The following is a 72,089-nucleotide window of genomic DNA, read 5'->3' as shown; positions in this document are numbered from 1 at the left end:
CCCCAATCGAAACACTATGTTTCCTTGGCTTGGAATGTGTTTCAATCGACCAAGAGTCTGGTGGATGCTACATCTTACAATCAAGCTAGTGTGAAACCAAGATGAGTTGAGAGCTGAACAATACTTCCGGAGGTGTTAGACTTGCTTTTCACGAACAAGGTCCATTCAAAGAGCTGGGGTTCTACTAGTGTGTTGCCAAGTGTTGTAGCGGCTACAACCACCCTCCAAAATTTTTCCTTAGCTTGTTTTGGAGCCTCCCTACCAACCTTACACAACACTTTGTCTTGCTTTGTCAAGTACTCAAGATTCAAGTGTTTTCCTCGCATAAAGGCAGCCTATTGATCATAGTTGATCCATCCCCCTCATAGGCTGCTCACTCAGACTTGGTCCAAGTATAGGCTAAGCAGCTTCCCCTTGAAAATTGTGCACTTCTAGAGGGAAACCAGCCTTCCCTCCAGAAATTGCGTAATCCTCTCTAATAGCCTACTAGGCTCCAGGATCGCGCAATCCTTCTAGCCAACCCCCCTAGCAGGATTTGCGCAAATTTTCTTAGCAGCAAGCTATTCAACCCAGGATTTGTGCAAATCTGGGCAGCAATCAGTTTCTCTACCCAAAAATTGCACAAATCTCCTGGGCAGCCAGCCCAGCTCCCAGCGAGAAATGCGCATTTTTATCAAGTAGTCAAGAAGTCTCTTGCATGTGTAGTTGAGTTGACTAGTTCCCTCCGCGACTGAGCAAAATAGTCTTGCATTCATGGATTGCTTCTCCCAAGGCATAATGCAAATGCATCCCTTGTTTCAGGGATCTATGTTTAGCAGTTGGAGGTTACTACAAGGAGTAATTCCGAAACCTCCCACCAAGTATCGCTTCCCATATATTCGTGGCATGCACGTCACATCCTCAATGTTATCAAAACTCATCAACTAGACACTGCAGAGCTCATTCCTCACATCAGTCTTGCAGCTTTGACATCCCACATCACATCTAGGAGAAGTCAACAAATTCAACTCAGTTGTTTTGGTGTAAGTCTGCTTCCCATGCCTTGTGCTGCATTTTTGTCACTTTCGGTGTTTTTGCTTGTGGGAGTACTATTTTCTTGATTTCTTTGAATGCTTGCTGTCGTTTTCATATATACTAGCTTGCCCTAGTTATTTTTTAGTTTTTGTTGCTATCTCACTATTATCGCATGCATGAAATTGTTTTGCACGGACGTTCGCCCAACCGGCAAACTGCCTCACTCACATGCATGTTGATATGTTTTGTGAATCTTTCATTCATGTTTTGCATGCACTGTCAATCACTTCTGCTATCACTTAGTGTCGCCATGCATTCACTGACTTAGTTTCTTTCGGTCGCCCGTCGATGAGTCAGGCCAACCTTGGCCTGGGCTCTGCCTTCACCAAGGCTGCATTGCTCAATCTGGGAAAGGAAGGCTCACCTTCCTCTCCGGATTTGTGCATTCTTGCCCGACACTAGACTCCAGGACTATTTTGCGCATTTTTGGAGGATAGTGGTTGCTTGGCCCAAGAAATTGCGCAGATATGTCCCTAGGCCAGCAGTCCTTCCCAGCTGGAATTGCGCATTGCACAATCCCAATAGTTAGCAACCAAACTGGACTGTGCATTGCATAGTTCTAGCATTTAGTCAGTCTCCCAGTAGCCAAGACTGTGCCTTGAGTAGCCTTGGCAGTCGGTCTCCCAACCTCCCACCCAAAATTGCACAACCTTCATGATCATGCACCTAGGTATGTTGCAAGTTAGTTCTCATGTTCGTTTTGGTTTTTGACTGACATATTAATTTCCATGAGTGTTTCCATGTCTCTAAGTATCCCAAGTGTTCATCTGTCTCTTAGCAGTACAGGTACAATGGTTTCCAGGAGAGTAGAGACAAAGACACCATTTAGAGCACACTTGGGGATGCAGTCGATCAAGTGTCCATAGACTTTCCTACCCATGAAGACATCAAGTCATTCATAGATAAGAACATCAAGATATGACAACAGTAGCATCACAATGAGAAGCATCATGAACAACAGTTGAAGACAGCATACCAAATGCAACAAATGCAAGAGGAAGGTTGTTGACAAAACAGAGGCGGAACAAGGTTGCATGCTCAAGCATGTCCATTGATGATGAAAGCAACTTTGGAGACTCCAGCTATGGAGTGACGGTGCGACATGAGGATTGCACAAAGTTAGAAGATGTAACGAAGGAGTGCATGTGCTGAAGCAACAACTAAAGAAGAACATGAAGCTGCACAGATAGATGAATGAGTTGTAACATGATCAAGAACAAGAGTGGGCACAACGTGCACTCACGGATGAAACTACGCTTGGACAAGTTAAAGATCCATCCCAGCAGCTAACACGGAGCAGACATGGTGAGTAGTGTGGTTGATCATATGCAAGGGATTCAACAACATGCATTTCATTGTGCGCATGCATGCAATCCAACACATTCAACACACTCACCAAGGCGAAGATAAGAAGCAAGTCCAACTAGAACCGAACTGGTACTTCGGCAAGTTGATGCGGATGACCACCAGCACACACTTGAAGATCAACATGGACACTATGCATTAGAGTGTTTCCTTTTTAGCCGCACCCAAGAAGACCATGCGCATGTTAGCGAACGAGTTGGATGAAGGGGCTGAACCAATGCACCGGTTGCAATGGAGGCAAGAGTTCGCTATAGCAAGATGTCACCATGAGGTGCATGCACACCATCACAGACAACCAAGCTTGGCATCAACACACCACCATCACAATCATGTGAAAGAGCTGGTTCATCATAGTGGACCGAGTGTCAGTGCTGTATTGCAAGGTTTGATCAATCTATGTTGTCTCACATGAGTACATGTGCATTGTAATGTTGAGTCATGTCAAGTGTAATTCAGGTGTCAATAGTTGGACATAAAAATCATAGAGTAGGTGAAGAGTCATGAGGATAGTTGAACTGTCACAAAGGGAACATCAAGGATCACCCCACCCTTTACTATAAATAGTCCCTCAGAATTCATTGTAGATGCTTTTGGTCAACCAAGCTTCTACTAAGACTATTTTGAAGAAGGCTTGGATAGTATTGTAACACGCCTTGGCTTCTCCATTGCATGAAGCTAGTATATCTCTTTGGAGGAGAAAGCGGATGTGGCTGTAACATTCCATTGTTGGGGCTAGTAGGTTTACATGGATGTCTTGTATGATTGTGACTTACACTTCGTTATATAATAAGAGCGAGCACATTTTCATGCATATGTTGTTATTGTAGTTGGACTGCTCTGATTTCTTTAACGATATGTATTGTTTAACTTACGCACTTGTGTATGAACTAATTCACATGAAATTATATGAATTTTGTTGTTAATTTGTTGCATATGTTGTTAATGATGTCATCATCTGTGTCGACTAATCTATCGGACTTCAAGACCTTTCACTTGAACCTTTCTATAACAACCGTCACACTCATCTCAGACTGATCCATGAGTGTTGTACGTGCTATCTTACCTTGTATGATGTGACTGCCGCATCCGAATGGACTACTCCGCTGGAAGTTGTGCATGTCCTTTATGTTGTGTGTTCCTAGCCAAGTTGGGACTAATCCCTTTCAACCTGGTACTCACCTTCACCTCCTTCCCCCTTTGAAGTGTTGGAACCTCTCATACACCTTCCTTGACTCACTTCATCAGTCACACCCTTGCTTCTTACAGAGTTATTCTACTTGCCTTTGTGCGACACTGCAGTCAAGGCATTACCTTACGACCCACTGTTGAGACTCCTACACCAAATGGTCTGAGGTCTAATTGGGACTTCTTACCGGGGAGATCCCCTTGACATGTTGGCAGGTCCAACACCATCAACAGATTTGCAGATCCAAAGTCTAGCTTCTTTTGTTTAAATTTGTGCTTGATCTTGACAACGTATTGATAGGCAGTGCCAAGTGATTATATGTCTAGGAACTCCATCTCGTCCTAGATGTACTTTTGTAGACAATCATGATACTTGAGTACCAAATTCCCCTCAGAGTGCTTGATACCTGTCTTTGTTCGAAGGGTATGGAAAACATTTGTGAACTCCATCACATCTTGGCCCCTTCCTTGCTGTAGCGTGGTCCACTTTATGTATTTATCTTCATAGGTCCGGATAGGGTAATATTGTTCCTTGATGGCATCTTAGGAATAATTCCAAGAGGGTGTGGCTGAAAATAGTGAGGATTCCCTCTCTTCCTTTCATTCATAGTAGGTTTCCCACGAGTCCGTGGCATGTGGGGTGACTTTTAGGAGTGAAAAAGTGATCTTTTCCCCATTGGAAAAGTCACGAACTGAAAAGATATCCCTCCAACAGATTTAACCATCTATCTATGACATCTACATGTATCTGGCCTTCAAATATGGGAATGTCAAAGTTAACTTGTACCTTAAAAGGAGTGGTGCCTCCAGATTGGTTGTTGGCTGAATATGTGTCGCTTGTGGGTAGCCACCGAAGGATCTGGGCAAGTTTATCCATCATCGTGTTCCTCTATAGCTCAAGGACTTCTTCGAGCAATATTTTGAAAGGATCTCCTGCCCCCTCATCTTTCTTTTCTTCTACCATGGGAGGTTGTGGGGATTTGTGAGGCTGTTCTTGCAAAGTTTCAACTAGTTCGAGACCTAACTCCTTATTCCCTGACCTAGTTTGGGAAATGAAAAGAAAAATAGTGAAAGAGAAGACCGCTTTGATACCACTGATATGGACTTATTCAATGACACAATAAAATACAGATAGACACATAAATAGAAAGATGTGGCATAAATAAAACTACATTTCATTAATATCAAAGAACTGAAATATGCTTACATACAGAAATGGAAATAAACTATCTTGGGTGATGGTAGCTTATCTCTAAGAAGAGATGTGGTGGCTAAATGCCTCTGAACTATGTTATAATGAGGCTCAAGGGCCTTTTTATTATTGAACAATAAGGGAAAACCCCAAACAACCAAAATCTTGACCCCAGGAGATGGAACACCAAGAGTTTGTGGGTTCCATTGGGTTTAGTTGGGAATCCAACTTTCTGAGGTCATAACTTGGCCATATTATCTATGTTTGGCATTTATCATACCTTGTTGGAAAGACCTCAAAAAAACGTCATTTAGGGGGTCAAAACTGCTTTGAAAGTTCATGGCTCAAAAAACTGATAAAAATAGTAAATGATGCTATAAATAAGGAAAATGCTGAAACCAACTGGAGGTCTAGGTGGAATAGGCATTTGGCCACCAATATCCACTTGGATCAAATCCACTGAGACCTCTTCCCAATGCTGACTTGGAATGGCTAAAGGTTGTAACAGACCTGGGGTCTTAATTGTCTCAACTTTATTTTGTTGGCAAACCAAACATTTTTCAACAAACTTTTGAATATCAGAGTTAAGGCCATCCAAAAACGTATCCTTCTTGACCCTATGGTCATTTTTTTAAAATATTGAGTGCCCCCCTAAGGGGCAGGTGTGCAATTCCAAAAGAATCGTTTATTTGAGTTGGGAATTCTCACAAAGATATAAGAAATCTTTGTACCATAATGAATCATTTTTCCAGCTAAATGTATCAGATGTACTGGGATCTTGCTGTAAATTTTGAATGAGTTTCCACACCTCTTCATCATTCTTCCATTCATCCCTTGCTTTGGTTATCAAATCAGGTTGGATAATAGAAATGGCACAAAGAAATGCTTCCACATCCTCATCCTTTCTTGAGAGTACATCTGCAACAATATTTTTCTTCCCTTTTTTGTAGATGATTTCAAATTCATAACCCAACATCTTTGTGACCCATTTTTGTTGCTCTTCTGAAGATAATATTTGTTCCAAAAAGTATTTAAGACTATCATGATATTCTTTTACCTTGAAGTGTCTTCCCATTAGGTAAGGTCACCATTACTTTAGTGCATGTAGTATTGCCAACATTTCCTTCTCATTAATAGGTTTGTGTAAATACTTTCCTTTGATTGGATGAATTTCAAAATAAATAGGTCTTCCTTCTTGCATTAAAACAACACCAATTCCATTTCTTGAGGCATCACATTCCACAATAAAGTTTTTTGTGAAGTTTGGAGTAGCTAAGACCGATTCTTGACAAATTTCCTCTGTAATATGTTCAAAGGCCTTAGTTTTTTTCGGAGTCCAATAAAATGCATATTTCTTTAGTAATATTATTAGAGGTGTTTCTATTCTCCCACAAATCTTAACAAACTTATGATAATACCCTGTCAACCTAAGAAATCCTCAAAGATGCTATATGGTTGTGGGGATTTTCCATTCCTTAATGGCTTTAATTCTGTTAGGGTATACCTTAACACCTTCATGAGATACAATATGATCCAAATAGTCCACCTCATGTACTCCAAAGAAACATTTGGAGGTTTTTTTATATAATTGTTTCTCCTCCAATAATCTGAGCACGTTGTCAACATGTTGAACGTGATCCTTCCAAGACTTGTTGTAGATTAGTATATCATCAAAAAATACTAACATAATTTTTTTAAGGAAGGGTTTGAAAATGGAATTCATCCAACCTTGAAATTTGGAAGGTGCATTAGTAAGGCTAAAAGTCATAACCAAAAATTCATAATGACCCTCATGAGTTCAGAGTGTTGTTTTTAGAATGTCTTCAATCTTCATTCTAATTTGATGATATCCTAAATGAAGATCCATCTTGGTGAAGTAAATTTCTCCATGTAATTCATCCAACGATTCACAAATGAAAAGAATGGGAAATTTATCTTTAATAGTGAGCTTGTCAATATCCCAATAATCCAGATACATACACCATGATCCATCTTTCTTGTGCGCCAAAACTATTGGAGAAGAGAAAAAACTTTTACTAGGTTGAATTATATCAGCCTCTAACATTTTTGCAAGCATACGTTCAATTTCACTCTTTTGGGCATAAGGATATCTGTAAGGCTTGATGTTTGGAGGAACACTTCCTGGAATCAAATGACTAGCATGATCATGATCACAAATAGGTGGGAGGCCTTTGGGAGTCTCAAATACCTTGTAATGATTGTCCAAGGCTTTTTGTATATCTCGAGCAATAAATGATTTCAATGTTTGAACCTCTAATGAGCATAATTGTGAAACTACACCCTGTTGTTATTTCTTCATAAGCTTGTTCATGCCACTAGAGTTGATTATCTTTCATGACTTCCCTGCAATACCCCTTAATTCAACTTCCTTTCCTTCCCAAAAAAATTCAAGAAAATTTCTTGAAAATTAAAAGCTATCATCCCCAAATATTGTAACCATTGGACTCCTTGTACAAAATCATCACCACCCATTGGAATAGAAAAAATGGATTATTTAATACATATTCCCCCATGGTTAGCTTGATATTATGACTCTTTCTAGACCAATTTAGAGTTCCTCCATTTTCAACCATCACTTGAAATTTGGTGTTGGATAAAGGAAGCAGTTCAATTCCTTGGCTATCTTATAACGAATAAATTTGTGGGTACTACACGAATCAATCAACACTATTACCTTTTTCTTCTTGATATATCCTTCTATATTGAGACTTTTAGGAGTGGTAATTCCTGCCAATGCATTACAAGATATGGTCATATTCATTTCTTCTTTCTCTGGGGTTAGTTCCTGGTGTATATCCTCTTCTTTTGATGTTTCTTGTTCCCTTTCTTCCTCCTCTTCATAATCTATGTAAAATAATTTCTTCGAATCACATTTATGACCTTTAGTTTATTTTCTTTCACAACTGTAACAAATCATTTTTTCTCCTTTTTCCTGCAATTGTTGTGGTGTCAACTTTGTAGGTTGTGGAAGGCTAGGAGAAGAACACTTCCATATTTATAGTAGTTATTGGTAGACTTCCTTATTTCCATAATTTTTCTTTCAACTTTTCTTGCCACCCTGAATGCCTTCTCCAATGAATCAGGTTCCCAAAGGTGAACCTCATGTTGGATGTTATCCTTTAAAGTCCCTATGAATACATCGATCCTATTCTCCTCTAGAATATCAGTTACCCTGATATTCAATTTTTGGAAGTCCTCAATGTGCTCTGACATTGAACCCTTTTGCTTTAGATTTATCAATTGGCTAAAGAAGGTGTTGCTCTTTATATCCTCATAATGTGTTATCATTTCCTCCGTAAAAATTCATCGATACCATACAAATTGGTTGGGTTCTAAATATAAAGAAGCAATGCATACCTTTTGTGTGTGTTTCACATTATGAAGATCAAAGTATTGTTTCATATATAGTATCCATGTTATCGGATACTTGCCATCAAACTTCCTCATATCAATATTTGGAATGTGGTTGGTATTCAACCCAAAGCTAAAGTCTTTAAAGTCATTATTAGCATTCCTTAGAGTCTTGTTGCCATTAGGAAGTATTTCTTGTAGAAACTTTGTCAAGACTTCCATCAAACCTGCCATATCCACCTTCAAAACTTCCATCTTAACATTCATGCCATCCTTAAAATATTCCATGTCTACTTTTATCTCATTCTTCAGAGCTACCATTTCATTTTTGGTTACTCTTTCAGAGAGAAAAGTTTGATGTACTTGGTCTCGTAATTTTGATATATCATGTTGCATTTCTTCCTCTTATTCATGCATCATAGTATAAATTTACGGTTTCTTACTAGGTGTGTCCATTTTTTTGCTTCTACGAATTTTGAAATCAAACAACTATAACTATACTTCACTATGCCCTTTGAATCATTTCAAACTGATTTTTCAAATAAAAGTTATCCAATTTAAAAAAAAAATACATACATTTTTCTTTCTTTTTACGAGCGTGATATTGAAATTGTTGTATATATGCAATTTTGGCTCTCCAAGGTCTAAAATTTCATCTTGTGTTATCCCTTTGAGTCTTCTTTTCAACCCCATAAGTTATACTAAGATTTGATTCTTCAAAATATAGTTATTCCCAATATGTCACGATGACCTGATTATAGACTAGTTCAGTAGAAGGAATGTGTATGAAGTGCCATGTGTCACTATTTAAACCTTTGGACTTGAAAATGATATACAAAAACCTACATTTCGTTCAATCTCTGTTGCTTTTTACGAAATTCAAATCCGATGCTCAGAGAGAAAGTTATGACAATTTTCCCTAGGTCACATTGAGATGGAGTTTTGGAGCCTACAAAAACCCTGACTTCCTTGGATCATATCTATGAAAATATAGCGGACCATGATCTGTGATGCAGGATCATCCAACTCAGCAACTTCATTGTATTCTAGTTAACTTAGGAGCTCTTGTGTTTTCAAGGAAGTTGGTTTCCTGAATATTAAATTAATGTAATTATTAAGGTTTTGAGTAATTTTAATGAGAGATATTAAGAATAGGATTTAATTAAGTATTGCGAGGCATATTTGTAAATGTTCTCGGATTTTGGAGAACATGAGAGATTTAGGCTAGTTAAGATTCCATAGGGATTGAGAGATTTGGGAATTAATTGTAAATCTTGGATTAGGAATTGGTTTCATGATTTGTGGATTAGAGAGGATCCTTAGAGATAAAGAAGAGATTTTAGGATTTTGTTGAAAAGGTTATGGATCTAAACCATGAATTGGTTATAGAATCCTTTTGTATAAATGTAAGCCTAAAAGTCATATAAGAGGGTTAGCTAGCTAGGAGTTAGAGAGTGAGTTAATTAGATAGGGTTGATTGTAAGCCTATGGGCAGAAAAGGAAAAGGCCACTGATAGTGGAGATCAAGCCAGAAAGGAATCCTTTTGTAATTATTTGTTTATTAATACAGATAACTCGATTTCTAAGTTTGTGTGGTGTGAATGGAGTAATTGAATGAATTGTGTGTGAATTAGAAGTGATTCTGCATAACATAGGTTTGCAGGTGTGAAAAACTAGAGAGGAAGTGCAGAGAAGTGTGTTATGAGTTTATACACAGATAGTATTAGAGAAACCTTAATGTTACATTGAAGGTATATTGTAAGGGTTCTTAAAACCTAAGGAATTATGTAGCAGAAGCGTAAAGGTGCGAAGGAATGAGGAACGAAGCTGAAGATCGGAATTAGAATAGTTGAAGACCAAAAAGCGAGAACAAATACACAAGCAGAAAACCAAACGAATGGACTATTACATAGTAAGAAACAAAAGAATGTAGTAGGGAAGCACAGTCGTTGGATCAATCAGATCGACGAACGAGAGTGATGGAGATAGACGGCCAAGATTAAGTCATGTAGAATAAAGTTAAGAAGATGGATGGTGGAGATTAAAGCCACGTGTAGAATAGTGGAGCGGTCTACGGAAACAGTAAGTTGTATCTTGCGCGGTTCCAAAGCAGTAAGCGGTATTTATAAAATTCAAGCGATTACCTTCAGCAGGGGACACATAGCAGATGGTGGAAAGATAAAAAAAACTTTTCTCACGTGCTCTCGGTCTAATATCGATCGTGCATGTAATATGCACGAGATTGCACGATCACTGTTGGATTGAGGTAGGAGGAATAAACGGTGGAGATTTAATGCGCTAAGGAGTCAGTCTGAAGAAGAGAACAGATGACGCAATAACCGTCGGATCGAGGAGACAGATCAACGGTGCAAATTGAACCCAATAAAGGGAGCATTGATATACGTGCAAAGGTCCGTGGAATGGCAGAAAGGTAAGGTTTAAGTTGGTTTATGGAATATTTCTATTATAGGAGAGTTATAATAGAAACGAGAAAAATAATGTATTATGGGTTAAGTTGAGTTTAACCAAATTCTAAAGACCGTGGTATGGCTAATATGCACGAGTGATTACCAAAGGGTTACGTTATAAGGATTAAGAATTAATCAGAGGTTTATCAAAGGTTTAGACTTTGGATAGTTAAGTCAAACGTTTCCGCATACAGTTTATTTAAGAAGCCTTGAATCTTAATTAAAGAGAATTTTCCCTAAGTATGGAATATTTGGAATTCCTGGGACATACATCGTGTGACATGCAATTTAATTCTCATATTGTCGGTATATGCGCCTTAGGATGCATCATTGGGGAATATGCGACTTAGGATCGCATCATTTGGTATCAGAGCAGAACAAGGAAATTCCATGTGTAAGAATTCTTTGAGAAAACTTAGAACAGAGTTATGATTTGAAGGTATGTATGCAGGCAAGAGGAGATCATATTTTAAATCTGAAAAACAGTAGACACACAAAGATAAAGTGTAGTAGAATATTGGGAGAATTTGCAGATGTAAAGGAAGCAAAGAAAAATCCATTCAAGGTGCAAGTGAATGGTAGAAAAAGATCATGCATAGGTCTTGAAGGTAGTGGAATAAGAAGGTGAGAAGATTGTAGCAACCTAGAGAAAGGAGTGCTCAATTGGTTCTAGAGGAGAGAACTAGAGAGATGCCAAAAGATTGAGCTCAGAGGAGAGAATATTAGTGAGGCATGTGTAGCAAGAAGGAGACTTGTCACTGCAAAGGTTTTGTTGAAGCTCATAGGAAGATCATAAAGGCAATTCCACATAGGATGTGGGTAGAATTACTAAGGGATGAAGAAAGTTGGTAAGAATTTCTAAGTGAAAGAAGAGGTGGCCAGAACCTAGTATTCCTTTTGTGATTGAAGTACAAGAGGACAGTGGTGTTCTTAAAAGGTGCATATGAGTTGAAGCCTAGAAGGAGCAAAGAGAAGTGCTCAAAGAGGTTCGAGAGAATAGAGAACCAAGCACTTACCAAAAGACCAAGTACAGAGGAAAGCTTGGTGATGTAAGTGGTAGTAGGGAGGACTTGTTGTTGTAGAGGATTTAGTACAACTCATAGTAAGTGAGTGAGGAACTCATGAAGATAGAGAAGAAGATGACTATTGATAGTCATAACAGAGGTAACAGAGGTTTTGAGGAAGACCACAATAGAATAAAAGTGAAGAAGGAGGATGCCAAGGAAAATGGCAAGAGGATGAGTCAGGAGGAGCTTGAAAAGGAGATTGCAGAGTTAGAAGAACAACTCAATGTATTAAGGATGATACTAGAGGAAAACCAAAGACAAGGTTGGGTCTTGAGGAAAAAGGAAGTGAAGTGGTCTAAATTACAAAGAAGGCTACAATAGAGGCAAGTGAAGTGGTTGGTGGAAAAACTCAGAGAAGCTGAGTTGGAAATGGAAGTTTCTATTTGTGAAGCAGAACAGGGGGAAGTTTTGGGTGAAGATGAAGAATGGAGATCAGTGAACTATTGGGATAGTTCAAAGCAGCATGAAGAAATGTGGACAAAGGTAGTAGAAGAGGCTATAAAACCTTGTATTTTTGAATCTAATAGTTTTGGTGTGTTTGCAGGTTTTGCAAAGGATTGGTAGTCTTATGAAGCTATCATAAAAATTGATAAAAGTCACCAGAGTTCAGAGGAGAACTTGGAACATCATACTGATGTGCTGATAGAGGATGAAGAGTATGATGGAGAATGCCTCTTGATTGAGGAAAATATTGAATTGTTGCAGCAGAAGAAAATTATTGATGAATTGATATTTGGAGCTATTACAAAACAAGGACAATTCCTTGTGGAAGAAGGAGATGAAGTTCAGCCTGAAGAGTTGATATGTGAAACATTAGTTGAGGCTGTTGAGCCTTACATTTTTCAAACTGACAATTTTTGTATGAATACAGGGATTATAAGTGTTGAAGGAGGACAGTTCTCAAATACTGTTACACAACATGGAGTTGATGAAGTATTGATTTTTGAAAACATAAGGAGAGAACAAGAACTTATTTCTGTGAAGATGAATGAGACAGAATTGTCTATGGAAGACAATCTGATTGAATCATTGAGCAATAGTGACCATGTAAAGGATGAAGCTAGAAATGAAGAGCATTGTGATAAAACACTTGCTAAATGTAAAGAGGAAATTGAATTGCTGGAGAAGTTTCTAGGAGGAAATGGCAATAGAAAAGAAATGGTTATAGTAGTACTTGACAGTAGCAGAGAGTCTCTAAAAGACATGGAGACAAAAGAGTGTTTTAATTCACAAACCAATAGTTTGTTTGCAGGAACAATGAATAGAATGAATGAGTGTGATGTTGTGATCGAAGAAATTGAATAGAGGTTATTTGGAGATGAGATGGAATTTCATAAGCAACAAGAGGGTAAGGATGTAAGGGTGGTAGTAAGGATCCAACAACTCCAAAGTGAAGGTAACCAACAGAAGATTAAAGGAAAACTTGAAGAAGAGACTATGTTAGTTGAAAACATAGTAAAGGATCATCATTCCATCATGATGATAGGCACAATGGAGATAACCAGGGAAGCTATTGAGGTAGTCAATAAAGAAGAAGGACTAAACTCTCATCAAAGGATCAGTGAATGGGAGAAATAATTGGAGCTACTAGAGAAATGGCTGAAAGCACCAGTAGGGAAGAAAGAACTTGATGAAGATTGCAAAGGATATGTAAGAGAGGAAGAGAAAAAAGTCCAGAAAAGAAATGAGTTGGACATAGAAATTGAATTGATGATGGAATTGATGAGAAAAGTGTCTCAAAGGGAGAAGACAATAGCAAGAAAGGAAAACAACAACAAGAAAAATGATAGCAGCAGACTGTGAGAGCATAACTAGTGGGGAAATGCAGCATAAAGTGTGGAGACATGGAGAACAACAACAAACAACAACAACAACCAAAGACAGACTACAAAACAAAGAATGGGATACAAGAGGACAAAGATTGAAAGCACATGATCAGGAGATCATGAATATTTTAACCTTGCGAGTTTGATGCAGGAGCATCCAGCTCAACAATTTCATTGTATTCTAGTTAACTTAGGGGTCTTATGTTTTCAAGGAAGTTGGTTTCCTGAATATTAAATTAATGTAATTATTAAGGATTTGAGTAATTTTAATGAGAGATATTAAGAATAGGATTTAATTAAGTATTGTGAGGCATATTTGTAAATGTTCTCGAATGTTGGAGAACATGAGAGATTTAGTCTAGTTAAGATTCCATAGGGATTGAGAGATTTGGGAATTAATTGTAAATATTGGATTAGGAATTGATTTGTGGATTAGAAAGGATCCTTACAGAAAAAGAAGAGATTTTAGGATTTTTTTGAGAACGTTATGGATCTAAACCGGGAATTGGTTATAGAATCATTTTGTATAAATGTAAGCCTAAAATGCATAGAAGAGGGTTAGCTAGCTAGGAGTTAGAGAGTGAGTTAGTTAGATAGGGTTAATTGTAAGCCTATAGGCAGGAAAGGAAAAGGCCACTGATAGTGAAGATCAGGCCGGGAAGGAATCCTTTTGTAACTATTTGTTTATTAATATAGATAACTCGATTTCTGAGTTTGTGTGGTGTGAATGGAGTAATTGAATGAATTGTGTGTGAATTAGAAGTAATTAACCACAATATGTTCGCAAGTGTGCATAACCAGAGATGAAGTACATAGAAGTGTGTTACGAGTTTATACATAGACAGTATTGGAGAAACATTAATGTTATAGTGAAGGTATACTGTAAGGGCTCTTGAAACCTAAGGAGTTATGCAACAGAAGCGTAAAGGTCCGAAGGAATGAAGAACGAAGCCAACGATTGGAATCAAAATAGTTGAAGATGCAAGGCGAGAAAAAATACACAGGCAAAAACCTGATGGTCGCGTAGAATAAAGTTAAGAAGATGGATGGCGGAGATTAAAACCATGTGCATAATAGTGGAGCGGTCTATGGAAACAGTAAGCGATATCTCGTGTGGTCTCAAAGCGATAAACAATATTTATAAAATTCACGCGATTACCTTCAGTAGGTGACACGTAGCACATGGTGGAAAGAGAAAACCACTTTTCTCGCGTGCTCTCAGCCTAATATCGATCGTGCATATAATATGCGTGAGATTACGCGATCACCGTTTGATTGAGGTAGGAGGAATAAATGGTGGATATTTAATGCGCTAAGGAGTCAGTCTAAAGAAGTAAGCGGACGATGCAATAACCGTCGGATCGAGGAGATAAAGGGAGCATTGATATATGTGCAAAGGTCTGTGGAATGGTGGAAAGGTAAGATTTAAGTTGGCTTATGGAATATTTCTATTATAGGAGAGTTATAATAGAAATGAGCAGAATAATGTATTATGTGTTACGTTGAGTTTAACCAAAGTCTAAATACCGTGGTATGGTTAATATGCACGGGTGATTACCGAAGGGTTAAGTTATAAGGATTAAGAATTAATGAGAGGTTTATCAAAGGTTTAGACTTTGGATAGTTAAGTCAAATATTTTGGCATAGAGTTTATTTAAGAATCCTTGAATCATTGGGGAATATGCGGCTTACGCTGGCATCAATCTAAAATTCGTCCAAAAAGTGTGCCAATATTTCGGCTCCACATGGTTGCAATTTCATATTCTGAAGCCTCGTAGAAAAAAAATTATAGTGAAAATTCCAAGATGGCTTGTTTGTACAAGCGAAACCCTAGAATCCAAAGCTCTAATACCAAATCTTATGCAACTAGCTCATAAAAAAGATAGATCAACAACTCAAAAAATAGTCACTTTGAGGTGGAAACCTTATTTATAGTACGTAAATGAACAATTCTTGGATGATACAAATGATAAGACCTCCTTGGTATATATAGGAGTCTAAGGGGTCACAATATAATCAAAGCCTACATAACAATAATAATGTAAGGAAACAACAATAACAATAAGAGACTACACTAACATTAACAAACAATAAGGGGGATGCACTAGTATTATAAGGACCTAACAATATATATATACATTTGAAACTTGTCTTATTTTTATATGCTCATCAATATGATGTTTTTTAAAATTATTGGCCAGTTAAAATTGATGGGTATATTTTAAAATGAAGAGTATTTAATGTCTAAAAAAGCGGAAAACGTGTAAATACATGTTAAATGTAAACGTGTAAATACATGTTAAATGTAACCCCTACGTGCACTAACCTAGAAGGCTAATTTCCATACGGATAGAATTTGAGAATGAGAATAATATATTTTTGGCCATTAAATAATATTAAAGTCTTGAAAATATAAGTGTAAATCATGTATTGCAATTTGCAGTATTATAAGTGCCTAACAATATATATATATATATATATATATATATATATATATATATATAAAACTGGTCTTATTTTTATATGCTCGTCAATATGGCGTCTTTCTAGATTATTGGCCAGTTAAGGTTGACATGTATATTTTAAAATGAAGAGTATTTTACATCTAAAAAAGCAGAAATGTGTCAATATGACGTCTTTCTAAATTATTGGCCAGTTAAGGTTGACGTGTATATTTTAAAATGAAGAGTATTTTACATCTAAAAAAGCAGAAATGTGTAAATAGACGTTAAATATAACCCCTGTGTGCACTAACCTAGAAGGTTAATTTCCATACGGATAGAATTTAAGGATGATTATAATATATTTTTGGTGATTAAATAATATTAAAGTCTTGCAAATATAAAAGTGTAAATGGTTGTGTATTAAAATTTGCAGCGTCTCAATAAATTGTGAGAAAGTTTTTTTTTTAATTTTTTTTTAAATATAATTATATTATTTAAGTTAATACGACATCTTTTATTGAAATTTGGTAGGTTATTATTATTTTTTTAATTTGGAATTTTATCTTTTTACTTATAGATGGAAGATGGTGATATAATTTGGGAGTCTCCTTTGTATTAATGGATAGATTTTCAAATATCAACTAGATTAAATGTATGTTTACCTTTTCACATTCACTTAATACAATCATAAAATTATTGTGCAAATTATTGAAACAACTAATAACATCAAGTGAACATGTGTTTATCTATTCACATTTACCTAATACAATTATGAAATTATCATGCAAATCATTAGATAACAAATTTGTTCTATAAACTTGATGATTGTGTTCAACCATTAATTTTAAAATGAGAGAAATGATTCCTATCAATATATAAGACTCCAATCCTAACCTCAATTTTTTTTTCAATAAAAACAAAAGAATTTATAGCTTGGAGGTTTACAAAATCCACATACCAACTTGTCTTTCATCATTCATTCACATCTATCTATATTATATGATTGAACATTGTTCTTCATTATCAAGGAAAGCCTTTTGGTTTCCCTAGTATAGGTTATAGTTACAACATACCCATATCTTATAATATTTATCCTACTATGATTACTACAACTATTATTTCTCATGAATTTTCTTTTTCTCCCCTCTTATTTCTCAAATTATTACATGCTCACTATATTAATTTATTTCATGTTAAAATAAAATTGCATGACATGTCTCCTAGATAATACATTCAATATAAACACTCTTGTATTAGCCTTGACTCAAAACCCACATTTCCATGTGTATTATTGTTAATAAAGGTACCCTCCCTTGGGTCCTACTACAAGTTCGACCCTAATTCATTTTCGTTGGGGATTATCCATGGTGTATGTTACACGGTAGTTATGCTTATGGGATATTATTTGTGCAACAACCTTTAAATTCCTACGGTGTTGATAATACAAAGTAACAACTTTGAATTATCAAGTTCTGTATGGATATGTTTACCATAGACTTTCTGATATGAAACCTATAGAACCTTGGCACAATTTCTTGAGGGTGTTTAGGTGGAAAATTTAATATATTTTTCTATTAATCTATTAGTCTATGATCTAAGCCTTACATTTGTCTGTCAATCAAGATCTACGACTAATCTCAATTGGATTTCCATTAGGGTAACTTCCCTAGGGGTCACTGAGAGTCTTTTCTCATTTGTTTCTTTGCTGGAACAACGCTCCGCTCTTTGCGGATTAGGGTTTGACATAGATAGATGGCGTCTGCAACTCTGGAGGAACCCAAATTCTCCACCATACCATCATTGTTTTCTAAGGTGAGGTTGGCTCCTTCCAACCTTATTCTCCAGTAGGTTTTCTTTTATCTGAAATGAATTACTATGGTTAACTCTTCCAGATGATTGTTTTCCTATTCAATTTTTTTTTCTTCCTTCCAACTAAGTGCCTCTCCTTAACAATCTCTACAGTGTCATCTTAGAAAATTAGTAGGTATGAAGTAATTTATTTTTTGAAAAACTTTGTGCCTTCCATCTACTTTGCAATGGGTATTCCTTTACGTTAACTTGTTCCATTTTGATTTTGTTCTTAGGTCTGATGGATAGGCTTAGTATTGACATGGTGGACACCTTTGTCAACCTACTTGTAGGTAAAAACCCTCCTCAATGATAGGGGTTTGTCCAATATGAGTTTTCTTTTCGATTTTCTCTTTCTATTATATTTTTTTCCTTACGATTTAATAATACTTTTATTTACTTGTGAGGTTACTCCACCCAACACAAGTCCTTGGTTTTCCCATGGAGTAAGGTTAATGTATGTTATTCTTTCAGTTTTTGTTATGGCTATGACTACTTCTAGGTTCCAACTCCTTGTTCTTAGGTTATTCATTGTTGTATTTTTGTTCTCTAGGTCCCCATCAACCCTAGCCCAAGCAGTGTTAACTCTAGGGCAGGAGGAGATGTCAGCCATTGGTAGATGGAACTTGTCTGAAAATGAAGCTAACCCCTCTTGGGGTAGTTACCTTAGGGTTTTTACATGTCATAATCAGAGTTGTTTAATTTTTTCTTTGTGTTTATAAAAGAAGGAAGGGTTCGACTATTTCGTTTAAGTTTGTATTCTATATATTTTTCTCCTCAAGCAGCCACTAGGATCGTATAGACAATTTTTCATTCTATATGTAATTTATATGCATTTTATTTGGAGGAACGAATGACCACTTCGATAATTCCTAGTAGTTTTCTATTTCATGAATATTTGTAGTATAATCCATGGTGTAAATTCCTTTTCCTGGCATAAATGTTTATCCTTATTCATGTAGATAAATTCTACTTAAATTATTTATAGTTTTGCCCTTCTTTGTTTATTCTTTGTCATTTGTACATGCATGTTCATGAATTTCTCTCTAAAAGAATTCAGTATCAGTATCCAGTGTCCAATTTCTCTTCTAGTAATAAAAGATTATGCTTTTCATGTCGTTCGACTAGTCAAAAAATAAATGCTTCATTCTTTCACCGTTGCCTATTTTCTTCGATAGTCTGTAACATTTATATATGATTGTAGAAATATCTTTTATTTTAAATAGAACAAGACAAATTTTTCTTTTCTTTTTAGACTCTAGAAGAAAAAAATTCAAGTTTTACCTTTCCTCCTGTTCATGGACTCAGTGGTTCTACACTCCAGTCTAGGTACTATGCCAATTGTTGGCTATAGGTTGGTGGTAAGGCACTAACCCTTACACTAGTTTCATTTTTTTTCTTTTAACAAAAAGAAGTAGACACTTTTATACCCATTTTACTTACATAAACATTTGCATACAACATATTTTCACATTTATATGCAACCGCCATATTTCACATACAGACATGTTTTTGCTGCTTGTATCATATTGTTTTACAACAATTAAGTTTCTCCTATTCCCTTTTCCTACACCTTTCTCTTCATATTAGTATTTATTCATAGATAACAGAGTGTATATAAGGACAATATACATACATAAAACCTATTTTTTCCTTTCCAAAATTACAAAGAAAACTTTGATTACACATCCATAATTTCCTTTTCTATGTTAGGGTTTAATAATTATATTAGATTTCATGATTACATAGAAAAGTCACCTCGGGCCTCCCAACAATAAGTTGGATTTTAATCCAACTTCCCCCTAGCTTCAGTCATTTTCCAGTCAGGTAGCAGCACCCTTATAGGTCAAAAAGTCTTTATATCAACCCCAAGCAACACTCTTCTTTTACCAAAGGGTTCTACACCAGTATTTATCTCCAACTAGTGGCCTATAATCACTGTCTTTCTCTCCCACAATAACCCTAAATGAGAGTAGTATCAGTTTAATGCCATTTATCTCCAACCATTAACATTTTTCAAACTCTCAAATCAGTTCCTTTTCAGTTCAATGGTGTTTTTCTCTAGCCATTATCAGATGCTCATTCTTCTCTCTTTTTCTAGTTCAAGCTCTAAGAAAAGGTTTTTTCTAAACTTTGGAATTGTTCTCCTTTTGTTATTTCCCAATTTATTGGAATATAAATAACTTCTTTAACTATTCTCTGACTGAAAAAGGGATTTTCAACTCTTTGAGTGGCCTTGTCACATTCTTCAAGAATATTTTTATCATTTCTATAAAATATTCATTATATTTAAATTATGTGCACATTCATAGTTTATAACATAAATGCATGACTAATTATATTCTAACTAATCAATCAAAATACATAATTCCTACAATTTTCAAATTATCCGAGAAATTCAACTTAAGTCATAGAGTTTTTGAGTCACTTCACGAGAGACATTACATCTCTTCCCTCCTAGGAGGAACATCATCCTTGGTGTTTCCAGGTTCCTTTCTTCTTTAGAATAGAGCTAGAAAAGCCTCTCTCATTTCTTACTTCCTATCTCAGGTGGCCTTTCAGGCATAAAGTGCTCCCATAGCACTTTATTTTTGGGATGGCTCAATTTTCGAAGTAATATTGAGTCCTCTTTGAATTCTACATTCCATTCACAACATCTTCTCATCCATGTTGGATGAGAATCATTAGTTGTTATTTATGTACCCACAAGGTCATCAACATACTCCATAAGCCAACAAGGGTTGGCAATCTTCTTTTAATAAGAGTTAGCAACATTAGTGTAAGAACGTTGGCTATGGAAAAAAATTACTTATCCAATGGCTATGCCAAATGATATGGACCATACCATGTGGTTCCACTATAAATTTTCAAGATATGGAAATATCATTCCCATTTGCACCATTTACATACTTACAATAGCATTCTAAGAACCATTTATTTTTCTTTCCTTTTATGGCAATAACAACTAGTGACTTATCTCACAGGTAGCATTACTTATGCTTTTATCTCAATTTCAGTTGTTGCATATGCATTAGTTTTGCATTAGTAAAGTTTAACATAGCCTCCTTTTCCTGTCATTTTCATGACTATTGTATTGCTACCTATTTTTTCCAAGTGGACTTAGCTATGTTCATCTTGGCTGCCTTGCTATTCTCTTTTAGGGCACAACCAAGAGTCCACATTGCAACATTCCTTCAATTTTGGCACTCCTTTTTTCACCTCCTACATCACAGGTTGTTGATGAAGGTTATACACTATTGTACTTCCATATAAAACTATGGGATTTCTCTCCTTTTGCACTCAAATACACAATGGTTGCCTCACATATATTTTGTTAATATACTATAGGTATTCTCATTAATTTATGACACCTTTTTAATATTTTCTAATAATCAACAAAAGCAACATCTCTACAAGAAAACACTAGGTTTAGAGATTCATCTTCATAGTTGTGGATGCACCACTTAGAGATGAAATTTTTCTTACACACTAAGTTGTTTCCAAGTCTTAACTTTCTACAATTTTGTTGGGTTACTCTGGGAAACTTAATTACCATCCATCTGTCCATCTTGTGGAATCAACTTAATTCTATCCTTGGTTGACATATTTTTTAAAACTATTTATTTAAAACTATTTATTTAAAACTATCTTGTTCACAATGCCATGTACACATAGCACAATACAACAATACTCATACACACATGTACAACAAATATTGCTTAGGAAAACAAGCTAGGCCTAATCGATTGTGTAGTAGATCAGTGATGAATCCATTGAAAAAATAGCATGATGACTGTTGTTTTGTGCATCTCGCATATATTATTTTCCAAGATCTTAATAATATAAATGTGTGCATATAAGCACATGTTCTCTTTCCAAGAAACTAAAAAAATATTCATGTATTATTTTAAGGAATTCTAGCACAATAGTTGTTCTATCATGCAATTTTTTTTACTTTTCATCACTTATTATTCAAATTCATAGAAACAAAACAAAAATATCTATACCGACTTAAAGAAATCATGGTCACTTTATGCAATTTTTTTAACTACAGGTGGTTTCTCAGCTATGGAAAGCACTCTAAGAGTGGTTTGATAACCCAACAACAAGAACCTAGGGTGGTTTAACAACCTCCATGGCAAGAACCCTATAATGTAGGATCACAAATTCAATGATAATCCCAGTAATCACAACCACATTACTTTTATTCCCAACATTCACAATCAAATGAAATACTTTTAAATATCAAGCATTCATGCAATACCAAGTGATATTTTAATAATAATAGTACTTTCACAAGAACTTGGAGAGAACCTAGCTCTTCAATCATCAAATGATAAATAATTGCATCAAATGTATACAATCTTTGCCCCTACTAAATACATTCACAAGGCTGTGTTGAAGCCTCGAAAATTGGGTCTACAATAAGGGGGATACCCACACGATCCGGACCTTGGTTAGTAGCTCCTTTTTTGTTTGGTATAGTGGGTCCGACTGGGGATATGGGACCAGTTTCAAAATTTATGTGTGTGTGTGAAGAATTGATATTTCCTTTCTAAAAGTTCCTACATGAGATGCTCTAATTCTAACTCTAATCTAATAACATGCAAGTTGTATTCTAATAAGCAGAAATATCTAAGTCTACACTAACCCAGGGTGTAATCCTTCTATTATGTGATCTAAAATGATTTCAGATAACAATTGGTAATAAATATCATTCAACTGTTATGAGAAAAGAATTCAATAAAGACGAACCACTTCGTATAAAAAGTTAGACAAAACAGTTGCGAAAAACATATCGCATAATAAGGTACTCATACATTAAGCATAAATAAATAGCTATCACCGTAAAAAAGTGCCAAATGATAACTCAAACATTCACACATCAATATAAAAACAACTGAACATAAATATCACTTTTAACACAAAGGCAAACATAGTTAAGAGATAAAAGTACCATTTATAACTAGTTCTACTCATGAGCTTCAAGCGATAATGATTTATCTCTTCTTAATCCAACATCAACTAAGAGTACAGAAGTGAAACATTAGTAGTAGATATTAAATGCAGATATCAATAAATCTTGTTCCATTCATTCATCAAAACTTCCTTAGAGAGTACAAAAGTGCATGTTCTGGGGATAAGTTTTTGACAAATTTCAGGACCCTTCTCTAAATGCATGAGAAGGGTTTAAATAATACTAACTAAATCTAAAAATAACTTATTACAAAAATGTAGGATACGGTTTAAATGACCATCCTCATTTCAGGCAAAAATAAAGCAAAATTAAAACAAAAACTGAATCTAAAATTAGAACTACTAACTAATTATTTATGTATCTGCTCCTTGAAATCGGACACGTTCAGCATTTTTTTAGAAGAGTTAGTTGGCCAACTTCTGATTTTAGCTGTCCTGTGAAAACAGAATCGGCAAGAGCTGGCGCCATCTTCCCAACAGAATTGATGATACACTTGAGAGTCATGCACTGGCTGTGTGGTTTTACCAAGTATGCCCAGTAATAATCCCAATTCAACTTGGTTAACCTTTGGATTGATTCTGCCTTTTCTTGAGCCTTCTGTCTCCAGCCTGCTTGTATTTGTTGTGCATATGTACATACCATTTTGAAGATATTTCTGACAAATACCACTAGTTTTAGGATTCAAGTTTTACTTTTTTACCTCTATAGTTGCTTTCTTACAAATTTTTGGGCTTACAGGTGACTGAGCAATTAGAAGCCTTCCTTTTCAAGAATTTTTGCTCAACGATACAGAATCGCGCATCGGAAACTACCTCTGTTTCTTGATCCGGGCTTCCTTGATGTGTTTTTCGCCTTTTGCACGTTTTTATTTTAGTGGATATAAAGCTCAAATTTTGTGAAAATAATGATTTCGTAAGCTCTTGATCCTGAGTTTTAAATTGTCTATTTTTGATCTCAGTGTTGTCCAGTATCCATTTAATCATGTCCGTGTATGGAAGAATTTTGGGCCTCACCGTTATCTTGTGTAAGAACGAACAAGCTAGCTCTATAATGGATGCCTCAGAAGAACCATGTGAGCCAGCAGTAGCCACAACCTCCATCACTTTAGGATTCTCTTCCTCAAGTATACTAGACATGCCTTCCCAAGTAGCAATACCAGCGTCTCTGTTACAGGCAGTGTCTGTATACAAGGGCGCTATTTCTTTCTCTTCAGAGATCAGGGTTTTGCCTTTCTTTCCCATAATATCCTGCGTACTGCTTTGCATATTTCTCTGTTCTCCGTTCCTGCAATTTAGAAATGAGATGAGAGTCATGATAAGGAAAAGGTGACGGGAAAGCTTTAAATGACGAAGACACATAAAATATACCACCTTACGTGAAATGGCTCTTTGATAAGCACAAAACCATATTTCATTAATGACTGGCAACTAAATCATTAATTAGCATTAAAGCGCATAACCATGTCTCAGTTTATGGAAAATACTTTTTTGAACAACGAGCTCGAAAGATCTGTGATTTTGCGATTTTGTGTATCGCAGATCGCAACATCGTAGAATCGCAACATCGCTTTATCGCTTGCTCGCTATATCACAAAATCACAATTCACAATATCACTTTGTCGCTCTATCGCAAAATTTCAAAATTGCAATATCGCTTTGCCACTCTATCGCAAAATGCAATATCACAATATCATAGGAGCGTGGCATATGACAATTTTTCGTTAATCTGTTTTCTGCGAAATGCGATTTGCGATATGCGCCATCGCATATCGGTAGTTTGAGTTTTTTCAGCGTAAGTGATTTTTTTAGACATGTGATGCGATAAATGTTTTCTTAATGTGTAGTTTAGCATCACAATCTCGCAATCTTAGACTTCAGCTTGTAGGGAGATATCCTGTTATAATTTTTGCGATGCAATTTTTCTTAAGGAAAGATTTTGTCTTACCTTATCATAAAACTTTAAACTTTTTAGATTTTTCAATGGTATTTTCCTAAGTTTATGATGGTAAGTTTCATTAAAAAGGAAATACAAGCACTAATTAATTTTTTAAATTTTTGAATAAGGGTCCCCACTTATTTAGTATTAGTAATAAAACTAAATAAGAAGGGGGGGTTGTTGTTGGCCACAACAATTGGCGATTCACTTGGAAGAACTAGTTATCTCTACTTTTCTTTTGGATTTTCTAAACATCCAAAACAAAAATTTTTCCAGAAAAGTAAACTTTATTATAGAAAGACAAAGTACATTATGCTTTTACCTCTCAATGATATTTCGTTCCTTCTATGTTTTACTTTGATTGTTTTACTCCCTCAAGCTAGTCTTTGTAATTACATCAGTCACTACTTAGTTTATAAAGATAAAAACAAAGTCTTCTCTGTAAATTAGTTTTAAATATGCTCATTTGTCGTAGGTAGAGCCTCTGCTGCCAGCAGGCATTTATAGCCTCGACAGGGTTACCTGTTACCCAACAATGATCTTGTATCCTACTTAAAGAAATTTACAACTTTCAAAGAGAAATCCATATCCACACTTATTTCTTTCATTTTCTTTTTTACCCTTAAAGAACAATGTCTTGGTTTGGTAGCCAATTTATGACACAGTCATTCACTTAATTTATAACTTTGCTGAACAAGCTGGCTCGTGATGAGACCGCTTGCCTTTTGATTGCAACAATCTTGAGTCATTGCCCTGTTGTGGTATGCAGTATTGGTAAAGTCAGCAAGCTATAATATCTATGATCATGATAATTCGGCTCGTGATGAGACCTCTTACTCTTTAAGTTAAAGTGTATCTTTGGATCATTCTCTAAACATTGTAGTTTCCTAGGTGGGGAGGAAGTCATTGTTTCCTTAAGATGGCTTTGGACAACAATAATAGAGTTTTGGGAAAGAGATTTTCTACAGAGAATCTTCATTTTTGTTATTGATACCTTTCTTTGGACTGATACAAAAAAATTTCCCACTAAAGGTTGCTTTTCATCAAAATTTACATGGTCGAAACCAGTATCATTTCTAGGCGTAGAGCCTTTAATTGTATCTTTCAATAATAACAATCAATTTTCTAAAAGAATTCTATTTATACAAGTGAAAAAACAAAATCTAAAAGAGAATTTGTGTCTTTTTCGTGAATTCCTAATGTAACCATTTACAACTGGTTTTATTATGAAACTAAAACAACTACTCTACAAAATAGAAAGATGATCCCCCATGGAAAATATTTTTTGAGGATTTGTCCATTAACAGGAAAAGAATCTCTTTTCCCTATTAAATCATGTAACATAATAGTAGACAGACCTATGAATTCTACGATTTGAAAAGGGCCAAGCCACATTCGTTGAAATTTTGTATGTTTCCCTTTTTCCTCATGAGCCTTGTCCCATTTTAGAACTAAATCTTCCATCTAAAAATCTTTTCTGGATATCATGTTTGAATCAAAATAAGCTTTTACTAATGCTTGATGATGAGCGTGAGTTATTTTAGCCTGTTCTCATTGTTTGTCTAACTTAATTATCTCCAGCTACCTTAGTTGTAAGGAAGAAGTTGGGGCTTCATCAATATATTGAACTAAGGCCAAATAGGAGATTGTTAAATGAGTTGGAAGAAGCACTTCTTTCCCATAAACTAAATTAAAGGGAGAAGTGCCAATGGAGGCTTTCTGCATTATTCGGTTTGCCCATAAAGCATATATTAAATACTTGTGCCAATTTTTGTGATTTTGATCAATGGTTCGCTTAATGATTCTAATTAAATTCTTATTTGTAGATTCAGCTAACCCATTCCCTTATGGGTAATAATTGGCAGAGTATTTAAGCTTGAAACCCCTTTTGAGTGCAAATTCAGTCATTGCATTACTAGAAAAATATGATGCATTATCAAACATTAAAGCAGAAGGCAACCTAAACCTGGTGAATGAACTGATCTATGAACTCGATGATATGTTCAGCATTAGCCGTCTTGAGTGGAACTGCTTCTACCCATTTAGTAAAGTAATCTATTGATGTAAGTATATATCTATGCTATTTAGAAGAGTGAGGAATGATCTCACCTATTATGTCCAATCCCCATTGATCGAAAGACTGCTCAATTTTAACTAGTTGTAGTGGCAAGGATGGTTTCTTTTATCTCCCAGTAGCTGTTTGACAGAATTGACATTTCCTCATGTAATTATGTGAGTCTTTGAATAATGTGGGCCAGTAATAGCCTATGCGTAAGATTTTATGAGCAGTAGAGTCTCTAGCATAGTGTCTGCCTGCTGGCCCATTGTGGAGTTCCTGCATGACTTTTTTCAGCTTCAGATTTCTCAAGACATCTAAGGAGAACAGAATCATAATTTATTCTAAAAATAACATCGTTCACGAGTTGATATTGTTTGGCTTTCAACCTTAGAGCTTTTTTCTTGGTATGATCGAGGTTTGAAGGAGTGTATCCATTCTTTAAATAATAAATGATATCAGTGTACAATGACTCAACATCGTTTAGGCTTACCTCGTACATTTGTATCTCTGTAGATGGAATTTTGGACATAAGTGATGCTCCGGCTAGCATTTTGCAAAATCCTTGACCTTTTACAATACTTGCTAGTTTGCTTTCTCAACCCAATTGGTTCTTTTCTCACCCACATCCTTCTGTACTAGAATATTTCTTACCACTGGAAACGGTACTATGATTTTTGTATGTGTTTTGAGTTAAAAATGTCTGAAATATTTAATTGCTTTGAAAACAACATAAGCTTGTTTCTCCACATCTGAATAATTCAACTCAGCCCCTTGTAAATTGGAACTGAAAAAAGAAATTGGGGCTTCTGCCTTTTTTTGATTTGCTTGAGTGAGTATCGCAGCATATGATCTATCAGAGGCAAATGTATATAAAATAAAAGGATCAGAAAAATTTGGAGTTGCTAAAGATGGAGCATTAACAATTGCTTGTTTGATCAGATTGAACGCCTCATGTTCATCTTGGCCCCATTTTTCTTGTAAAGGAGACACGATTCTTGAAAAATCTAGAACAAATCTCTTTGCAAAGTTAATCTGGCCAAGAAAAGATTGCACGGATTTCTTGTTGTGAGGTAGGGGTATTGCGGAAATCTCCTTGATTCTGTCAGGATCAATGTGAATTCCAGATTTTGACACTATAAATCCGAGAAGTTTTCCTTCACTTAATGCGAAAAAGGATTTTTTCGGGTTAAGTGAAATTCCATACCTTTAACAACGTTGGAAGATTTGTTTTAAATCTCTGAGATGATTGTTTCGTTTCTTGGAATATACAGTTATATCATCCAAATAGATTACCATTAATTTATTAACTAACCCCTTGAATGCGATATCTGTGGCTCTCTGAAATGTGGCACCGACGTTAATCAGACCAAATGGCATCTTTTGATATGTGTATGTGCCCCATTTAGTTCTGAATGTGGTTTTTAATTGATCATCAGGATGTACCAACACTTGATTGTATCCTGAAAATCCGTCCAAGAATGACATTAATTCTGACCCCGCGACGGCCTGCAGTATTTGTTCCATGGGAGGCAAAGGAAAATTATCCTTTTGGCAGACTTTGCTAAGATTTCGTCAGTCAACGCAGATTCTAATGTCTCTGTTTTTCTTTCTAACAAGGACCATATTGGAAATCCATTTGGAATGTCGAACGAGAAAAATTATTTTGGCTTTCAATAACTTATTGAGTTCAGATTTGATCTGGTTTTCTAGATTGAGATGGATCTTTCTCAACTTTTGTTGGACAATTTTTTCATTGTCTATCATTGGAATAGTATGTTGGATGATGGAGGTGTTGTACATTTTGAGTTCATTGTAATTCCAAGAAAAGACACTTTTTTATTGTCTCAAGATACGAATATACACTAATTTTTCTTCAGGAGCTAGACCAAGGCCTAAATTGATATTCTATGGTTTGGTATCAGTTCCTAGATTTACTAATTCGTAGTTCAAAGTTGAACTTTGAAGTTTTGAATTGGTATATCTTTTAAACCGATCTTTCAAATCATAAAGGTCTTCTAACTTGACTACTGACTTAGGTATGGCATTGTTAGTGCTATCTTGTTGCAATTGTCAGTCATGTTGGTCTTTGTCCAGTATTTGATTGGTGTAGGATCCTTCAGATGTGAGGAAGCTCAAGATATCAGGATCGTCGTTAAAAATCCTCCAATTGGTAATGTTATCAGGAATAGATGGTCTAAAAATTAATTCAATTGAAAATCGATCAGGGCTAAAATCTTTTGAAGGAATGAGCTTGGAATCTACATTAGCTAAGAGGTCTACACTAGCATTCTGGAGTCTGGGAATTGATGAAAAATTAAATGCTATAAAGTGTTCAGTCAGATCTTGAACTAAAGATTGGTAATGTTTTAAATGACCTAATAAACAATGTATAGTATTGCATACCTGTTTGATTACAATTTCAGAATCTCCGAAAACTTGAAGGTATTTGACGTCTAATCTGATTGCTTTGTATAACCCTTGGACTAAAGCCTCATATTCTGCGGTATTGTTGGTGCAATCATATTTGGGTTTGCAAGTTAGCATATTTTTATCTCCCTCTGGACTTATTAACACACATCCCACTCCTGCTCCTTCGTTAGACTTAGAACCATCAAAAAATAATTTCCAAAATAAAGATTTATTTACAGGACTATCTATAAAATTAATACATTTAGAACTATATGTTTGAGAGAAATTTTCTACTTGAGATAAAACAGAATGTTCTAAGTAAGGTGAGGTATGAACATTAAAATTTCCTAGGAAAGAATCTACTGAGTAGTTTCCAATGATGTTATTACTATATGCTACTGGTTCATTTTCTCCCTCCAATTCTGTTACTATGTATTTCTGATGTCTTTCCCGCTCAACTTTTATCTAATTTGGCTTACCATTGTAAGGGAGCCACATGTGTGACCAATTAGTTGCAAAGTATCCATGAAGTTTTTCTTACCAACCTCTGCTAAGAATTAAGCCATAAAATTAAGGAATATCAACAACTAAACTTTCGATAACTTGACATACCATTGGGTTGGATGATAGCCTTATGGTAACTTGATTTAATTCGCCAATCACTTCGACTTGTGATTGATCCAATTGAACTATGTGCACAACAGATTTTTGTGGTTGAATGTTCAATTTTGCACATATTTACTTTGATAAAATATTCGATGAAGCTCCAGAATCCAGTGAGCAATTATGCAAATTTTTATTGAAAATTTCATAAGTAAGAAGAAATGGGGGAGTATGAGATCTCGATCTTCCTCCAATTAAGGCGATATCGTTTGGATCAACTTTATTAATCGCATTAGTTGGAGTTCTTTCCATATCATGGGAAGCTTGAGAGATTACAACGGCGGGCAAAGGTGAAACTGGTACAACATGTAATTCTTTCAAAAGTATCTTTTGCTGGTGTTTTAACTTGCTCAATTCGTAAAAAGTGATATTGTCCCTAGTCTTTTTCATGTCTTGTATAATATTATACTCCATTTCATCCAAAACGATCAGTGTTTTTGATGGAGTTGATGGGTCTGTTTGGATTGGGTTGGTTTCAGTCACTTTAGGTGTCGTTTTCTTGGCTGCGACTTTATCCTTAGTCATCGAGCTTACGCTCTTTGGCTTAGGTGTAGGTTGAGAAGGATCAAGTTGATTTCTACTGCGAGTACTAACCGAGGATGCCTCTTGATCCTCTTCATATGGGAGGATGAAATCCCACATACCTTGTAACTCTACAACTTCTTCTTCATCGGTATGTTCTTCAGTAGCGATTTCCTCTTCTTCTTCTTCGGATTCAACACTTGTAATAGCGTTAGGGGGTTTGGAATCGGTCGAAGGGTTTCTTTCAAAAGGTCTGTATAGATTTTTAGAAGAAGTTTCTGCCACTTGTTTCTTAATGTCAACCATCTCGTTAGACATGGTCTTCAAAACTTTTTTTAATCCTTCTAAATCGAATGGATCTTTTGATTGTTTTTTCTTGGGATCTTCCTTGAAAGAAACCTTCTTGGATTTCTGTTCTTCTAACACGTTTTTCTTTTCTAAGGTTGTAATACATTTCTATACTGCTATTGCTTCTTTCATATTTTCAACTAAAGTTGTTTTGTTAGACCTATCAACAAATATTGCTATGTTTGATGGTAAAGCAGTGATGTACCATTCACTTCGCACTTCTTCGCTAGGCTTGGAAGCAGTAGGAATTTTGTTTAACAATTTATTGAAACGTGAATTGAAATATTTGATAGGTTCTTTTGACTCGGCCCTAAGGTTAGACAAGTCATTGATTAGTGTCGCCGTAGACCTGTCATCACCGAACTTAGTCAGGAATTGTTCTTGGAAGATATTCCAACTAGTGATAGATCCAGATGGAAATGAAAAATACCATGATCTAGCTGCTCCTTGCAGAGTATAAGGAAAAAGTCAAACAATAGCGTCGTCGTTGGTAACTCCATTGAGATTTATGGATAGCATAAAGTTATTTATATGTTATTCCACTAGCATGCTTGCCTCAGGATTAAACTTAGGCAGCCATTTTTCAGGATGGGCCGGTAGCTGACTCAAGGGTGCAAACATTAAGACTTCCCCTGGGTTATTCCATGGAGATTGGGCCATCGCTGATATATTAATAGAGGAAAGTGCAGAAGATGATCCTTGCGGTTGAGAAGATGAGGATATTACGACTCCAGATGATTGAGAAGGAGATGTGGGAGTACCGGTGGACTAATGGACAATGATCTGAAGTGGAGGAGTGGATGGTTGACTTCATGGTGGAGAGGTTGAGATGGATGATGATGATGAAAGAGTCTCACTATCGGACCCTTTAGGAGATTTCCTTGCTCTCTTCCTTGTAGGTAGAGGTAACTCGGTTGGCTGAATGCCAAATTTTTCACTCTTTAATCTGGTAAGAGGATGAGCAGGGTTATATTGCGAAGTCACGCTACCTTGAGATTTATCAAATCTTTGAGGAGATGTAGAAAATCATTGAAGTTTGTGAATCAACGATTCAACTTCAGGAGGTTCAATAGTAGATTGTTCTGAAATGCCAAGGTTTGTAGCAGCGGCTATTTCTCTTGCGACTTCTGGCTCTGGATTTAAAGATTCTAAATGCGATGGAGAAGTCGGGGGAGATGGTGAGGGAAATTTACTCTCAGAATGGTATTTAGATTTAGACTTGCTTACCATTCATAGTTCAGGGCCCTCCTTCTAGCGCCAAATATGTTGAAGCCCCGAAAATCGGGTCTACAACAAGGGGGATACCCACCAGGTCCGGACCTTGGTTAGCAGATCCTTTTCCATTTGGTATAGTGGGTCCGACTGGGGATATGGGACCAGTTTCCCAATTTATGTGTGTGTGTGAAGAATTGATATTTCCTTTCTAAAAGTTCCTACGTGAGATGCTCTAATTCTAACTCTAATCTAATAACATGCAAGTTGTATTCTAATAAGTAGAAATATCTAAGTCTACACTAACTCGGGGTGTAATCCTTCTGTTATGCGATCTAAAATGATTTCAGATAACAATTGGTAATAAAGATCATTCAACTATTATGAGAAAAGAATTCAATAAATATGAACCACTTCATATAAAAAGTTAGACGAAACAGTTGTGAAAAACATATTTCATAATAAGCTACTCCTACATTAAGAATAAATAAATAGCTATCACCATACAAAAGTGCCAAATGATAACTCAGACATTCACGCATCAATATATAAACAAATGAACATGAATATCACTTTTAACACAAAGGCAAAAATAGTTAAGAGATAAAAGTACCATTTATAACTAGTTCTACTCATGAGCTTCAAGTGATAATGATTTATCTATTCTTAATCCAACATCCACTAAGAGTACAGAAGTGCAACATCAGTAGTAGATATTGAATGCAGATATCAATAAATCTTGTTCCATTCATTCATCAAAACCTCCTTAGAGGGTACAAAAGTGCATGTTCTGGGGATAAGTTTTTGACAAATTTCAGGACCCTTCTCTAAATGCATGGGAAGGGTTTAAATACTAACAACTAAATCTAAAAATAACTTATTACAAAAATTTAGGATGCGGTTTAAATGACCATCCTCATTTCAGGCAAAAATAAAGCAAAATTAAATCTAAAACTGAATCTAAAATTAAAACTACTAACTAATTATTTCTGTATCTGCTCCTTGAAATCGCACGCGTTCAACATTTGTTTGAGAAGAGTCAGTTGGCTCACTTCTGAATTTAGCTATGCTGTGAAAACAGAATCGGCAAGAGCTGGTGCCATCTTCCTGGAAAAATTGATGATACACTTGAGAGTCATGCACTGGCTGTGTGGTTTTACCAATTATGCCCAGTAATAATCCCAATTCAACTTGGTTAACCTTTGGATTGATTCTTCCTTTTCTTGAGCCTTCTGTCTCCATCCTGCTTGTATTTGTTGTGCATATGTACTTACCATTTTGAAGATATTTCTAACAAATACCATTGGTTTAGGATTCAAGTTTTACTTTTTTATCTCTATCGTTGCTTTCTTACAAATTTTTGGGCTTACAGGTGACTGAGCAATTAGAATCTTTCCTTTTCTTGATCCAGGCTTCCTTGATGCGTTTTTCGCTTTTTGCGCGTTTTTCTTTTAGCTGATATAAAGCTCAAATTTTGTGAAAATAATGATTTCATAAGCTCTTGACCCTGAGTTTTAAATTGTCTATTTTTGATCTCAGTGTTGTCCAGTATCCATTTAATCATGTTCGTGTATGGAATAATTTTGGGCCTCACCGCTATCCTGTGTAAGAACAAACAAGCTAGCTCTGTAATGGATGCCTCAGAAGAACCATGTGAGCCAGCAGTAACAACAACCTCCATCACTTTAGGATTCTCTTCCTAAAGTAGACTATACATGCCTTCCCAAGTAGCAATACCAACATCTCTATTACAGGCGGTGTCTGTATACAAGGGCACCATTTCTTTCTCTTCAGAGATCGGGGTTTTGTCTTTCTTTCCCATAATATCCTGCGTACTGCTTTGTATATTTCTCTGTTCTCTGTTCCTGCAATTTATAAATGAGATGAGAGTCATGATAAGGAAAAGGTGATGGGAAAGCTTTAAATGCCGAAGACACATAAAATGTACCACCTTACGTGAAATGGCTCTTTGATAAGCACAAAACCAAATTCATTAATGACTAGAAACTAACTCATTAATTAGTATTAAAGCGCATAACCATGTCTCGGCTTATGGAAAATACTTTTTTAAACAACGAGCCCGAAAGATCTGCGATGAAGCGATTTTGCGATTTGCTTCGCAATATCGCAGATCGCAGAATCGCAACATCGCTTTATCGCTATATCACAAAATCGCAATTCACAATATCGCTTTGTCACTCTATCGCAAAGTCGCAATATCGCAATATCGCTTTGCCACTCTATCGCAAAATCGCAATATCGCAGGAGCGTGGCATATGACAATTTTTCGTTAATCTGTTTTCTGTGAAATGTGATTTGCAATATGCACCATCACATATTGGCAGTTTGAGGTTTTTCAACATAAGTGATTTTTTTAAGACATGCGATGCGATAAATGTTTTCTTAATGTGTAGTTTCTCATCGCGATCTCGCAATATTCGACTTCGACTTGTAGGGAGGTATCCTGTTATCCTTTTTGCGATGTGATTTTTCTTAAGGAAAGATTTTGTCTTACCTTATCATAAAACTTTAAACTTTTTAGATTTTTCAATGGTATTTTCCTAAGTTTATGATGGCAAGTTTTACTAAAAAGGAAATACAAGCACTAATTAATTTTTAAATTTTTGACTAAGGGTCCCCACTTATTTAGTATTAGTAATAACACTAAATAAGAAGGAGGGGTTGTTGCTGGCCACAACAGGTTGGTAACATAATAAAGGAATAATGCTTCCATTAATTCCTTTTCAAGCACTAGAATATTTTCTTGTCAAGATGTACATAGAATTATTACACATACATATGGAAATTTCCTTTTTATCGCATCATTTATCTGACTAGTTATTCTGTTATGATATGAAAACCATAGTGGGAAAAATGATGCTCCTCCCAACCAATGGGAACTGGTTTTTACAACCATATTGAGCCATTTTCACATCCAAGAAAGTTCTATGAAAATGACAACATTTGGTCTAATACAAGATTCCTCTTGGTAGCATCCTACTTATTCCATCAACAACATCCTTTCTTTTGTTGGAGGGTTCCACTAGTCTTTCTCTCCCACTAGTGTTTGAAAATTATTGTATTTCTCTCCTACAGTAATTCCGACCAAATCTAGTCTTATGGAATTTATCTTAAGCCATTTTTTTTTCTAATATATGAGGAATTTATAGCTCAACAACTCACTCTTTGGGCCTCCTTGGCCTTTCATAATTGTCCACAACTCTCTGGCATGTGAAATTATCTTTAACACGTCTAACGACTGTAATTTACATAACTTGACTATATACATATTATCATTTAAGAAAAAAGAACATTTATGTACATTATGCATCCATTCTTTAATCTCAACGTAGGTCCCATAATTTTTCAAAGTAAATTTCATAGGGATTCATAACTAACATCTCATATAATGCAGGTGGGTTTCTTTTCAATTTGTCCACAAAATAAATTTACCATATCATAAAAAATATTTCCAAAAGAAAACTAACATAATCTTGCATGAAAATTCATAATCTTCCCAATGGAAAGATAACATAATAGATAATGTTCTTGTGCATGAAAATGCATAAAAATCTCTCAAGAGAACTAACCCAACAACCATCATCTTAGGGCGTGTAAAAAAATACTCTTTTCAAAAAGGGAACTAGTACCATATTTTGTGCATGCGATTACATAAACTTTACTCAAAATAAACTAGCCCTTCAACTATTTCTTTTTATATGCAATTATGTAATCTTCCCTAAAGAGCTAATACCATAGGTGTTATTCTTATACATGCAAATTTCATGATCTTTTCCCAAAAGAACTAGCATAGCATAATTTTTTTTCCATAAGAAATTAACATGGTAGCCATTCTTTCCATGCATGCCAACTACATTTTTTTCTAAGAATCTATCTCAATAAAAAAAATTCCTTTCTATGCATGTAAAATGCATTTCTTTCCAAGAAATCAATCTCAATAAACTATTATTTTCATGCATGCAAACATATTTATTTCTATAGAATTATACCATAATTAGCTTTTTTTTTATCTAAAGAATACATACTTCCTTTTGGTTATCCTTTTCAATAACCAAATTATTTCTTCTTGTGCATGGAAAATCAAATATAATAAATATTATTCTTATGCACATAAGCACATATTCTCTTTAGGAATCTAATGCATAGGCATCATGCAAATATCTTTGGTAATATTTTAAATGAAATAACTTAGGTTATCTGTCCTCTCATAAACAAAGTTTAAATGCATTTATTTTTCATGGATTCTTTATCTTCTTGTATGCATGGTGTGGTGAAGTAAAATTATAAGTGTAGACACGAATGAATTCCTCTACCCTGATAATGGGTCTAGCCATAACAGATACATTCTATGGAATATTTCCTTAGGTTAGAATCAATCAAGAGGGCCTACCTCTTGGTCGCTTATTCTACTTGATGATGTGCTCACTTGCTCGCTCCAAAAATCTCTCACTTCCTTCTTCAAGATCCTAAAATAAGTAAACAACAACAACACACAAACATAATAATAGACAAATTGCAATTCAACATACTTAATGATTCAAGAAGCATCAAGACATGAATATGTAATATTAAAAAACATGTAGGAAATCAATCGATAGTTGCATATATTAATATCAAAGAGAGATTACAACCATTCATCTTGACGTCTTAGTCTTCCTCTGACAAGACCAGGTTCCCACACACTTCTGCTAGCACTACATGATGGCTTCAAACAACAATAGTTTAAAGGCTCTTCCCTTTAGGCTTCACTCCAAACCAAACACACTTATCCCTCACACAACTAGATGGCTACAACTATTAATAGCTTGCTTGTCTAATCAAAATAGTATACTCACACTCAGTCAACACTCTAACTAGCTTGTGCTTGGGAAGAAGGGAGGCTTATATAGGAAATATGGATTGGAGATAGATCCTCTTCTCATGGGAGAAGGACTTATCCCTTGAGGTAGTTCCATCATTATAGGGGAAAGGATCCCAAACTGTCATCCTTGACCCCATCTGGCCAAACCATTTACCAGACTTCCATTACGAAGCTTCTAGAGATGGAAGCTTCAGCCCTAATTTAAAAAAAAATCCATAATAGGACCGACGTGACTAGAACACAGCTAAGTCGCACCAATCGGCGTGGGGAATAGTGCTAATCTATGCACATCAGTGTGGGGGAAGACAAATTCCATTAGCGTCGGTCTTGTAAATTGGGAAAAACAAAAGTTTCAGGGGAAATGATGCAAAAGGGAAATGATATGCTCATGAAGAGGGACATAATGGGAGTTTCTTCATGAGGGAAAATCATGCGGGGTTCACTGTAGAGGTCCTCCAGGATCAAGGGATGGGGAGTACAAGGATAGTGACAAAATGTTGTGTAACAAATGCCCCCTAAAGCGTGAAGGTTGAACCAGAGAGGGATGAAATGCTTTATAAATCAGTGTGGGGAACCAGTCTGCCATCGGAAAACCTGCAAGCAAGTACAGATACATATACATAAACTAAGATCTCTATCAAATGATACATGAAACATGGCATGGACGCAGCCATCCAGAGAATGATTATGTAAATGGATCCAGGTATGGGCGCAACCATCCGTCAAAGAGGATCGTAATGAAACCAAGGTATGGTTGCAACCATCCAATAATGAGAAGGATCACATATGATAACTCATGGTTTGGTCATAGCCAACCATCTGATAGAGACATGCATATCATCATAACCATGTCACATCGCTTCGCAACCTGGACTTTTGTGATCTGAGTCTAGGGTCTTGCGCTCCAACATGACCTGATCAAAGTACAGATCCTAGCATGTGAATAGATGTGTTGACGTCGAACATGCTAGAAGTCATTTGATTACTAGTCAATGATGTAAACTATTAACAAGCACGAGAGAAACCACCAATAATGAAAATGGCCCTCAAGGTACTATCAACACAATTCATGGAATGTGAATATAGGAACTGAAGTCGAACACCTTTGAAATCACTCGATCGAAAGCCAATGATGTGAACTTGGTGTCGAGTGTGAAGAGCTTGCCATTAAGGCGTGCAAGCTCTAACATACTGGAAGGGTATCTCTCGACCAAATTCCTGAATAATGAGTTGATGTCGACGGAAAGCGACTGTGTCGAAGGAGGGCCATAATGGATCCCACATCATCGACGCGAGAAGAGAGGATGCAAAATGATTTTGGATGATACAGAGAATAGAGTAAGTGTAACTGCAGAAGGATAACTCTTGAAAACATCAATGGCACAACTGGAAGTTTGGAATATTTTGGATCCATAGGATCGGTGGTCATGGTGACATAGAAAAGATCATATGGAAGGAAAAAATGAACGGCCCAAACCCAAGAAGGTCAACGATGTAAATGAGGATGTCCCAACCCGACACAAACCAAAGAGTGTCATGTTAAAGAGTGAGCTACTGACATGACTCGATAGACTTCCAAATTCCCCCCCGCCCACCATTTCTCGCGAGTACCCCAGTTATTTTTTTAGTCGCAAGCTTGAAGGGGATAGCATATGCTGGCACTGTAAGTTCATCCTTCAGACGAATCTAACCTAGTAATTTTAATGAGACCTAGGAAGGAGAAGCTTATGTTCGTCATGGTGATGAATTCGATGTCATTTAATATTTTAATGAATTCGTCAAAGGTGTAACTCGGTACCTTTTTCCTGTTTAGAGAGTTTGAAAAAGACATGTGAGAGAAAACTCTGCATGGTCAGTTTTTGTACATTTGTGTCTCTTGAGCCAGAAAAGGTAGAAAACAAACAATACTTGAGAGAACCACTTGACCATTTTAAGGAGTACCTTTTTCGTAAATAGTGCCTCCTAGCCTTAAAAAGGGGTAAACTTATGCTGGGTGCATGACATTTCACAACTGTTAACGAGTTTGAAATGACAAGGGCTCGGCCATATTTTCACTTTTAAAGGGTTGGAACAGAGCTTGAAAGCAGACCCCCCATTTTATTCTCTGTTACGATTCAAAAGGGAAAAATACTTGGCAATCTTTTCAGATGAGTTTAACGAGTCGAGAAAAGAGTTGAAATGTGACTCGTCCTAGAGGAATGAGTGGTATAAAGGGTAGCAATTTGTTTCGGCAATGGAGGGACTACTCAAAACATGTAATGGTCAAGAGGCTGGCTAATAAAACCACTCATCGCTATGGTCCCTTAGTAAAGGAAAAACAACCAAGTGAAAGCATATAATCGGCCAAAGAGATGGTGATGATGGAATGAAACAACCAAGGCTCATCTAGCAAAAATCAGCTGATTAAAATGACAATCACGAGATGTAAATTAGGGCATGGGTTCATTTTTTACACAAGCTTGAACCATGGAGAACTTTTCTTGGATTCAGTTTCATGTTTACACAAGCGCGAAACGAAAAACTATGCTTGAATAAGTTCGCGTTCACTCAGCATAATGACTCAATCGAGGTACATTCCCCCCAAGCTTCATTTCAATCAACTAGATGGATGGAATGAAGGTGCACTTTCAAGATATTGGAAAGACTCGACTGGGATTTTACAAGATTTTAATCAAAGACTCAATTTGGAAAAGGGAATTGTTTCATTTTTTAAGGAGGTTGACACAGTAAAAGAACTATCCTCATGACTCCTTGTTTTATTTTTTAATGAGGTTGACACAAGACCAGGAACTATCCTCATCCCTTGTTTCATTTTTTAATGAGGTTAACACAAGATTGGGAATTATCCTCATGACTCCTTGTTTCATTTTTTAACGAGGTTGACACAAGAAAAAAAACTATCCTCGTACATATGTTCATGGACCATACGAGAACAGGGCTCCCAAGAGGTCTTCACTAGACGGAAGGACCACACTTTGGGAGGAATACATTTCATTTGTTATCAAAGGCAGATCATGTTCCAATGCACCCAGTATATAATGTACTATACCATCCGTGTGATAATTAGTAGACACGGAGACGGAACAAGTAGCCACATAGTTGACCTGTGGTGGGGAAGGTACTGCTTGCGAACAAGAGCCAATAGGGGACTATGGTTGCAAAGGAGGCACTTGGTGACCAATGAATAATAATTGATCAAGAGTCATGATTCTCCCTTCATGTGGAAAACAAACCACACAGAAAAGTGAAGAAACAAGAGCTCCCATGACATAAACATAGTCGCGTCCAAGGAGGAGATTGAAATCTAACGGATCTTGGACTACCATCATGTCTATATAGATTGTCTTTCCTCCCAAAGTAATAGGGAACTTTGGAAGGATCCCCAAGGGCTGATTGGTTCCTTCGTTGAAGGCCAACAGATTTTGAGTGATAGGCACAAGCTGTGGGGAACCCAAATCTTTCCTAGTAGTAGAAGACATGACAGTAAAAGAACTATCCTCATGACTCCTTGTTTTATTTTTTAATGAGGTTGAAACAAGACCAGGAACTATCCTCATCCCTTGTTTCATTTTTTAATGAGGTTAACACAAGATTGGGAATTATCCTCATGACTCCTTATTTCATTTTTTAACTAGGTTGACACAAGAAAAAAAACTATCCTCGTACATATGTTCATGGACCATACGAGAACATGGCTCCCAAGAGGTCTTCACTAGACGGAAGGACCACGCTTTGGGAGGAATACATGTCATTTGGTATCAAAGGAAGATCATGTTCCAATGCCCCCAGTATATAATGTACTATACCATCTGTGTGATAATTAGCAGACATGGAGACAGAACAGGTAGCCACATAGTTGACCTGTGGTGAGGAAGGTACTACTTGCGAACAAGAGAAAATAGGGGACTATGGTTGCAAAGGAGGCGTTTGGTGACCAATGAATAACAATTGATCAAGAGTCACTATTCTCCCTTCATGTGGAAAACAAACCACACAGAAAAGTGAAGAAACAAGAGCTCCCATGACATAAACATAGTCACGTCCATGGAGGAGATTGAAATCTAACGGACCTTGGACTACCACCATGTCTATATAGATTGTCTTTCCTCCCAAAGTAATAGGGAACTTCGAAAGGATCCCCAAGGGCTGATTGCTTCCTTCGTTGAAGGCCAACAAATTCTGAGTGATAGGCACAAGCTGTGGGGAACCCAAATCTTTCCAAGTAGTAGAAGACATGATGCTAACTGATACGCCTTCATCTAATATAGTGTCAGGTACTACCATATTATAGGCTTGTAATGTGATCTGGAAAGGCACATAAGATGGGAGGTGGAAAGCAGTCAATGTACCCGAATCAAGAGAGACGACATAACTACTTGGTGGGGTATCATATGATTTCCCCCATGTTGTACAGGAATAGGAGAAGGACTCTCATGAAAAACCGAGATGGGAGGGTCACCCTTCGATTCATGAGAATCTGAAGAGATGAGAAGAACATGAGTAGTATGATCACCACTCTCTTCCGGAATAGAGTGAGTGACTAGTGGCGGAACCAAGTCGACACTCTTTTCGACCAATGGCTGGTCGGGAACAGACATAAGAGAGTCTTTCTCAGGAAGAGCAGGATGAGAAAGAGATGAATCCAAGTCAATCTCTTTACCAATAGGGAGAGGGTCAGAAGAAAGCCTCTGATAACCAACATGAAGTTGGGGTTGAGGAGCTACAAGGTTTTCCAAAACTTTGGAAGCTTTATCCATAAGAGGACAAAGGTGAATAATATGCTCTCCTTCACATAACCTATAGGGGAATCTAATATTTCCCTTCTTCTTACCATCATTAGCTGAAGCCGTAATATTGACACGATTTCCAGAGGTCGACGGGGATGGTCAATTTAGGTTTTGAGACCATACCTCTAAGACTCTAGAAATGCCAAGACAGTCTCGAAGGAGATGGTAACCCTTACACAACCTACTAGGGAATTTGACCTTCTATAGAGGATTAGAAGGTTTATCGACGGGGGGTGCATTTGGACTAATAGCTATAGGGTTGGCCTCTCGCTTATTTTACTTCTTCTTCTTCTTCTTCTTCTTAGCCTCTTGGTTACTAGATTTCAAACTTTCACCAAGCGAAGTAGAAGAGGAGGGTGAAGAAATGGGGGAAGAAGGTGAGGGGTCAACCTTAGAATTATCGTGACGTGATTCTAACGAAGGAGATTTTTGGACCAGAGTCGAGACACTTGAGACCACTGAGGTAAAAAATAACCAGACAGGTAGACCAATGGTTAACCCAGGAAGGGACAACATTTCCATATAAGGAGCACCAACATTTCCAAAAGAAGGAAAAGGACCAGGATTCCCATCCGAGGGGAATCCTTAACTGGTAGACTCTGGAAATGTTGCCATTGGAATTGACCCTAAATAATCACTAAGGAAGATAACTTTAACCAAGAATGTTTCGTGGGAAGTTAATTTTAAGACACCGAAACAAAACTTTACCTTTTCATGTTTTAAGAGTCGAGAAAAGGACGAAAGATGAATCTAGTCGCTTTCAGAGTTAACGAGCTCAAAAGGAGAAGTGCTTGATGATATTTTCAAATTTAAAGATTTAGTAAAGATCAAAAATGTCTACTTAGGGTACTCTAGGCATGAAGGATTACTAGGTAGCCGTGAACTGCATAATACCTCCCAGTGAACCGAGAAGTATGGGCAGGAAATCTCCCTAAACGTTGTGTTCAATGTATCATGTTTACAAGGCAGAAGACTCGGCTTCCTACGGATAAAGGATTGAAACCTAGTGGGGTCTCCCTTTATATACATGATAGTATAGGGAGCACAAGTCCATACTAGGGTTGTCTAATGCCGAAGCGAACGACAGCTGTTAGGTTTAAAGACACCGAAACACATCTCTAGCCTAGACCACTAAATGTGAGCGTTAAGTTTCAATGCTTCCTTAGGTTAATTCAATAAATTTTAACGGTTTATCTTGAATTAGGTTTCAATTACAAGGCCCTACCATTGTCATCTGAAAACTCCTATATGTAGCTATATGAGAAAAGAGATCTTTGTCTTCGATGAAAGTTAACACTAATTCAGAGATAGGGAACAAAAAATCAATGCAACAACCAAAGAATGAAATCTTTCTCTAATAAGTCTCCTAATTTCACTTAATATTCCTATAACAACAAAAGAAGTTTCATTTCATTTCCAATGCTTATGATGATGAAAATATAGCTTCTCAATAACACTACTAATGCAATATTTTCAATTCAGTAAACTGTAATGATGTTCTCCTTTTCATAAAATGCAAAATGAATCTTTCACATAAAGCACTTTAAATGAAAATTTTCACAATTCCGAACAAACAAGCATCAATCAAATCCAAAGCATGATAAATGAAACTAAAATCAACTTCTTCTTTGAATCGAACAAACCAAACACATGAATGCTTCAATCGACAAACCAAGCAATGTAATATATGCTTGGAAAGAGAAAAGAGACACTTGAAATAAGACAAAAAATGAGACTCTTTCACTCAATCAATTGAAAACGAAGCAAACAAAGAATCTTAGTCCCCTCTGGTGGAAGGAGAGAGTCTGAGGGTGAAGACACACTAGCACTAGAATGGGAGAAATTCTAATTTTTTTCTTACCCCTAAGATCAGTGCGACTGCCTAACTGAAAACTAGCGCTGATAGGCATGATCGACACGATTGACCAGTCCTACAACTAGAACTGATGGCCTGATCGACACGATTGTCTAACTGACAACTATCACTGATCGAGGGATTCAAAGAAAAAATAAAAAATAAATTCACACAGGGCCAGACTTAACACATCATAGGGTGGACTAAACCAGGCAAGCACACAAAGCAAGCTAAATGAAGCTTTCTAGTCAGGAAGAAGATGGTCGAAAAGGCTTATGGGGTCAAAACCACTAGAGCAGAACACACTGGCCAAGATTGGGGCCAAGCCCTAATCTTCACTTACAGGCATCAGCACGACTGCCTAACTAACAACAAGCACTAGAGGTTGCTCAGTGCGACTGTTCCTTAGCAATTCGCGTTGGTCGGCTCGATTGTCATTGGATTAAGTGCATTGGCCAAGGTAACTAAGGAAAAATAAATAAAAAATCAAAACAGGGAACAGATATATGCTACTATGAATTTTGGAATCAGGCCAGTAAGTAGGAGAAAATAAACATAACCAAAAGGAAAACGTGAAACTAGAAAAGTTCTCACAAAATCATGATATCCAAAACAAACAGAAAGATGGGATATCCCTAGCGGAGTCGCCAATTTGTGGTGAAGTAAATGTTAGGATATTCCGACACATAGGATATAGTTAAGTTCAACTTGGTCTAGCATAGAGTTAGGTTAGAGTTAGGTAAAGTGTGTTTCTTTACCGTTGTACATTTTGTAACTTACAATCCGACGGTCACGATATGTAGTGATCCGACGGTTCACTCTCACCTCGGTATTACCGACACTTGATCCGTGGCTTGACACCCGATTGGTCCATGAGTTCTATTTAAAGCGCATGGAGGATCATTGTTCGGGTAATCCGTGCATGAGAGAAGCTTATGTAAATTTTCATTCTTTGATTAATAAATTGCCTGTAGTACCCACGTTGGGACAGGCCGTGGACTGTTTCCCTCCTTGCACTCTGAGGGTTTTAACCACGTCAAAAATACTGGTGTATTGATTTGAGATCTGGTTGTGAGCGGTGTCCTTTTGGTATTCTTTCTGTGGAACTTACCCTGTAAATTCCTACATGGTATCAGAGCTATTTGAGGGCCGCGTCCGTTGGTGATCCAAATCTGAAGCCGGTAGAACTGCATGCGGCTGTCGTTTCCTAGATATGTTGTTTCTGACTGCTTTCGGGCCGAGAGGACTGCTCTGTTGCGTTCGGAGCATCTGTTCCAGTGAGGAACCCCTTTCTTTTCATGCGAAAAGGTTTCCGGTAGCCCTAGCTGCGTCATTTTTTAGATCGGGAGGTATACAGTGTTTTTTTTGCAGTTTACTGTTAATTTCTCTCTGCTTATTTCGGTCTCAGTTTATTTAGCCTTTTTTTTAACCGGATCTATACCTTTCATTTCTGCGTATGCTCTTTTCCCTGCGACTCTGTGCGATCTGGGAAAATCAGAAACAGAAAGGAAGGATTTTTCTCATGCGTATGCTCTTTTCCCTGCACCTTAGTGTGATCTCGGAAAATCAGAAACATTGAGAAAAATATTTAGTTTTTCGGCTAAAGCTAACCTTGAGATTTTTTTAAAAAATTTCTAGTTTTTTGGCTAAAGCTAACTTCGAGCCGCAAGGTTCGTTTTTCTTTGCATATTTGTGTTGGGTTTTGTGTTTTTTGTTTTGTAGGGAAAAAGAGCTTTCTCAAGGCAAGCACGCAAATCGAGGCCCCCCCCCTCTCTCTCTCTCTCTCTCTCTCTCTCTCTCTCTCTCAAATTTTTTGTATAGATCAATTGGTTCAAAGCTATTTTTAGAGAGTAGAGGTCTTGGGTTCAAGTCTCCATTTTGTGGGGGCGGAGTTTTTCATTCCCGCACATTCGCGCACTTTGCCGGCAACGTCAACAAGTTTTTTTTCAAAAAGCCATAACTTCTTCATCCGGAAGGCTTTTTCAGAGCCGTTTTTTTTAAAACCGCCTATTTTTTCGAGATCTATCCGTTGGTACACTTACTTTCAGCATCTTCAGCTTCAGTTTTTAAAAAAAAAATGGAAAGTCCATGCCAATTCATTCTTGACAGCACTAACTACTTCCAATGGGTAGAATACATGGAAGATTTACTTAGAAGTAAAGGTCTCTTCAGAATAGCCACAAACCAAGAGAAGAAACCCAAAGATGAAGACAAGGCAGCAAAATGGGAAAATAGACAAGATCAAGCACGTGGTTTGATAGGGATGTCTATTTCTCCTGATCTTAGATTCCACATTGCAGGACTTGAGACTCCTCATGAAGCATTAGAAAAACTTGCTAAAGTTTTTGGGATTAAAAATGAAATTAGATCCCATCAACTTGAAAATGAGCTGCTTACTTTGGATCCTAATAATTTTTCTTGCATTGAAGATTTCTTGTCAAAATTCAAGACCCTTAGATATCTCTTGGAAGGTGTTAAAGTTAAGAAAGATGATGGTAACCTTATTTATTCCATCCTTACTAAGTTAGGACCAGCCTACTCTGTATTTGTTTCCACTTTCCATTCTACAAGAGAAGCTTTCATTTGTCAAGGACAAGAATACAAGGCCCCTTCCTTTGACTCCTTTTGTGTTTCCTTAATAAGAGAACAAGAAAAACTCTTACACCTTGGTCTTCTTAATCTTGGAAACTCTTCCACAAAAGCGTTAGCCGCCCAGCAGCACCCAAATTCAAAGAATCCTAAGAAGTCATATCCTCAAAAGAATGGTCCTAAACCATCTCAGCCTCAAAATGAAAGATCATTTCAGCAAAATGATAAGCCCAATAAAAACAAATGGAAGAAGACTGATAGACATTGTAACTTTTGTAATCGAGATGGCCACTTAGAATCTAAATGCTTTAAGAAGATGGAAGCCTTGGAAGCCGCAATGAAGAAACATAACATCCATCTGGAGCCTACTTCAACTTAAACTTCCGGAATGGCATTTTCTGCATGTCATCGTCAATCATCTCAGTCTGGTTATGCATTAAATGTATCTTCTTCTTCTTCTCATTCTCATGAGTGGCTCATTGATTCTGGAGCCTCTTGTCACATGGCCAAAAACCAAGCCATGTTTTCTTCTTTAAATGATTGTAACACCAAAAATATATATGTTGGTGATGATAGATCTCTTAATGTTGTAGGGACTGGAACTGTTCATCTAGACAATGGTCAGTTCAATGATGTATTATGTGTTCCAAACTTATCCTGCAACCTTCTATCTGTCTATCAGATAACTCATTCAGGTGAAGGTAAAATTGTTGAATTTTCACCTCATGATGTTGTAATCAAGGATCTAAAAGATCCTAAACAGATTCTAGCTACTGGTCTTGCTGATGATTCCAAAAGGTTGTATAAGTTTCACAACTTTGGGTCATCCCATCTTCCCTCAGTGTTTGTTGCTCATAATGATGAAGTGAGCAAACTTTGGCATGAGCGGTTTGGTCACTTAAACTATCGCTCCCTTCAGCATCTATGTAAAGAAAATATGGTGACAGGTCTTCCTATGGTATCTTGCAAAGATGGTGTTTGTTCCGGATGTGTACTCGGAAAACATCATCGGGACAGTTTTGACAAACGTGCCTCTTGGCACGCTTCAGCCCCTTTACAGCTTGTGCACAGTGATTTATGTGGTCCTCTTCCTGTTGCTTCATTCTCTGGCTGCAAGTACTTCTTAACTTTCATTGATGATTTCTCTAGACGCACTTGGGTATACTTCTTAAAACTCAAGAGTGAAGTATTTAGCACTTTTTTGGCCTTCAAAACATTTGTTGAAAAACAATCTGGACATCAAATTCTTAAGCTAAGAACTGATAATGGTGGAGAATATGTTAAAAACGCATTCATCAACTTTTGCACCGAAAATGGAATTCAAATGCAACATACTGTTCCATACACTCCACAACAAAATGGTGTAGCTGAAAGGAAAAATCGCACCTTAAAGGAAATGGCTAATTGTATGTTGCAATCTAAAGGACTCAGTCTTAGTTTTTGGGCCGAAGCAATTAATTGTGCAAATTATATAATCAATCGCACTCCTACTAAGGTTCTAGAGAATATCACTCCAGAAGAAGCTTGGAGTTCCATTAAACCAGATGTAAGTCACTTTCGTGTGTTTGGAAGTGAAGCATGGGCCCATATTCCAGATGAAAAGCATAAAGCTTTAGAACCTAAGAGTGAGAAATGTACTTTTGTTGGATATTCTGAAGATGTAAAAGGTTATAGACTTATTCCATTTAAGTCCAAAAATGTTATCATTAGAAGAGATGTAAAATTTGATGAAAATAAATCGGCCTGCGAGCCTAGTCCGGCGGATGTGCCACCTCTTCCTATCTCCTCTATCTTTGAAAACATTTCTTCTTCTGATGATGAAAGCGAGGATGATAATCCTCCCCCACCTTCTCAGGATCCTCAACTTCCAAGATGGGTCCGTGCTACTCGGGATGCAGCAGGTGATCTTGCCGGTGATCCTACAGATCAGCGACGTACACGTTCTCAGTTTGAAAGAGCCTCTTCTTTACTGGCTCAAGCTCCAGTAAATCATGATCCTGACACTTTTGCAGAAGCTTCAGGCCATCCACATTGGGAAGCAGCTATGAATGAAGAATATCATTCATTGATGACAAATGATACATGGGATCTTGTTCCTCTACCAAAGGGACGCAAACTTGTTAGATGCAAATGGGTTTACAGAACCAAGTATGGACCAGATGGGAAAGTTGATAAACATAAAGCTCGTCTAGTTGCTAAGGGCTTTTCACAGGTTGAAGGCATTGACTACACTGAAACCTTCTCTCCAGTTGCCAAAAGGAACTCTATCCGCCTTGTTCTTTCCCTTGCTGCCTCTTTAAAATGGGAAGTCCATCAAATGGATGTTAAATCTGCCTTCTTGCATGGGGACTTGCAGGAAGAAATCTATATGGAACAACCCATTGGCTTCATACAAACAGACTCCAGCCTCGTTTGTCGACTTAAGAAATCCCTTTATGGCCTCAAGCAAGCTCCTCGGGCTTGGTATGCCAAAATGGATAGCTTTCTTTTAGAATCTGGCTTTTCTAGGTGTCATTCTGACAATACTGTCTACACCAAGAAAGTGGGCAACTCTCTTATCATCCTTGTTCTTTATGTTGATGATCTTATTCTTACTGGTAGTGATCCCAACCTTATAAACCATGTGAAGTCCAGCCTTAAAAAGAAATTTGAAATGACAGACTTAGGACACTTACACTATTTTCTCGGTCTTCAAGTCTTGCAATCCCAAGAAGGTATTTTCCTTTCCCAGTCCAAGTATGCTTGTGATATTCTTCGTCATTTTCACATGGAAGACTGTAAGCCACCCCTTCTCCCTTTCAGTCTGGAGTCAAACTTTCAGTCTCTTGTACTTCTCCTGAAGTTGATGCTACCTTATACCGTCAACTTGTCGGAAAACTCTTGTATTTAACCCATACTCGTCCTGATCTTTCCTTTGCTGTTGGCCTTGTTGCTCGTTTTATGCAAAACCCCCGTGAAAGTCATTGGAAAGCAGCTAAAAGAATACTTCGTTATGTTCGAGGTACAGTACAGTTTGGGATTCATTACAGTGCCAAAGCAGCTCCTCTGTTAGTTGGTTTCACTGATTCTGATTGGGCTGGTGACCTTGATGATCGGAAGTCTACCGCCGGTTATGTCTTCACTCTTGGTTCAGGACCTATTACATGGGCTTGTAAGAAACAGGCTGCCATTTCTCTTTCGTCAGCAGAAGCAGAGTATCGTGGTGCCGTGGAAGCTAGTAAGGAAGCCTTGTGGCTTCGTCAGATCCTATCAGAGTTTGGCTTTGAGCAGCAGCATCCAACCACACTTTGGTGTGATAATCAAAGTGCCATTCAGCTATGCAAAGATCCAGTCCAGCATCAGCGCAACAAACACATTGAACTACACATGCACTTCATCAGAAAGCTCATTCATGACCATGTTCTTGAAGTGCAATATTGTCCAACGGATGATCAGGTTGCAGACATCTTCACAAAGGCTCTCACAGAGGCGAAGTTCACTAAACTTCGATATATGCTTGGAGTTCAGGAAGTTGTCACTAAGGGGGGATAGGCTCTAGTGCCTCCTTCCTTCTCCTATTGTGTCATATTTGTAAATCCTTCAATCCTATCCCAAGTTGTTCTTAAGGGGGGATGTTAGGATATTCCGACACATAGGATATAGTTAAGTTCAACTTGGTCTAGCATAGAGTTAGGTTAGAGTTAGGTAAAGTGTGTTTCTTTACCGTTGTACATTTTGTAACTTACAATCCGACGGTCACGATATGTAGTGATCCGACGGTTCACTCTCACCTCGGTATTACCGACACTTGATCCGTGGCTTGACACCCGATTGGTCCATGAGTTCTATTTAAAGCTCATGGAGGATCATTGTTCGGGTAATCTGTGCATGAGAGAAGCTTATGTAAATTTTCATTCTTTGATTAATAAATTGCCTGTAGTACCCACGTTGGGACAGGCCGTGGACTGTTTCCCTCCTTGCACTCTGAGGGTTTTAACCACGTCAAAAATACTGGTGTATTGATTTGAGATCTGGTTGTGAGCGGTGTCCTTTTGGTATTCTTTTTGTGGAACTTACCCTGTAAATTCCTACAGTAAAATTATAAGTGTGAACACGAATGAATTCCTCTAGTTTGATAATGGGTCTAGCCACAACAGATACATTCTATGGAAGATTTCCTTAAGTTAGAATCAATCAAGAGTGCCTACCTCTTGGTCGCTTATCCTGCTTGATGATGTCCTCACTTGCTCGCTCCAGCAATCTCTCGCTTCCTTCTTCAAGCTCCTGAAACAAGTAAACAACAACAACACACAAACATAATAATAGACAAATTGCAATTAAACCTAGTCTATTAGTCAAGAAGCATCAAGACATGAATATGTAATATTATAAAACATGTAGGAAATCAATTGATAGTTGCATATATTAATATCAAAGAGAGATTACAACCATTCGTCTTGACGTCGCAGTCTTCCTCTAACAAGACCAGGTTCCCACACACTTTTTCTAGCACTCCATGATGGCTTCAAACAACAATAGTTTAAATGCTCTTCCCTTAGGCTTCACTCCAAACCAAACACACTTTTCCCTCACACAACTAGATGGCTACAACTAGTAAGAGCTTGCTTCTCTAATCAAAATAGTATACTCACACTCATCCAACACTCTAACTAGCTTGTTCTTGGGAATAAGGGAGGTTTATATAGGAAGGATGGGTGGGAGATGGATCCTATTCTCATGGGATAAGGACTTATCCCTTGAGGTATTTCCATAATTATAGGGGGAAGGAGCCCAACCTGTCATCCTTGACTCCATCCGGCCAAACCATTTACCAGACTTTCGTTACAGAGCTTCTAGAGATGGAAGCTTCAACTCTAATTAAAAAAAATTTCCATAATAGGACCGGCACGACTGGAACACAGCTTAGTTGCATCGATCTGCATGGGGAATAGTTCTGATATCTACACATCTGCGCAGGGTGAGACAAATTCCATTAGCGTCGGTCTTGTAAATTGGGCAAAACAAAAGTTTCAGGGGAAATGGTGCAAAAGAGAAATGGTCTACTCATGAAGAGGGACATAATGGGAGTTTCTTCATTTGGTCAAAGCATGTGGGGTTCATTGTAGAGGTCCTCCAGGATCAAGGAATGGGGAGTACAGGGATAGTGATAAAATGTTGTGTAACACATGGTTTCATTTATTTTTTTCAAGCACTGAAATACATAGTAGTTTTTCTTTCATATAAACTTATATTTTTTTTCAAGAATTCTAATGCAATAGGAATCCATGCAAATATTCTCAAGGAAACTAATTTATCTTTTCATACACAAATACCTATAGTCCTTTCAAGAAATTACATCGATTCTTTCATCAATTAACCATTATAGTCAAGTCTTACCACTTGACTCATTGTTTATTTTTAGCATCTAAAGGGATTTTTTTAGCGTCTCATTGACTTTTCAAGGATAACCACTACCTTCTACATCCCTTTGTTATCACACAAGTCAATACATGCATTCTTTCTTTATAGGCAGGGAATTTTAACTTTAGTTATGTTCTTTAAATGTGCCATAATCATTATCATAATATTATGAAAATATTGATAGTTATTCCTCCCTATCACTAGTGACTGCTAAGGATTTTTCATAAATGCAACAAAATTTTTATTTTATTTTTCCACATAAAGCTTCAAATATCATAAGCAAGGTCTTTAATCAGACATTATCACTGGCTAGTCTTTAATGTGGTTATCATGCATCATGCATCTCATGTCAAAAGTAGTCTACTACATACACCGATATAAAGTTCTATTAGAATCATACCTAAGTCAATGCCCACTAGAATCATACCTCTAATTATTTTCCGCTTCCTGATTCCCAAAAGGCGCTAGTGATGCAACCTTTTGCTTTGATACCACTTTGTTATGACTCCAATCCTAACCTCAAAATTGTTTTTCAATAAAAACAAAATAATTTATAGCTTGGAGGTTTACAAAATCCACATACCAACTTGAATTTCATTATTCATTCACATCTATCTATATTATATGATTGAACATTGTTCTTCTTTATCAAGGAAAGCCTTTTGTTTTCCCTAGTATAGGTTATAGCTACAACAAACCCATATCTTATAATGTTTATCCTACTATGATGACTACTACTATTATTGCTGGCAAATTTTCTTTTTTTCCCCTCTTATATCTAAAATTATTACATGCTCACTTTATTTATTTTTTTCCTCTTAAAATAAAATTGCATGACATGTCTCCTAGATAATACATTCAATCTAAACACTCTTGTATTAGCCTTGAATCGAAACCCACCTGTCCATGTGTATTGATATTAATAAAGGTACCCTCCCTTGGGCCCTACTACGAGTTCGACCCTTATTCTTTGTTGTTGGGGGTTATCTATGGTGTATGTTGTATAGTAGTTATGTGTATGGAATATTTTTTTTTTGTGAATAAGATCAAATATATTATTGTGGAAATTGACAGATTACATAATTTGGGTTGTGTGGGAGAGAGAGCTCGTCACAAGACCCAACTAAAATCCCTAAAATGGCCATGGATTTGTCTTTTTTTTAGTGCATCCATGACAAAAGTGGCTTCTGTGTCCAGAGGTGGAAACCGAGAGGAACCCTATTTGCAACATTCTCAAAACTGAGAATATAGAAACTGAGAGAAGAGAAGAAAACCCTAGCGAGGCCAACAAGGCAAGAGTCATTTTTCTTCGCGACAGATAGCCCTCCATGGAGGAAGAAAAACAAAAAGGATGTTGACGAAGTCACTCCTGGTTGATGGTAACTAGATCCTCATCCAGGCAAATGGGAGTCTCATGAGAGATTCCATCCTGTTGCGCGGTGGTGTTCTGTCGAATTGTGGAGGCCCCAACAACCTCTTTCTTAATGCTTGGGGATCCTTCAGTAGTTGAATGGACCTTTGTCATCAACTTCTTCTTGATAACTGCATAGTGCAGTGTGTCTCGAGTAATGAATCTACAGTGGTGGATGGCTTTGACATATATCAAAAACTTCTCAGTCAGCCGTCAATCTTTGTTTCTAGTGCCTTGGTGTGCTCCTCCCGTTCCTGCATTTCTAACCCCATGATGGTGTTCATTTGCCACCATGTTTCTATAGTTCGCATGTAGAGGTTTTCACGCGCTCAGGTGAAGGCAGGGTCTAGAATCCAGGCAAAGTGGGTGTTGACTTCCTTAGTAGTCACCTCTCTACGGAGATCATTTTATTGGGCTTCTAATTCGGAAACGCATTGTTGAGTTTCAGGATTTATCGTCATCTCGTAGCATAGATATGTGCGCCTCGCAGAGGTCTCCACGCGAGTGGTGGGGGGCGAAACAGGGACTTCGAGCCAGAGGCTTGTTGTGGGGAAAAATGCCTATGCAGGACGATCCTATCCACCTAAGGTGTGACAGTGCCTTAGCAACAAACGAATACAGCTACACAAATTTCTTCCTTTATGAACTGTGAAAGAAGAGAGATCAATAGACTTACCGGTGTCTTCCGTTTGTCCCTCGATCCAATCTCCCTTCTCTTTGGGTGTTCACAGCTACTTGCCTTCTTTCTTATCCAGCTACAACTTCCTGCAAGATCACAAGAGAACGGCTACTTACGACAAGAGAAAAACTACTTAAGACAAGAGAAGAACACTACACAAAGACACATGTTCACATTCATAACTAGTTTAGGATTAGAAATAAACCAAATACACTAATACATTTATACATCAAAATACATCAGCATATAGGAGAAACCAAGATAGCTTTATTGATGAATAACAAGGTTCAGGAAGAGATACAACCCAGAGGGCTCCAATCCAGCATCTCCTTCCCAGCAAATGGAATTCCTATCTTCAGCCCCTTCAAAGCATTAAGCACCCAATGATTCCAGTCTCAAACCAACAACAATTCTTTGCAATAACAAAATTCCAGCCCCTAGATCTCATGGAGGAGAGATCTATATATAGATGTTTGGAGAGAGGATGAGTCAGCTTGAGATCTGACTAGTGTCCTCTCCCTCTATCAGTTCTTGAGTCCACTTGGAGGTTCTTGCTTCCACTTGGAGGTTCTTGCTTCCACTTGGAGATTTGGAACCTCTTACTCATCACCAGTCGAATTCCCTGAGGCAAGTGTCATTTTGGAAGCTTCCTGGGTTCTGACACCTTGAGGAGTGAGTCTGCCACTTGTCCAATCTCGCTCAGCGCAGGTAGCCAGTGTTGGAGTTGACATTCAGTGTAGGTAGCCAGTGGAGCCATTGACATTCAGCGCAGATTGTTAGTGGAGCAGTTGACATGATCCTGAATTGACTTGTTTTTTAGCAGTTTCAGGTGGAGAACTTTTATGAATTGTTGTGGTTTGTTAGCCTTGTTCCTCTAGGGGTAGGAACAACATGTTTAGGGACTTTGGATCCCTTAGATTATGGACATTTCATGCTCAATGATGTAAGGCACAAAAATGTCTATAACAGTTGCCCCCTAAAGTATGAGGCTGTTTATCGGGCGAAATGCTTTATCAGGGGGATCCGAAGTTCATCCAATGCTGGGAGGGAGACCTGTAATACAATACAATACAATATATTATTTTTCATACTGCTTTCATGATCTAGCTGAGGCGGGCATTCCCATGCTCAGCTGTATAAATACATTTTTCTGTACATAGAACAGACAATTGTCTGATGATAGACCGATAACTTTGATGAAATTATCATCCTTTGAGTAGGATGATTATCTGCTGCAATGATGTACATGTCAATGTCTTTATCTTTCCTGAATATATATCGCAGCCCGGATGGATGAAACTAGATCCGGGGTCTTCAAACTCGTTCGATCTTCACTCTAAGTACAAGTCGATCCATGTGAGAATTGTTCTGAAGTCGAACATGGAAAGACATCGCTTGATTACCGGTCAATGATGTAAACCGTTAACAAGCGCGAGAGGAATCACCGATAATGATAATGACCCTCAAGGTACCGCAGTACAATTTGCGTGGTGTGAATAAAGGACTTGGCGTCGAACACCACGCAAAATATTCTGGTCAGAGGTCATTGATGTATACCTGTCGCCGGAAGTGAGAAACTTTCCATTGTGGCATGCAAGCTTCAAAGTACTGAACGAGTTGTTCCTAGATCAACTTCTTGGATAATGAGCTGATGTCGACAAGAAGTGATCCGTCACAGGAGGGCCTTAATGAATCCCACATCACTGACACGGAACGGAGCTAATGATTTTAATGGAGGTGAAAACGATCTGTGACATATGATTCAGGGTGGCGGTCATGAATGGATGAAGGATAATGTATGGCAGTGGATGGGACACGGTTGACTCTTTCTGAATGACTTCTCTTGAACATATGGCGACACTGATGCGATGGATCGGTAGCATTACCCCAAATATGGATGGTATGGCGAGACCATGGTGATGAGACCGGTGAATGAAACAACCCAACCCGATTGTGGTACGGAGGAAAAGTGTCATGTTCAAGAGCGACTTGCTACCATCAAAGTTTTCTTTAGTCTCTCCCAATTTTTCCCCAGTCATTGCTCACCAGTACCTCTTTATTTTTGTCAAGCTTGAGGAGGATAGCATATGCTTGTTCTATAACCTACCCTTCGGGCAAGCCCATCGCTATGTTTTAACGAGCCTAGCGATAGTGAAACTCGTTCTCGTCTAAAGACAAGTTTGTCGCTATTTAATAATTTTAACGAGTCTAACGACAAGGATAACTCGGTCCTTTTCATTTTTAGAGAGTCTAAAAAGGTACATAAAGTCAACTCCAAAATTCCTTTTTCGTCATCTAATCCCTCAAGTCCGAAAAAGTATAAAACAATACAGAAGGGATGAGTTTTCGATAGTTTTAACGAGCCGAATAAAACAAGCGCTCGATCTTTTTGTGCAATAATCCCTCAGGTCCAAAAAGATTAAAATCTAGAGGAGGGATAGCTCTTCCGGTCGCTTTAACGAGCTGGAAGGCCAAAACTCGGCAATCTTTTCATATTTTACGAGTCAGTTGAAAAGAGCTTAAAGAAGACTCATCTTTTGAGGAACGAGTGATAAACAGGGATAGCAGCTGATTCCAGGTACAGGTTGGAATTTTCCAATCACGGCAGTGTCACAAGGATGGCTAGGTGAAATCACTCTTCGCAGCTGTTCCTCAAAATGGGTAAACAATCATATGGAGGTGAACAATCGGCCAAATGAAAAGTGGAGGTGACGGTGCAAACACGACCAAGGCTTTAATGGCTGATGATATTACATTCACAGTGGTTATTTACCGGGTAGGTTCATTTTTTATTCTAAAATGAGCTTAAACGCTGGTGGAAACACTTGCTCATTGCTTATGTTTATTTTTTAACGAGCATGAAGTCCGCGTTAAAACTGCCCGGATCTTGCGTTTATTTTTTAACGAGCATGAACTTTATGCTAAAACTGCTCGATTATATAGTCAAATTTTGATTTTTTACCATAACTAGATTTTCTCTTTTCAAGGATAGTACTGCATTCTCAATTGCTGCATCAAACTTAGTTAGAAATGAATAACATTTGCTTGAAAATGAGATTAAAACCCTAATATTTCACTTTGAACTACGTAAAAAGCAATTAAAAAGTGTTTTTACCTCTCATTTTAGCATTTCATTTGAACTTGGTTTGTTGGAGCTTTGGAGGTGCCTCTTCCCCCTTGATTTTCACCAGCTGATTTCGGGAGATTCTGCGGACGATTCTCGGCGCCATCTGGACCAGGTAGGAGCTAAACCCTAGCTCTTTCTTTTCATGGTTTCATTTTTCCATTCTGTGCCTGTTTCCCTGTCTTTCTGAGCACCTGGGGTTTTGTCAGGGCGCCCTGCCATCAACGCAGGTGGTCCATTCGAAACCTGCGTTGAATGTCAATCTGCCTTAAGGCAGTTTGACCTTCAACGCAGGTGGGACACTGGTTACCTGCGTTGGACACAAAAACTGGTCTTCTTGCACAGTTTTTTGATGAAATTTTGCCAGTTTCTCATCAAATCCAGGAACTTACTCTCTCTCTTGTTTGTTTTGCAGGGATCTTTGAGCAAAATGTCCCTTACATGGCGAGAACGAGAACATGAAGAAGAAGATATGATCACTCTCCATGACCCTGTCACGGTGAATGCGATGCGGAACTGTGGCCTGCTGAAGTTTTTCCGTATCTCTAGCATGAGAGCACAGATCTCTTTACTGCAGTATATGCTTGATGCTTGGGATCCCATCAACCAAGTATTCCGGATTAGGGGAAAATCCATCCCCTTGACCATAGTGGACATTTACTTCTTGACTGGGTTGTCAAGGCGGGGTGCCCCCATTTCTTTGTCAGGTTCGGCCCGGGGGAATGACTCCGTGAGAGATTATGTCCGCCAGTATTGCAGGGAAGGTTCCCAGCCGAGTAGAGACGGAAAGGTTGTTATCCGTGAGATTACTGACAGGTCTCTCCGGTCCATTCTCTATACTATTGGTAGGATGGCCGGTAGTGCATCTCTTCATGTTGCCAACAGGTCTTATGTACAGCATGCCTTGGAGTGTCTCCAACCGAAAGTATTCAACTGGTGTGATGCAGTACTTGTTCAGATGAAAAGTCAATTGACCAAGGTAAAGGACGCGAAGCTGAAGAACTTTGGATTTGGTTCTATTCTGGCTGCCTTTTCCTTGGAGAAAATACCACTGATGCAGCCTCAGTATATTGCACTCGACCTCCCTTCTCCTACCGAGCCACGCATGCAGAGATGGGTTGACCACATGTCTAGGCATGCTGGTCAATCTCAGATTACTTTCACTGATACCTTCTTCAGGCGGTTTGAGCGCCAGGAGATGGTCTATTCCGAGTACCCATATATTGGCATGGATTTCTGAGGTGATCCGGATTTGGTGTTACCGGATGGCGAACAGTGGGGCGCTATTGGTAAAATCTTCGACCATATTACTATTTACTATTCTTATTTATAATGTCCTTGTGCTTTATTCTATCAAGACTTTAATCAAACTCATGTGTGCATGCAGATGTTGGTCCTGTTCGTCCAACAGTTCACCCGAGAGCGCCAGTTGCTGCCCCAGCAGGGGAGACTGCTGGGAGAGTTATTCTCCGCGACCTTGACGTGCCGAGACCCTTATAGCTATGCAGGAGCAGGTTGAGAGCCTTACTCTCGGCATCCCCGATGTGAGGATTGATGAGTTACCTTTATAGTTTCAGCGGTATACTACTGGTGTGCCTAGACGATGGACTCGTCTCTTGCGCATGATTGCATAGGCCGTGACGTGCTATCATGAGCATCACTAGACTAGGGTGCCCCCTAGCACTTTTGAGTTTTTGGGTCATATGACCGATTTTGTCTTGGTTACAGAACATTATGTATGAACTATAAACAGCTTATATATATATATATTTTTATTTTCGAGGTTTATTCTGGTTGAGTTATATAATCCATATGTACAATCATTGATGATGTGTCCCCTTTTATAAATGTCGCAAATGTCTATCTAACACATAGTTTGCTAATGAGTCGGTTAATGTGTTTAAGTTTCTGGAAATATGCTGGTATTGAATTGAATCAAAATTTCTTTCCAAAATCTTAACCCTTAGGAACATGCGATAAATAGCTGGATTGCGAACGAAATATATACCGTTGAGTTGTAGTATTACGAGCTGTGAGTCTAGCCTGACAATTAGTCGGCGTATTCCACGGGTGATGGCATCAGAGAGTAGTTCTATCAATGCGCTATACTCAACGATGTTATTCGTTGATTGCCCAATACACACACCTCTGAAACTTACTAACTCGCCGCTTGGATCAAAAATGGCCCAGGCTGCGGAGGATAGGTTCCACGAACTACGACTTGCTCCATTGGCATATCCCACACATGTCTCCAGGAGGTTTGACATCTGCAATAAATGTAAAAAGGTGGATCACTCGACCAAAACAAACACTTTAGCGAAAACAAAATACAGGACATTTACTTCTTGACTGGGTTGTCAAGGCGGGGTGCCCCCATTTCTTTGTCAGGTTCGGCCCGGGGGAATGACTCCGTGAGAGATTATGTCCACCAGTATTGCAGGGAAGGTTCCCAGCTGAGTAGAGACGGCAAGGTTGTTATCCGTGAGATTACTGACAGGTCTCTCCGGTCCATTCTCTATACTATTGGTAGAATGGCCGGTAGTGCATCTCTTCATGTTGCCAACAGGTCTTATGTACAGCACGCCTTGGAGTGTCTCCAACCGAAATTATTCAACTGGTGTGATGCAGTACTTGTTCAGATGAAAAGTCAATTGACCAAGGTAAAGGACGGGAAGCTGAAGAACTTTGGATTTGGTTCTATTCTGACTGCCTTTGCCTTGGAGAAAATACCACTGATGCAGCCTTAGTATATTGCACTCGACCTGCCTTCTCCTACCGAGCCACACATGCAGAGATGGGTTGACCACATGTCTAGGCATGTTGGTCAATCTCAGATTACTTTCATTGATACCTTCTTCAGGTGGTTCGAGCGCCAGGAGATGGTCTATTCCGAGTACCCATATGTTGGCATGGATTTCCGAGGTGATCCGGATTTGGTGTTACCGGATGGCGAACAGTGGGGCGCTATTGGTAAAATCTTCGACCATATTATTGTTTACTGTTCTTATTTATAATGTCCTTGTGCTTTATTCTATCAATACTTTAATCAAACTCATGTGTGCATGCAGATGTTGGTCCCGTTCATCCAGCAGTTCACCCGAGAGCGCCAGTTGCTGCCCCAGCAGGGGAGACTGCTGGGAGAGTTATTCTCCGCACCTTGACGTAGCCGAAACCCTTACAGCTGTGCAGGAGCAGGTTGAGAGCCTTACTCTCGGCATCCCCGATGTGAGGATTGATGAGTTACCTTTACAGTTGCAGTGGCATACTACTGGTGTGCCTAGACGATGGACTCGTCTCTTACGCATGATTGCACAGGCCGTGACGTGCTATCATGAGCATCACTAGACTAGGGTGCCCCCTAGCACTTTTGAGTTTTTGGGTCATATGACCGATTTTGTCTTGGTTACAGAACATTATGTATGAACGATAAACAGCTTATATATATATATATATTTTTTGATTTTCGAGATTTATTCTGGTTGAGTTATATAATCCATATGTACAATCATTGATGATGTGTCCACTTTTATAAATGTCGCAAATGTCTATCTAACACATAGTTTGCTAATGAGTCAGTTAATGTGTTTAAGTTTCTGGAAATATGCTGGTATTGAATTGAATCAAAATGTCTTTCCAAAATCTTAACCCTTAGGAACATGCGATAAATAGCTGGATTGCGAACGGAATATATACCGTTGAGTTGTAGTATTACGAGCTGTGAGTCTAGCCTGACAATTAGTCGGCGTATGCCACGGCTGATGGCATCAGAGAGTAGTTCTATCAACGCGCTATACTCACTGATGTTATTCGTTGATTGCCCAATACACACACCTCTGAAACTTACTAACTCGCCGCTTGGATCAAAAATGGCCCAGGCTGCGGAGGATAGGTTTCGCGAACTACGACTTGCTCCATCGGCATATCCCACACATGTCTCCAGGAGGTTTGACATCTGCAATAAATGTAAAAAGGTGGATCACTTGACCAAAACAAACACTTTAGCGAAAACAAAATACAACAAAAGCATACAGGTTACTATTTAAGCATAGTAACGCTTGAGGTACAACCCATTACGGGGTTGCGCCAGTGGAATTCCGTCATAATCCATTAACTCGTAGGCTCCTTTTTCTAACACTCGTTTAACAATATAGGGGCCCATCCATAAAGAATTAAATTTACCTGCTCCCAATTTATCGGATTCTTGGTCATAAAGCAAGACCAAATCACCTTCTGAGAAGACACGGGGTTTGACATTTTTGTCGAACTACGCCTTGACTCGTTTCTTATGGGCTTTTTTAGCCAAAGCGGCATCATGATGGGTTTCATCCAATTGGATTAATTCCAAGAAACGAGCCTCTTCTTCCGAAGTTCCGGGGAGGAGATCAATTGCGAGTTTAAGAGACGAGATTTCACACTGGATTGGCAAGACTGTTTCCAGGCCATACACCAGTTGAAAAGGTGTGAACCCGGTCGCGTTCTTTACCGATGTTCGGTAAGCCCAAAAGGCTGAGTATAGGATTAGGTGACACCTTCTTTTATGAACCCCGATCATCCTTTGCAACATACGCTTCAGGACCTTGTTGATTGCTTCAACTTGTCCGTTGGCTTGCGGATAATACGGGGTAGAGCTGTCGTGAGATAGCCCTAGCTTGGCAGCTAATTCAACCATCAGCTGATTGCGAAAATGCGATCCATGATCTGTAACTATAGCCTGTGGTACGCCGAACCTAGTGACTACATGATTGAAAAAGAAAAGGGCAGTTGTTTCACCAGTGTTATCCAATGTAGGCATCGCCTTGGCCCATTTGGTAAAATAGTCAACGACGACTATAATATACCCATGCCCCCCAGTCAAGGTGGGGTTACATTGCATGAAATCAATGCCCCATTTGGCGAAAGGCCCAACAGCAACTATTGGTTGTAAAGGTGCGGGTGGTCTTCTGGTTTTGCTATCAAAAATTTGACAAGCATGGCAACTTCTGACTGCGATTATGCAATCTTTGAACATGGTTGGCCAGAAGTATCCTGCTCGTAAGATTTTTGTTGTTGTTGCATATCCAGATTGATGCCCCCCACACGCGCCTGAATGACACTCATTCAGGACTTTTTCGGCCTCCTCATGGGTAAGGCACCTCCTCAGGACTGTATCGATACCACGACGGTAAAGCGTATCACCGACGATCATGTAGTCTTTCGCTTGGTATCGTATACGTTTTTGTTCTGAGTGAGAGGTGTTAGGCCTGAACTTTTGGGTTTGGAGATAAATTATTATATCCCCATACCACTCATTGCTTGCAGATATCAGAAACAAACTCTCGTCCACGATTGATTCTTCGGAGGTTTCATCGTTGGACGACGATGGGAGATCGCACAATAATTCTGCGAAAACTAGAGCTTTCTTTGATTTGGATTTTACAAATTCCAGATCAAACTCTTGAAGGATCGTATCCATTTTGAATATTTTCCCCCCAACAACTGTCGCGACAGTATATAAGTCATGGGGTTGTAATCTGATGAAATGGTAGTTTTCCGAAAGAGGACATAATGTCGAAACCTTTGAATCTCTTGAACAGCTGCAAGCGCTAGTTTTTCAACATATGAATATTTACTTTCTGTATCATTTAAGTTTTTACTTAAATAATATATAGGATGTTCAATTCCATCGACTTCTTGAACTAAAACCATCGCAATGATCGTATCCACTGCAGCAAAATACAGGTTAAAATCTCTTTGATAGTCGGGGGCATACATTAATGATGCTTTTACTAGAGAATCTTTTAGAGCATCAAAGGAAGCTTGCGCCACCTGATCCCAAACAAAAGGTATATCCTTTTTCAAAAGACGAGTATAACCTTTAGCAAGTTCTGCGTAATTTGGAATGAACCTCCTCAGAAAGTTTGCTTTCCCTTGGAGTTTTTGAATCTGAAGCAAATTTGAAGGTGGAGGCAAATTAATGATTGCCTGAACCTTGCAAGGATCGAGACGAATCCCATCCTTAGAGACTACAAAGCCAAGTAAACGACCAAAACCGACGCAAAACACACATTTGTGTGGATTGAGTCTTATCTTGTAGTGTCGGAAACGTAGAAATATCACTCTTAAATGCTGTGGATGATCAATCCGCTTTCGCGAATGAGCCGGGAGGTCATCGAGACAAGGTTGAACGATGTTCTTGATGTCATGGAAGGCATAATTCATTGCCCTCTGAAACATCGCCCCTGCGTTATTTAAACCAAAGGGTAATTTTCGATAAGCGAATGTGCCCCACGGACAGATGAATGTAGTCTTCGACTGGTCCTGTGGGAGGATATTTATTTGATTATACCCGGAAAATCCATCCATAAATGAAAAGATTTCACATCCGGCGCATTCATCAATTATTTGGTCGATGAAGGGTGTAGGGTAGTTGTCCTTCAGACAAGCTTGGTTTACATCCCTGTAATCGACACACACTCTAATCGTCCCTTGTTTCTTCATAACAGGGACAATATTCGATATCCAATCGGTTAGAGGAACCAGGTAGATGAATCCAGCATGGAGAAGTTTTTCAACTTCTGCCTTAATGGCAGCGGCTTTCTTGGGGTGCACCTGCTGAAGTCGTTGTCTTACTGGTTTGACATCAAGATACATTTTAATTTCATGTTTAACGATACTCGAGTCAATGCCTGGCATTTCATCATATGACCAAGCAAAGACATCTCTGAATTCGCGAAAAAGAGCGTTATATATTTCCAGTTTGAAGGGGAACAACCTTTGCCGACATAAATATTCTCTACAAAATTTGTTTTAGTCGAGATATTTATGGCTCTAGTCTCTTCAATATTGGATAAGTTTCGCTCGGAATCCACCGTATTTACAGTATTTGATAGGAATTCAAAAACTGAAGGATGATAGAGGTCATGTTGAGTATCTTCTTCATACTCCGGAAGAAGGGAACGATGGTGGCAATCATTCCATGGTGCCCCCTCAATCAACATTGATTGTAGAATTCCTTCGTCAGTCCCATGTACTTTCGACCAAGGATCTAATGGGGTACCATATTCCCTAGACCTATCTACCCAAATGCTTGATGAGCGCTTATTTGGGTTTGCCTCCCATGCTCAAAACATTGATTGCTACAATATTTCTATAGGGCTTGTGGGAAAAACCATTGCATGATCCATTTCGACATCATCTTCTGAGATCTTCGTGGAAGATATCATGTTGCAGGTTCTTACGAATGCTACTTCTCCTATATAGAATGGAGGTGGAAGTGCGAAAGTTCCCATTAATGTGGGGTCTTTCAGTAGGCCTACTCCGATGTCTTGAAGCGAATGGTTTCTTCCATGGATCATGGGAATGCTTCCTGTAACTTGTGAACCATTAGGGAGGAAGTTTTGTTGGTCGACGATCGTAATCCCTCCTTCAAACGGGAATGCGATCTTCCTAAAATAAGTCGACACAACAGCTGCCATGGCATAGATCCATGGTCTTCCCAGTAGGATGTTGTAGTCAAGATTCCCATCGATGACTTCAACATCTATTTCTACTGTTTTTCCTCCCAGTTCAACCTTCAAGTTATTAAGGATACCGTACGGGGTATAAGTCGTTCCGTCGAAAGCTTTTAATGTCGTTGAAGATCGTGACAAGGTTGGAGATCCTAAAGTTTTCCAGCAACTCATCGACATAATACATGTAGATGCCCCCTCATCAATAATTGTTCGGTGAACAGTTTTGTTGAGGGCTTTCACTTGAATAAGGAAAGCTAGTTGGGCTGGTAACTGAGGATCGTATCCTTTGTGATCAAAAGATACAAGATTGGAATCCTTAGGATCAACCCCACCAATAACCGATAACAAAGCCTTCCTTTGGGATGGGCAATTTTGTAGTACTTCAAGAGTCGACATAGCGGATGGCGATTGGGCCAAATCTTCCACTATGTTATAATGTTGCACCGCTCTGGCACGAGGATTAAATGTCAACTTGTGTACTACTCCCTTTGGCAGTTTTATTGTTAATTCAGGAATGATTGGTGGTACAACTTCTGTTGAAGTTGTTGTCGAACTACTTGGTTGATATTTACCTTTGTCGTTCGACGGCTGTGGATTCCCCTAATATTTGTTCCTTGTCGAAATCAAAGCATCATTCTGCTGTTTTGAAACCGACAACATAAGCACTTGCGACGGGGAAGCATTTCCACTATCAACCAGATTTTGACCTGGATTGGGAAATGGATCAGTTAACACAGCTGAGGTTTGCGAACTTTTGAAGAACCTTTTAAGCTCAACTTTATAGGGACAATCCCTTGTCCAATGATCCTCCTCATCACATATTTGACATGGACATTTCCTATTTCCAGGAGGGTTTGAAGAATTTTTTCGAGGAGATGATTCACCCTGTTTCTTCTTCTTCCCTTTGTTTTGCTTCTTCTTGCTCCCTGGTTCTTTGCCTTTACCTGCTGATACAACATTTACTTCCGAAGCAAGAATTTCATCTTTTGCATTTTGATCTGAATTCTTACGGGCTTTCTTAGACGGAGCCTTTGTGGATTTCGCGTTTGCCGTGCCAATCACACCATCGCCGGCATGAGAGTCACTATTGGATTTAGGAGGAGGAGGAATTGAGAATTCCGGTCTAGGGGCGTCAGGTATTTTGTCGTAGAGCGTGCCAGACTGAGTATAAACTAAGTCTAGATATTGTGCACGAGCAATAACTTGCTCCTCTGTTACGAATCCCCCCTTTGCCACATCTTCTGTTATAGCAAGAAGTAAAGACTTTATAAACCATTCAGCTAACAGCTGATTGGGAACATATATTTTCACCATCCTATGACGAAGATGCCACTCATGTATATGATCGGATATATGAGTGGCAGTTGTCTGCTTGAAGTTGGTTAATATTTCTGTTCCCGTTTCATACCTTATCGGTAATTGAAAATGGGTTAAGAAAGTCGTGGCTAGGGAGCTAAAATTGTCGAACAAGGCTCTAGGTAATTCAATATACCATTTTATCGTTGGACCCATTAATGTCCTCTGGAAAAGGTGAAGCCTTATCGAATCATCATTTAGGGTGTTTGATGAACACCACAGATGAAAAGTCATCACGTGATTTGATGGGTCTTCACCTGGATTTCCATTGAATTTAGGAATGTCAGATGGAAGTTTGTGAGGAATCGCTGGCCACCAAGGGGCATAAGCAATCGGATCGTTGGTTAACCGGTGTAAATCGGGTAACTCTAAAGTTGCCACAAATGGTAACTGTTGATTCAGATTAGGTGAAGCATACCCAGGGTACGATGGGATCGCCTGAGCAGTGGCCCTTTGCATACCAGCATAATGTAATTGCTGTTGGTATGACTGATACGGTTGGTGGACTTGACCACCGTAAAGCGGTTGGTTTTGACCGTTTTGAATATACGGTTGTCCACTGTTCGCAAAGATCTGTTGCTCAGAACCTTGGTACACTTGCTGGAATTGTGGTTGTTGGTATTGCACCAACCATGGCTGTGAAGCCATGTTCTGTTGCGCTATATTAACTGCTGGACCAAGGTGTGGGGTAATTGTACCCGTTTGGACCTGTGTCACCCCACCAGTTGGCGATTGTGGTTGTGACCCAGGGTCAAAGGGCTGTTGCATTACAACCTGAGAAATCTGAGGTTGACATACAACAGGCATCGCTTGAACTTGTGACACTGTTACAATAGCTGGTGTGGTCGGGATGTTCGACATAGGTACACACTGTTGCATAGAATATACAACCCTTGGTTGTTGAGGTAGCATAGGTACCCAACCACTTGATGTAATTCCAGTATAACCTGAATACTGTTGTGAACTCCCATATGGATACACTCCCGGAGGGGGTAATGAAAGGGCATACTGCCCCCCATACGGTAGCAATCCGGAACTCAAGGGGATTGTTTGTCCTTGTGGACTGGATTTCCCAAATTGACCTCCAAATGGATCAATATGGCGAGTCTCAACATAAGATTTGCCGGATGTTATTCCGGATGAACAAACTGGAACAGACCACACTGTCAAAATAGTCCCTTGGTGGACTCCTTCTAGCGGTTGTGATCTAGTCGGGACAGATGGTATGCCGGCAAACATTGTCGGAGTGACGGCAGGAGCTTCTGCTGTCGCTGTGTTGTTCGACACAGTCCTAGATGTTGACGGTTGTTCAGACATTTTGAGTCTATCCAATAGATTGCCTAGCGATTCTACAGGAACTTCCACTTGTGGTGGATTAACTTCTGATGAAGGAAATAGAGTGACCCCGACTCCAAAATGGGTTGGAGTACCTGCTTGCGGATCCTCTACAATTTCCTCTATCGCAATCAAACCCGGTGGAAGGGGAAGACCGTCATGTCCGTAAAATATTTCTAGTGCCGAAGAAGGGGTTGAATCGACAGCGACAGTTGTTTAGGGAGCAAGACTCTCTAAACCGGTTACAGATGGAACTGGTTCAGTAACGCAAGTATTTTCCCCCAGACTAGGATCAGTATTACTGTCCCTCTGTGGCTGTTGAACTTCTTCTATAGAGGCAGGGTTTCCAGAAATGTTTGGAGTCACCGGAATCTTAGATGTGGTTGGAACACTTGTTCTAACTTTGATAGGAGATTTTGAACCGGTTAAACGAGTTCGCTTTGTCCGTACTGTTTTCGATTCCGGAGACAAAGACGGTTGACTCGTAAGCCTCCGCGAACGACGGGGTTTCAATTGACTTTCTTCCACAATTGCGGATTACTCGATCGACTAAAATACAAAAAGGGAAATCGGTGTTTCCGGATTGAATGAATTTTATTAGACGCTTTAGACACAACTTGCTTTTTCACTTTTAAAGAGTCGAGAAAAAGCTAAAGATGACTCTAGTCTCCTTCGATGTTTTAACGAGCCCGAAGTGACAAATGCTCGGATGGAGTTTTTCTGTTATAGAGTCTGAAAAAGGCCAAAAGAAACTGCTCTGGAGTTCTAGGCAGAGGGTGTGCCAAACTTTTCGCAAAACCGCAGAATACTTTTTAAGGTACGGGTGGTCGATCTTCGTGAATGCTGTGTTCACTGCATTGCGACCAGTAGGGAGGCCGACACGGCTTCCTAAGGATAAAGGATATATGCCTATAGGGGTCTCCCAATATATACGCGATGGTACGTGGGAGAACAGTCCGTACTAGCGCTATCGTCCCTCAGAAGGAATCACCCACCTTCCACGAGATCGATAGTCACTAGGCTTAACGACACCGGAACACGTCTCTAGCCTAGCCGGTTCATTCAGTTTATTTTAGGTTCATCTTTTTAAATTTTTCCTTTCAAGGTTCACCACGAGATGTATGATAAAAATTCCTAAATGCAGTCTAAAGATGATAAGCAAGCTTTATATCTTTTCAACTTTGAAAATCCTAGCTACTGAGGGAAAAGAAAGACACCATCTTTTCTCAAAGAGAAATCAGCACACTCTAATGCACTTTTCCTAAATCCAACATGCAAACTATCAAATGCAAAATGCACAATGCAGGTGTTTGTTTTCCGCTTTCTTAGTATTGATGCCTACAAAGAAAGCTTTTTGTACAACTTTGAATTTGCTTTTAAATGATCAATACAAACAAGTTCACTTTTTTCGAAATCAGAGAAGATAGAAGAGATTACAATACTTAACGATTTTCAAAATAAAGACTTGTTTTGACACTTAAAACAGACAAATTCAAACCAATAAGAAAAAGTAAATATATAATCAATCTGCAAACAGCCAATGAACTCTCTTCTAAGATCACAATCAATCAGATCTGAATCAAAGGCTACAGGATGACTATTCTATTCATGAAAAGGAAAACTGTAAATGACGCCACAAACACATAAAAACACTCACAGTCTTTTTGTACAAAAGGAGGTGGAATCTAAGCAAAGAAAAGGAGTTATCTGACTGGTACCTATGCTGGTTAAAGGCTGCAAAAAACAGAGATCAAAACAGGGCAACAGAGAGCAGAGAACCCCAGCTGCACAAGGCCAAACTGGTTCAGCGCAACCTCAACACTGAGGACTTGACATTCAACGCATGTAGCCTTCACGGGACCTGTGTTGAAATGCAGACTGCCTTCACAGCAGTTGTGCTGAAGGAGAAACTCTCGTTTCTCCTGGGTTCTGGGTCACAAATTGCTCAGAAATCAACAGTTTCAGGCCAAATCAGAAACACAAGCAAGGTATAATCAAAGGGATGCTTTGAAAGCTACTAAGATCTATCACAAGGATCATCAAATCATTTGTGAACCCATTGTTCAGATCATAGACAAGTCCAGCAACTGGATCAAAGCAACAACTTTCTACTTTGCATCTGGGAAAGATGCAGTTCGATTGTTGTTGTCAAGTCTATGAAGTAAACAAAGGATGGAAACACAAATAAAATGACTAAACAAATCTTCCCCAGCGGAGTCTCCAATTTGTTGTGGGGAAAAATGCCTATGCAGGACGATCCTATCCACCTAAGGTGTGAAAGTGCCTTAGCAACAAACGAATACAGCTACACTGGTTTCTTCCTTTACGAACTGTGAAAGAAGAGAGATCAATAGACTTACCGGTGTCTTCCGTTTGTCCCTCGATCCAATCTCCCTTCTCTTTGGGTGTTCATAGCTACTTGCCTTCTTGCTTATCCAGCTACAACTTCCTGCAAGATCACAAGAGAACAGCTACTTGCGACAAGAGAACAGCTACTTAAGACAAGAGAAGAACACTACACAAAGACAGATGTTCACATTCATAACTAGTTTAGGATTAGAAATAAACCAAATACACTAATACATTTATACATCAAAATACATCAGCATATAGGAGAAACCAAGATAGCTTTATTGATGAATAACAAGGTTCAGGAAGAGATACAACCCAGAGGGCTCCAATCTAGCATCTCCTTCCCAGCAAATGGAATTCCTATCTTCAACCCCTTCAAAGCATTAAGCACCCAATGGTTCCAGTCTCAAACCAACAACAATTCTTTGCAATAACAAAATTCCAGCCCCTAGATCTCATGGAGGAGAGATCTATATATAGATGTTTGGAGAGAGGATGAGTCAGCTTGAGATCTGACTAGTGTCCTCTCCCTCTATCAGTTCTTGAGTCCACTTGGAGGTTCTTGCTTCCACTTGGAGATTTGGAACCTCTTACTCATCACCAGTCGAATTCCCTGAGGCAAGTGCCATTTTGGAAGCTTCCTGGGTTCTGACACCTTGAGGAATGAGTCTGCCACTTGTCCAATCTCGCTCAGCACAGGTAGCCAGTGTTGGAGTTGACATTCAGCGTAGGTAGCCAGTGGAGCCATTGACATTCAGCGCAGATGGTTAGTGGAGCAGTTGACATGATCCTGAATCGACTTGTTTTTGAGCAGTTTCAGGTGGAGAACTTTTGTGAATTGTTGTGGTTTGTTAGCCTTGTTCCTCTAGGGGTAGGAACAACATGTTTAGGGACTTTGGATCCCTTAGATTATGGACATTTCATGCTCAATGCTGTAACGCACAAAAATTTCTATAACAAGGCTATGCGATTGCGCACGCCTCCCCGACTGGAACCAAGGGTGGAGCAATTCTTCGGGCCCATGAGAGAAGCAATAAGGCTAGGGAGTGATGGGAACCAAAGTGCGAAGGACCAACGGAGAGGGATAAAGGAAGAGAGAAGAATGAGGGGGAGAAGGGGGAAGGGAAAATATATAGAAGTTAAGTGATGGTGGGAGGCCGGGAGCAAGGAGAAGGGGTGGGAGGGGGAAGCATGCAAAGTTCTGATGCACGAGGGTGGAGGAATGTTTGAGCAGAGAGGATGTCACTGGGAGGCGGTGGTCACATAAGGGAGAGTGCAGGTGGCATCGCAGGTTCTAGAATCAGGCAAGCCAAGGATGAGTCTGTGTGCATGGGCCATCCACTTGTCCTTCCTACGAAATAGAGAATCGACCTTGAAATGATGAAGGGTATGCGAAAAATTATTGTTTGGTAGAGTGGTTATCTTCATCATTGATTGATGCACATTGCTAACATAGTTCAACTTCCTCCAATTCCTACCATGTTCGGGACTTCAGGTGTAGGGTACCAACTGTACCCTCATTCGCCAGTTTGTCCGCGATTTTATTTCTCTTCCTTCTGATTGCTTGAAAGTGGAGGTCTGCCATGCTGTCAATTCTTTGTTTTATCCGTTTTATTATTTTGTTTAGGTGCCAGTGTTCTGAAATTTTTTCCACCTCGATGCCCTGCGGAAGTTTTTTTCGATCTGAGTGGCCAGTGTGGAATCTCCTTCTACAATTAGAGGACTAAGCTTTAGGTTGTGCACTATAGTGATGCCATTTTCCGAGGCATGAAGTTTTGCGACATTTTTTGTGGTTGAACCTATATTGCCCTCATATATCTAGATTATCTCTCCTTTAGAGTTTCTGAAGACTCCTCCAAAATCGGCTAGGCCTAGATTCCCCTTAGTTGCACCATCGTAGTTGAGCTTGAAAGTCCCCTTCTTTGGCAGCCTCCAGGTGTTTTTTTATATTTTCAATTCTAGAGAGGGGGGTGACTTTGTGGACCTTAATTTGAAGGAGATACAACATTGGGAGAATTCTCTCTTTGAAGATGGTGGGAGGGGCTTTGATAGTCTGAGTGGGTAGAGAGGTCACTGTTTCCCGGATCACACTTTTGATCTTTGAGATTATGATTTCCTCCTGGGTGGAGATGCCATGAAAGATTCTTGCATTGTGCTCCTTCCACAAATCCCAGTAGATCAGACCAGGAATTAAATTCCATGCATGGTTAACCAGAGGATGTGAGGAGAAGATAGATCTCTAATTCATGAAGGTACTTTGAATAAAGGAGGGGTCCTGATTAGAGCTGTTGAAGACCAGTGAAATCTAATCCCATAAATTAGACGTGAATGGGCATACATTTAACAGATGATTGGGGCTTTCTTCTTCTTGCTGGCAGAGAAGGCATCTCGATGGGCCAATAAAACCTTTTCTTCTTAGATTTTTCCACGTTAAAATCTTTCTATGCATGAATAACCATAGAAAGATAGGTATTTTCAGCTAGTGATTCCTGTCACAGATTGAGTTCCACTTTGGTTTTGGTTGAAGTTAATCTTGCTTGGCTATGTATCTGTAGGCTACTTTTAAATTGAAAAGTCCTACTGAGTTTTTCCCCCATCTAAGTTGATCCTCGATAGAGTAAAGGAGGATTTGTATTTTTTGTAGTTCTAATGAGAGATCCAACCAGGCTTGGGGATTCATACTAGGAGTCAAATCCTCTTGTTCCATCCAAATTATCCATCTGTCCTTTTCGTCACTTATTTTCCAGTACTGGTTGGCTTTCATCTTCCCTCTGTTTTGCATATTAGCCTTGATTTTTTGATAATGATCTAATATATTCTCGTCCTTTGTCGCCAAGTGCCCTCCGAGAAAAGATCCTTGTT

This window comes from Pinus tabuliformis, chromosome 3_1 (assembly GCF_031772625.1).
Source record: "Pinus tabuliformis cultivar Carrire ecotype Pingquan chromosome 3_1, CPIR1, whole genome shotgun sequence".
NCBI lineage: Eukaryota > Viridiplantae > Streptophyta > Pinopsida > Pinales > Pinaceae > Pinus > Pinus tabuliformis.
Note: the sequence above shows the minus strand (reverse complement) of the source record.